The following is a 72089-nucleotide window of genomic DNA, read 5'->3' on the forward strand; positions in this document are numbered from 1 at the left end:
CACAACATTAACAGTTTCCATGACCTTTCTAGTTCTTTTGTTTAGCACTTTGTATGCTTTGCTAGTGGAGGAATATCCGAGAAAAATTCCTTCATCGCTTTAGGTGTCAAAGTTTCCCACATTCTCTTTGTCCTTTAGAATGAAGCAAGTGCTACCAAATATTCTAAAGCACTTTACATTTGGTTTTCTTCCTTTCCACAGCTCCTACAGAGTCTTCTTTGTACTTGGTCTAAAGTACACTCTATTCACAATGTGACATGCAATGTTCACTGCCTCACCCCATAGGTCATTTCCCACATCCTTGTTGTGTATCATAGCTCTGGTCATCTCCTTAATAACTCTATTCTTCCATTCAACTACACCATTCTGTTAAGAAGTGATGGGGGCCGAGAATTCTTAAGATGTGCCAACCTCTATGTAGAAGGACTTCAGTTGAGAGTTCTCAAATTCTTTGCCATGATCACTTTGAATTTGATTAACTTTCAGCCCTTTTTCATTCAACCTTTTACACAATGTCTGTATGTGTTGAGAAGCTTCAGACTTTGATCTTAGCAAAATGACCCAGGTGAATTTGGTGAAGTCATCTACCACCACCATGATGTATTTCTTTCCTCCAAGGGATTCTGTTCTTGTTGGACCCATAAGGTCAATGTGGAGAAGCTCGAGAGCTTTTGTAGTGGCTGTGGTCAAAGTGCCATAATGTTAAGCTTTTGTTTGTTTTCCAAGTTGGCAAGGTCCACATACAGCATTTACCATTTTATTGAGTTTCGGCATCCCTAGGACAGCTTCTTACTTTGACACAATTGACAGTTGCTTGTAGCTAGCATGTTCCATCCTTTGATGCCATAAATCTTCATTTGGCATTCAAATGCTGTTGCATACACACTCAGCAACAGGAAGCAGACCATAGCAATTGTCTAGTGTCCGAATCCCACTTATAAGTTCCTCACCTGACTCATTTAAAACCAAAAATTTTCCTTTTGAAAACAGCACCATAAAGTCTTGATCACAGATTTGAATTATGCTTAATAGATTCACTCTCAGCCCTTCCACATACAACACATTAGCGATGTTCGGTAACCTAGGGAGAAATATGATTCCCTTTCCCTTTATCTGAGATTTGCTTCCATCACCAAAAGTGACATTACCACCTTTCTTGGATTCAAATTTCTTAAAGAAAGTGCGGTCTTCAGTCATGTGTCTTGAGCAACTACTGTCAAGATACCATAGACACGTGTTCATCACTTTGAAAGTAGAGTGCATCATGAAGCATACTTCGTGCTTATTTGTCATGTCATAAGACATGGTCTTTTCTTTGATTTGATCACCAAGTGGTTTTACCCATGCCTTTATCTTTCTGAGGAGCACACCTTTGTGGAGATACATTTGGAGACAGTTTACTCTTCTTCTATTCACAGATATAACTATTTCTATAATCATCAAGATTAATTTCAAATATCTTTTTGAATTGCATGTCCTAAGAACCCTGAGCATATTAATGTTAGAAATACAAGAGATATTTGAAGAAAAAGATCTTTTCATGCAATTCGATTCCATGACAACAGTGTTTAATGGATCACACAGCAAAGATTAAAACCTAATCAGAGTGTGCCCGCTCTAATACCACTTGTTGGGTTAAGATAGCTTGACCTCAGTTAATTAATTCAATTACCCAAGTTGATTAACTAAGTTTAATTGCATGCAAATCGTGAAGGCACCAACAAATCACCAAATGAACTAAATGCAACGGAAGTTAAATTGACATGGTGATTTGTTGACAAATGGGGAAAACCTCTCGCAAGGCAAAAACTCCATCGGGTGATTTTAAGGCCAACACTCCCAAGAATCCACTAATCAACAATCAAGTAGTTACAAGTATAAGGAATCTTACCACTACCTTGGCCTATTCCAAAATCCCAACCTACAGTTGAACCTTCGCTTCAATACCCAATTGAACTTAATCTTGTAGTAACCTTCTTTCCTTGATGCACATATCTCCAATATGTGACTAACCCTTTGCACGGATCCCAGTACGTGACTAATACCAATAACTTGAATGATGTTGGCTGCAAAGTTCTTCACTTCATTGACAATGAAGATCAGGAAACACTTGGTTACAAAACCCTGTGATGTACAAACGCAGTAGCTTCTCTCAGAGAAAATAAATCTCTTATTCTCTATATTAGTATATGACAACTCTTAAAATAAGCCTTATATATGTCTAAGGTTATGAGAAAAGAAACCCTAAATAAATACATAAGCTTGTGCCAAATTTTAGACCAGGAAATTTTGAAATTATAATTCTCGATAGATTGAGCTGGTGTGGAGCTTGCCCAGTAAATCTCAATAGATGCCATTTGTCAAGCTATCTTTCGAGGTTTAGTAAAACAACTTTTCTTCACTTGTTTCTTGGATCAATCTTCATGTCTTTAACACAAACACTTGATATGCTTGAACAACATATTTCTTGATGTATTAAACCTAACTTTGATCTATCCAATTACAAGTAAAGTGCATTTTGTTAAAGAATTAGCCAATTACATAAAATATGACCCTAACACTTTTTTTTTTTTTTTTTCGTTTCTTATTTCACATCTTCAAGATGTGAGTGTAATTAATGATTGTCTATCATTTGATGATTTCATTCGCATACTAACGATGCTTTCATTCACATACTAATGTCAATTCTCGTTTTATTGTATTTCACAATCATTGGTACAAGACAAGAAGTGGAGAGTAAATATAGGACCCCATGTCTAAGTGATGTCATGCTTTTAATCTCAAAGTACGTTGAGATGCAAGGATGATTTTTTTTTTTTTTCATTTTTTTTAAAATGAAGTTGCAATTATCTTCATCAATACCATACAATTATCTTGTAGCATATCTTAATTTTAATTGTGAAATAAAACTATATATATATATATATATGTGTGTGTATATTTATACTATTAATAACAAGATTTTCTATTTGGTTTTCAACATTTTGAGTACAAAAAAAGGCTCACACAAATTCTTAAATTATCTAAAATACCCACATATATTAGTTTAATCATTTTAAATTTAAAAACACAAACTGGTTAAAAGAGTAATTTACTATTTTTAAAAGAGTTCCTAGGTTTTAGGCTTTCAAACTTTTATCAAAATCCTAAAAATTAGGAAACTATGTTTATCTCACTTTCAAACATTATTTCACTAAACTTAAAATAAATAAATAACATAAAAAGGTATCTATAATTGCATGTGCAAAGCACATGTGATGAGTCCAGTATATATATATATATATATTTATACTATTAATAACAGGATTCCCTATTTGGATTTCAATATTTTGCATACTAAAAGCCCTCACACAAATTAAAACACAAACAAGTTAAAAGAGTAATTTACTATTCCTAAGTTTTAGGCTTTTTCCTTTATCTTCTCCATTTAACCTAAAACTTAGGACACAATCTCTACCTCATTTTTAAACATTATTCTACACCACCTTACCTCTTTATTAAAAAAAAAAAAAAAATATTACAAACAGTTATTAATATATCACTTTTAAAAATTATAACACTGAACCAAAATAAATAAATAAATAAATAAAAAGAACATTATTGCACACGCAAAGTGCGTGTGATGAGTCTAAAACCATGAGGTGCATGTGTAGAGGCAATTACTATCTATAATAGGATTCCCTTACTTAGACTGGACTTTTATGTGGTTCAAAAATACCCTTGCACCCTAAATTTAAGCCATGACAAAACTTGGAGATAAATACAGAAAATAAAACCCACTAACCGTATTACACCACTTTCAATTGTCAAATACACGTTCAAATCCATAAATAAATAAATAAAAGGTTAAAAAAAAAAAATTTACATCATAATCCATTCCAATTCAATTCAATGTTTGTGTTCTACTAATTACTTTGACAAAGTATGCAAATAACCTCATGACTCTTGCAAGAGGTGAGCCTACGTGTCTGAATTAGTAATGGTTTAACAGTTGATTAGGCATTCTATTACATTAAGTTTGCAATTTTTTACTTGTCATGGTTGTATATGTTTATCAGTATTATTATGCATTCATCATAGTTGTTATTTGAAGATAGTTTAACTTTATATGTTGAGTTAAAAAGGTGTAGGGAAAATATATTTCTGGTAGAGAATAAATAATTCCTAATGAATTCTCATTTTAAAGGAGGAATTTCATTTTCATGGACCAAAATAATGTGAACCATTTGTTTGGATTTTTTTTCTTTTTTCTTTTTAATGCCTTTTCTCACTTATTTAGTAAAAAAAAAAATCTAGGTCGAAATTTGTTAAGAGTGGACTAAGCTTTTCACATCCCAAGGTTCAAAATTTATTTCAAAAGGATTTTACCCATGTCTATAGGTGCATACATCTCCATTCTCAATTCCCTTCAAATTAATTTAGTACCAGATTTATTCTCTCTAAGCTTTTCCCTTTGGTTTCAGGTATAGGAGTTCATTAGTTATTGAGTTCTATATGCAAAAGCCTGAGGATAATTGATAATGCAGTAGACAAGAGTTTAGTAGTGCATGTTTTTCTAAATCTACTTGGTACAAAAATTATGCAGAAACTATGAAAAAGAATGGTAATTATCTCTTTCCTTACCTAATTAAATCTTACCTCATAGATTAGGTTTCAATTTTTGAATTTTCTTTTTCTTGAAATATGGTAGAAAAGGTATTACTTTCTACATTCTCTTTTTAATTTATCTTTCTCTTCATTTTTTGGCAATATGCATGGCGTGGTAGATATATTTTTACTTTTTCACTTATTCTCCTTTAAATTTATTTCTTAAACATTGGTCTAATAGGTTCCCATGAATGAAGACCATGCTTTTAAGGATAGCTTAATTTCATGGTGAATGATTCTTGGACTTCTCAACTAGTAAGAATTCATTGAACAAGGGTTGCTTGGAGAGTTCCGTTACTTAATATAGAAGGCATTCCTTTCAAAAAAAAAAAAAAAAAAAAGAAGAAGCCATTCTTTTCATGTTTGGATTAATTTTGAAAGGTTGCTTGGCATACCGTGGAGTTATATTAGAGATATGACACCTGTGAAATATCACATGAATCTATCACCTTGTTGGAATTTTTTGTTTAGTGCTCTGTCTGATAGGTTCAGGCTTGCTGGTGTATTTGTATTGCTGTTGTAAAGTACGAAAGTGTCATTTTTTTGTTGTCCTAAGTTATAATTGTCTTAGTGCTCTGTCTGCTAGTTCAAACTTGCTGTTGTAATTGTGTTGCTGGTTTTCAGCTTGGCTTCAATGAAAGTTTTGCTTGATTATCCAAAAATAAAATAAAATCTAGCACCTTCTATTCTTAAGAACAAGAGTTCCTAACTTGCCTAATGGCTTTTAAATTGAATACTAGACTATAACACCTGTCACTCTATCAGACAGAAGAAAGCATTTGATTTTGTTTCCAATTATTTGAGTTCCAAAGTAAAATTATATGGTGTTTACACAAATTGGTCCCTTTTTCTTCATTTTTCATAAAAAATTTCCTATTACTTTACATAAGCAAATTCTTTCCTGGGCAGAAGTTGGCTCTCAAGATGAAGGCGGTACTATTCACCTAAATGAGAAAGATTGATGCCTTTAAACACGAACTTCCTCTCTTTGTGGACATGGGATGTTGGAATAGATACCTGGGCTTATTTGACTGAACTCACTGTTATTTATCTCCTTTCCTTTTTTTTTTTACCCTTTATCCGCTTGTAGAAGTTTTGTTCTTTAATTTATGATTAATGCATATTAAGGAAAAAAAAACATGTGACTTCATCGTTTTCTTCTTTCTAATAAATTGCATCTTTATATCTCAAATTGAGTTGATGAGATGATGTATTTAATGTGCTTCAACTATTGTTCAAACAAAGTAAAATTTGGCTTAAGGTAATATTGCAAGGAGAATTAAATCATGTATTGGGTTAAAATAACTTGACCTCGGTTAATTAATTCAATTACCCAAGTTGATTAATTTTGTCAAATTGCATGCAAATCGTGGAGGCACCAACAAATTACCAAATAAACTAATATGCAGCAGAAATAAATTTGACATGGTGATTTGTTGATAAATGAGGAAAACCACACAAGGCAAAAACTCCACTAAATGATTTTAAGGTCACCACTCCCAAGAATCTACTAATTAACCATCAAGCGGTTACAAGTATAAGAAAATTTACCAACTACTCTGGCCTATCCTGAAATACCAACCTATAGTTGAACCTTCGCTCCAATACCCAATTAAACTTGATTTTGTAGTAGCCTTCTTTCTCTTGATGCACAAATCTCCAATTTGTGACTAACCCTTTGCACGAATCCCTGTATATGACTAACTCCAGCAACTTGAATAGATGTTGTTGGCTGCAAAGTTCTACACTTCATCAACAATGAAGATCAGGAAACAATTGGTTGTAAAACCCTATGGCGTACAAACACAGTAGCTTCTCACAAAGAAAATAAGTCTCTTGGTCTCTGTATCCGTATGTGACAGCTCTTAAAATAAGCCTCATATATGTCTAGGGTTGTGAGAAAAGAAACCCTAAAAAATTACACAAGCTTGGGCCAAATTTTAGATTTGGAATTCTTGAAATCGTTATTCTCGATAGATCGAACTGCTATTGAGCTAGCTATCGAGCTTCACATTAAGTCTCAATAGCAGGCATCTGTCAAGCTATCTATCAAGACTTAATGAACAACTTTTTTTTACTTGTTTCTTGGACTAATTTTCATGTCATTAATACTTGACTTGAACAACATGTTTCTTGAAGTACTAAACTCATTTTAGATCTACCCAATTACAAGTAAAGTGCATTTTGTCAAAAGATTAGCCAATTACAATACAATATGACCCTAACATCTTGTAACCATGCTACTAGAATTAGATCATTGTATAGGAATTCTTCTGGTTCAAATCATTTTTGTATGTAAGAACCCAACTGTCTTTTATATCTACAAATCACAATCATAATAATAAAAGTGACTCACAATTTTGTCTAATAGCTTGGTATTATTTGAAAACCCATCTTGATTCTTTATAATAGACGAAAATTCTTTATAATCACTTGATAAATTCCATTAAAATGAAAAAGATGTTCCTATATGTTACCTTATGATGCAAAAAATTAGTAGTTGAGATCCTCGTCGTAGCGGATAGATGAAGTTGTGATTGGGGTCGTCTCTATTGTAGTAGGACCTACAAGAATGAACGGGGTGGAAGAGTAACACGCCGGTGTGGTGTCAACCAAACCACCTCCGATGCTTAAGTCAATAAGCAGCCTAAATCTAGACTAAACATTTTGATCATAGTTTGCCAACATTACACATTGAATTGAAGTTCTAATACATTAATTCCTAATTCCTTAGAACCTAACAAACTCCCATTTTGGCAATCCGTGACAAAACACATTCTAAAAACAAAATGCTCAAAGTTACAAAAACAGCCCAACCAAAAAGCAATTCAACCTAACTACTATCTATCAGTTGCAATTGTAGACAGCAGCATGACTGAATCAACCTGTATATTCCTGTAACACTTAACAAACACATAAACGCATGTGTGGAAAATACAAGTAAAACAAAATAAATTCTTTATTTCACATAACATAAAATAAAAGAATATATCATGAATAACCTCATAAATATAAATCAATAATCAATGTAGCACAATGTGAAACAAGAAACATAAATTAGAACATAATGTCTCCCCCTAACATGTACAACACATAAAAATGAAGACATCAAAATGAATACATCATGAGCCAAAAAATAAGTACAATGTGAAGCACCTAGATACAATCTAAAGCTCCAAAGCTCCAAAAAAAAAAAACAAAAAAAACAAAAACAAAAACAAAATCTCCCCCTATCCCCATCCATGTGTAATCCCCATTTTTTGTGACGAATTGCAGAAGGGCAATCACTCATCATCAAAAGGAGGTGATGGAGGTGACCGTCTAAACTCGCCAACTCTACACGCAATGCCAATAACTCTGTGAGCATGTCCACCAAGAGCTGACCGTGAGCTGCCTGAACAATCATGACAGTGTTCAACATATGACGAATGCTTGAATCATCCGAAGTAGAGGGTAGAGGATTAGCAGCAACAGTCAGATCAACAAATGCATCTGCAGTCGGATCACCTGAAGAAGAAGGAGGAGGAGGAGAAGGTGCACCAGAGGAAGAATCTACTCTGGGGTGTTTAGAGCTAGCTCTTATCTAAGTAGCTCTCTGCCAAAGGAAGGTTGCACTTATGGGAGCGATGATGTGTTCGGGCTCAAATGCATGAAACTCCTATAAACCTAGATGTAATAAAATCCAATGAATAAAAACTGGGAAGAAAGGAGAATAAGCAAAAGAACTACTCCTATGAACCTCAACCAAAAATCAAATGAAAAGGTGAGGAAAAATCATAGAAGCATCTATGACAAGAGCATACAAAAATGCATATCTCCCTATAGGAATGGTGAGCAAGTGAGAGATGGGCCAGATCGAATGGCAAGAAATCTGAAAAAAGAGATAATGAATCTTGGTCAACTCGTGAGAAATGATCCGAGGATCAGTACCCCACTGGATAGAAGACCCAACAAGATATGACATAATGTCATCAAGGGGAGGAGACTCATCGTAAGGATAGATAGGCTAACGTACCAACAGTACCCCAGGAGCAGAGGCCACTACTAAAGGAGTAATGGTGTACTCTTCACCCCGTATCCAACTCCTTACAAACTGAGTGTTGGAGTCAGTGGAGTGGACAGAGAGGTTCGAGTAGGGTCAATATCCATCACTGGCAACCAGCCCCTACGCTCAAAGTTTCTCCTAATCTCAGGGTCAAGCTTATCTAAAACTACCTTTCTCTTAGCCCACACAGATCTAAGAATGTTCAGCTTCTCATAAGTGTCCTGGTTTTTCACACTTAGAAACCTCTCACTATCAAAAGAAGGAGTAGAAGAGGACGTGGATGTCCTATGGGCTCTAGTCTTCCTAACCATGATGCTAAGGTTGGAATAGGATAGATAGAAAAGAGACAAAAAAACAAAAACAAAACAAAGAAAACCCAAGGGCAGACTGCATCAGACACAGTTAGAACAAAAACAATATAGAAAATAACAATCTATATGATGCATGAATAGTATTAACCTATGATTCATGCTTTAATGTAGTGAGAATAGTTCAATTACACTTTAAAAACACAAAACTGGCTTGAGCATAAAGTTTATATCAACCCCGAATTTTGAAAACCCACTTTCAAAAAACCCAACAAATTGATCAATTGATCATTATACAAGTTAGATAACAGAATATAATGACCTAATTTATCAATCAGACAAGCCAATTTCTTCAATTTATGCTTAATTGAACAAAATCCCCAAAATCCCCAATTCAGGTAGTTTCAAGCCCTAGAAATTTCAATTTTTCCCAATTAATCAAATTGATCAAATTAAACCATAAAGATCATGTTTATATCATCCACAACAAAAACCCATTGATCAATTTTGAAGGAAATCATTGAAAACACCAAAAACCCCAAATTTCTGAAGGTTAGAAATTCTCCCTTAAATGCATGAAAAATGAAAATAAATAGAGAAAGGAAGGGTAGAATAGTCTTACCCGTAGGTTCGATCGATCGAAAATTACATTCGATCGATCCAGAATCAATCGAGCATCGATCGAGCCAGGCAGATTCAAACCAAATTTTTAATCGCAATTTCGATCAGTCAAGCAACAAGTTCGATCGATCAAAAATTTGGAAAAATCAAATTTTTGAAAAACAAAGCATTTTAAAGTAGAAACTTCTCAAAGCACAATGTTTTATGAATAAAATGCATGAGTATGAGATGAAAAGTTTTTCAAAAATCCTTGAATTTACCCCAGATCTTCTAAAAACAAAATTTTCAATCAATTTTTCCTCAAATTTCAAACTTTAAACACATTTTGCATTAAAATCAAGGAATTTTTAATCTTGGAAGGCCACCACAAGATCACACACAATAACATGTACAAAGTTTAGTAAAGAGTAACTTGTATAATGTGTGCAACTAGCAAAAGCTTGAGATACATGTGAGGTGATATGTGAATAGTAATTAATCACAATTTCTACAAAATTCATCACATAAATTTGAAAGAGACTATCACCTAAAGAGTTACATCATATAATTCTCACATCTCCTAGAAAACAAGCTTGCAATCATGTAAGTTTCTTGATTTGCCTCATAATGTACATACCAATTTTATTTGATTAGAAACATATTAAAATAGCCAAGATAATGTACGCACTAATCTTATTTGATTGAATTAATTATGTTAGGACATATGTGGTTCACTTATTAAAAACATATGTCATTCTTTTATGTAATTGGTTAATCTTTTGACAAAACGCACTTTACTTTTAATTGGGTAGTTCTAGGTGTTTTTAATAATTCAAGAAATAAGGTTTCAAGATCAAGTGTTGAAGTCATCAAGTCTATCTAAGAAACAAGCTAAGAAGTGCAAGTTCATTAAAGCTCGACAGCTGTATCTATCGAGCTTAAGAGAGCTATTTAGCCCCGTGTGCTTGACACCTGCTCGACAGCTGCTCAACACCTCCTATCTGTCAAGGTTTAAGAAAAACAGATTTTTCTATTCTGTTTTCTTGGGATCTATGTTTATGTGTTTGAGCCTTCTTTTCTCCTAACCCTAAACATATAAAAGGATTGTTTTAAGGGCCGTCAAATAGTACTCAAGTTGCACAAGCATTAAGCAAAGTCTGTTCAAGCAATTTGTGACTGGAGACAAAGTTTGGCTCTAGTTTATCTCTTCTGAAGAAATTGTTGTGTATGTGCACCTTTGGGTTTTATGACCAAGCATCTTCTATATCTTCATCATTAGGATGAACTGAAGAACTTTGCACCTAACAACCTTCTACAGTTGGTGATTAAAGTCGCGTACTGGGATCCGCGCAATTGGTTAGTCACGTACTTGGGAGCCATGCATCAAAAAGGGAAATTGTCACTACAGAATAAGTTTAATTGGATATTGGGGTAAGGGTTCAACTTTAGGTTGCTATAAGCTACTAGGATTCCTTTACTTGTAACCGCTTGTTGTGATAATAATGGAATTTCGGGAGTGGTGACCTAAAAATCACCCGTTGGGGTTTTTACCGTTAGGTTTTTCCCATTCATAAACAAATCACCATGTTATTTATTTTTCGCTGCATATTTAGTTTATTGGTGATTTGTTTGTGCTACCACGCGCTTTGCATGTTAATTAACTTAATTAATTCACTCGGCTAAATTAATTGGTTAATTTATCATAAGGGATCAATTCGTTTTTGGCCTATCAAGTGGCATCAGAGCAAGCACACTCTGATTAGGTTTTAATCTTTACTGTGTTGATCTACTAACCCCTGTTTGTCATGGATAGAGGATAGTCGTTAATTATACCTCCTTTATTTGATGGCATTAACTATACATACTGGAAAATATGTATGAGAGTTTTCTTGTAGTCTTTAGGTGGAAAGGTGTGGCAAGCTGTAGAGATTGGCTGGACCAAGCCAAAAGAAGCACCAGTCGATTGGGATGAAGCCAAGATTAAGGCGGCAAACTTTAACAGCAGGGCATTGAATGCTTTATTCAATGCGGTCGCCAATGAGGAGTTCAAAAAGATATCCTTGACTAAAACTGCTAAGAAAGCATGGACCATCCTCCAGACAACCTAAGAGGGTACAAACGCTGTCAAAAATTCAAAACTTCAGAGGCTCACTACAAGGTTTGAAGAGGTCAAGATGGATGAGGATGAGTCATTCGATGAGTTCTATGTCAAGCTAAAAGTCTTGGAGAAACCATTCCTGAACCCAAGATTGTGAGGAAAGTGCTTAGATCTCTACCTGAGAGATTCCATGCCAAGATAACGGAGATAGAGGAATCAAAGGATATTGACAAGATTCCTTTAACTAAGCTGGTTGGAAACTTGGAGACCTACGAGCTAGGGTTAACTAGAATTAGCAAGTCGGGTAAAGGCAAGAGCATGGCTTTAAAGGCCAAGAGTAGTGACATTGATGAGTCTTCAGATGATGAGGATTCTAAGATGAAGTCCTACATTACAAGGTAATTCAAGAAGTTCATGAAGAATTCCAATGGAAGGAGCTTCGACAAGGATAGTAGGCAATCTAGTTCTTCTCAGTTAAAGAGTCAAGACAAAGGGAAGAAGGATGCAAAGGATGGTGGTCAGTACACTTTTCTCGCAGGACCTAAGTGCTTTGGGTGTCATGGATTCGGTCACATGAAGCAAGAGTGTCCCACATATCTCAAGAGCATTGGGAAGAGTAAGGCAATTATTACAACCTTGAGTGACATTGAGCCGAGGAGGATTCCGACAATGAGGATGACGGAATCTTGAATGCCTTCACTACCACAGTCAATCCTACTAAAGGGATTGTTGAAGACATGGACGAAGAAGAAGAACTGGTGGATTCTAAGTATGAGAAGATGGACAATCAAGATGATATCCATACAGCCTATGAAAAACTGTACAAGCTTTCTAAGAAGCATGAGAAACTGTATAGGCTGGCCACCAAGAAACTTAGTGATGTGGAACTTGATCATGAAGAGTTGTCCACAAAGTTTGATAAGGCTAATCAGACTATTGGAGCACTAAGAATTAAGAAAAATTTCTTGGCTAAGAAGACCAAGAAGCTTGAAGCAGAGCTGTTTCAAGTTAGAGCTCAATTGGAGAGGACTTCAAGTGCAAAGCTTGATAAGATGCTCAGCATTCAAAAATCTGTTTCGGATCGAACAGGTTTAGGGTATGATCTTTCTTCCTCTAATATTGCTTCTACTAGTGCTACTATTTTTGTTCCTCCTGCTAATAATGCTGAAATTGAGAACAATGATGTTAAAACTGAATTAGCTAGTAAGAACTTAGACAATGGTAAATATATCTTAGGAGCACCTCCTATGCAGGATAAGAAAGATGTTAAGAACCCTAGGGCTAAGAAGGTTAACTCTCAAAAGCCTAAACAGAAGAACCAACATCTCTATCATCATTGTGGAGCTGTCAGTCATACTTGACCAAATTGCTATAAGTGATTAGCCACTCAACAGAGCAATGGCATGATAGCATCTAGAAGCCAAAATCAGCTTCAATCCTCTCTTGCTCCTCTTGGAGATCTTCTCAAAGTCCTTATGTTCCTTTCTAACTTGAACGGCCTATAGTCTTCCCCCTCACCGCCAGTTTAAAGGTTTAATCAACGAAAAGGTTCTTCCAATGTGTGGAAGGAAAATGGCTCCAAATGATTCTATCACTTTCTTCTATCTTCTTGTTTTTGTTTGTTACATTACTTGTATGTTTTGCTTTACTGTTTTGAGTCAGTCTAGTTCTATACTTTGCTTTGCTTAACATGTTTTTGTTTGTTTATTTTTAGTTTTACTTATTTTTTTATATATAAAAATTAAAAAAAAAATTGAAAAATCAGAAAATACAAAAACAGTGTGTGTTTTGTGTACATTGGTACTGGTGTACCTTGGATGTCCATTGAAATAAAGTTTTCTAAACTTTGTATCTCTCATAGCTTAGATGAGCATCTCTATGCACAACTAAGCAAATGAGCTTTGTGGCTCTTGTTTGTGATGAGTAAGATTAAGTTATCTCTTGTACTTAACACTCATATCACTCTTTTTGACGGGTAGGACTAGAAAATCTTAAGAGAAAGGCATAAATAACCATCTCACCACTGTTGCCCGCCAATCATGAAAGACATCTGTATGCTTCGTCGTAGTAAAAGTGTGATGTCAATGACATTTGTGTGCTTCAGCATAGCAAAATTGGAACGTCAAATATCATTGGGTATTTCTTTTCTCTCTCTTATATGCCCATGCATGATGTGCTAAATTAAAAAAAAAAATGCAAAGAAAATAAAAAGCAAAAAGATCAAAAATGCTTTAAATATGATTGTAAGCGTGTATTCTAGGAGATGTGGGAGTTATAGGATGTACCTTGAAGGTGATAGTCTCTATCAAACAGTTATGATTATGTGTGAGTTAATGTGCTTTTCTCATATCTCAAATCATCATAACATGTATACACTTATGCAATCTTAAGATGTTTTTCACATATAACACACAATATTCTTTACTACTTTTGATACATGTGCAGGTACAATGTGATTTGGTCATCACAAGGTTTTACATGTGTTAATGTATGCTTACTAAACTGTCTTGACTTGTTTTTCAAATATAAAATTGGTTAGACTTGTTTAGTGTGTGCGTGTGTTTTTGAGATCCATGTGCTTAAAATTCCCGTTGAAAGATAATTTTGAGAGCTTAATATGTTGATTGGATCATTGGTTGAGTTACATGTTGGATTGCATTCATGTCTATGTTTTTCACTTCTCGAAAAACTGTTTTTAAAAGTTGGCTCGACACCTCCTCAACACCTCCTCGATACCTAGCTATCTATCGAGCTTCTTAAGTTTTTCCTTATTGCAATCTCGATAGCTTCTCGACACCTAGTGGATCGATTGAGAAAGTTCCTGCCTCCTCGATAGCTTCTCGACACTTGGTCGATCGATCGAGCTTTTGTGCTTGGTTCTGGTGGTTTATTCCTCAACACTTTCTCGACACCTGCATCTGTCAACGACCATTTTCCTCGACACCTTTCTCGATAGATGTCTCAACACCTTTCAACACCTTCATCTGTCGAGATTTACTAAGGTTCTATTTAAGCTCCTCATGCAATCCGGAACTCATTTCCCTTGATCTCTCTTTCGATAGCTCTCTCTTTTTCTCTCCCAAACACTCTCATCTCACTCTAATCTTGATCGTCAAGGTTTCTTCAAGATTTTTCAAGTTTTTCATCACTTGGTAAGCTTCTAATCTCTCATTCTTCATGCATTTCATGTTTTGAAACCTAAGTTTTGGGGTTTTTGAAAAATTTTGGGGTTTTTCAAAATTGATGAGTGTTTATTGAAATTTTGGGATGGGTTTTCATTTCAATGATCTTAAAACTTCATACATTGCATCACATATGCATTATATCAATATTTTCATGCATTTAGATGTGTGCAATATATTTATGTGCTGGTAGGTTTGGATTGGCTAAGCCCATGATGGAATTTCTTTTGCATGTCACATGTTCATGCATTCCCCATGCATACATACTCTCTATTAAATGTACTTGTTATATTTGAATTGTTGATGGAGCTTTTCTGATTGTCTCTCTGTCTCTCTCTCTCCCTCTCTTTCTGTTTATGTTAGTTGTGTCTATGGCACCTAAGCGTAAATCTACTCTGGCTCGAAACTCTCTTCATTCTGGAGCTTCTTCATCTTCTGATTCTGCTCCTCTCTCTCTTTGATTCCATGATGATGATGCCCACAAGGCATTCTCAGAGAACTTTTCTAGACAAGGTGTTCATTCGGAATGCCAAGCAATTTTGGCGGACTTCGCCGACACTAACATTCCCGATGTCATTCATAGTCGGGGATGGAAGTCACTATGTGATGTCCCAGTCGCTTGTCCTCTTGTGCTTATCTAGGAGTTTTACTCCAATATGCACAGGATTGATCGTTCAGTACCTCTTTTCTTCACTCGCGTTCGAGGTACGTACATTCCTGTCACACTGCAACTTGTTGCGGATGTGCTTTGGGTTCCTAGGGTAGAGTTTCCTGACTATCCTACGTGTGAGTGTCTATGGACTGTGTCCAAAGATGAGCTCAAATTCGCTTTTTGTGAGCGTCCCTCTGAGTGGGGTGAACGCCAGTTCACTTACTATTCGGGCTTTGGAAAAGGCCTTTGGGTTTTGAACATGGTGATGACCTTTGTACTCCATCCTCTCTTTCACTACAACTCTATCACAGAGCCTCGTGCTTGATTTTTGTTGTCCCTACTTGAGCATCTTACTATAGACTTTCCTTCACATTTCATTCTGTCTATCATAGATGTTCATCTAGATTCGGCGTCCCGTAATAAGCTCATATTTCCTTCCGCTATCACGAGGATTCTACGCCATTTTTCCATCCCTTTTCCCGTGTTTGACCATTTCACCTTCATGTGTGCCATAGACGCTGCTACCGTAAAACGTAGTGCAATGCAATTTCGGTCACGACAAGAGTTAGTAGCACCTCCCTCCCATTCAGCTCCTTCATCTCAATCTGCTCCATCTACATCCACCCCCTCCTCTTCTATGGGTGATGTGTCACTTAGAGACATCATAGCGCAACTTCAGCGCATGGATGCTCGCCTTGATACACTTTCTACTGAGTTGTATTAGGTGAACATTAGTGTTGGTCGTATTTTATAATGACAGGCGACCATGGGTGGTTTTGCTTCTAAGGCTTCTCCTCCACCACCTCCTCTAGTGGCTTCTGATTCTGATGCTAAGGATGATGATGATGATGGTGATGACGATGATGCTTCTGATGATGATGATAGAGATGCTAGCTCTACCAATGAGATGTCTACTTGACACTCTTACCCTTTGCTACTCGTGACAAAAAGGGGGAGTAGTTTTGGGATATGAGAGTAGTCATTCTTAGGGGGAGAGTTAGTATAGGACCATTTTGTTAGGATAAGTGTTGTTGATATGAGGGATGTAGTAAGGATATTATGTATCTTTTCTTTTCTTTCTTTTATAGATACATTTGTTCTTATACATTGGGCCTTGTGACCATTTTTACTCATACATTGTACTTATCTTCTTTATATGTGGATGCGTGTTTTTCTTTCACCTATCTTTACATGTGTTGTTTCTTTTCTTTCCTTTATGCACATGCTTCTTATATTTATATGCAATCTATTAATTCTGTTTCACACTAAGATGCCTTGATGAGTTTTGTTTAAAATTTTTCAAAAATACAGGTTGTCAAAAATACAGGTTGTCAAATTTTTCAAGAGTTTGTGTTAAGATAGATTTTATTATATTCAACAAATGAATATGTGTTGAGTGATTTATGACTTCTCTCATATATTCATTTGTTTGTTATGGTTTTGTCACGGATTATCAATGGGGGAGATTGTTAGGACATATGTAGTTCACTTGTTAAGAACATATGCCATTCTTTTATGTAATTGGCTAATCTTTTGCAAAACACACTTTACTTTTAATTGGGTAGTTCTAGGTGTTTTTAATACTTCAAGAAACAAGGTTTCAAGATCAAGTGTTGAAGTCATCAAGTCGGTCCAAGAAACAAGCTGAGAAGTGCAAGTTCATTAAATCTCGACAGCTAGCTCGACAGCTGTATCTATCGAGCTTAAGAGAGCTGTTCAGCACCGTGTGCTCGACAGCTGCTCGACACCTCCTATCTATCGAGATTTAAGAAAAATAGATTTTTCTATTCTGTTTTCTTAGGATCCGTGTTTATGTGTTTGGGCATTCTTTTCTCCTAACCCTAGAAATATAAAATGATTGTTTTAAGGGCCGTCAAAGAGTACACAATTTGCACAAGCATTTAGCAAAATTTGTTCAAACAATTTGTGACCGAAGATAAAGTTTTGCCTTAGTTCATCTCTTCTGAAGAAGTTGCAGTGTATGTGCACCTTTGGGTTTTGTGACCAAGCATCTTTTGGATCTTCATCATTGGGATGAACTGAAGAACTTTGCAGCCAACAACCTTCTACAGTTGGTTATTGAAGTCGCGTACTGGAATCCGCACAGTTGGTTAGTCACGTACTTGGGAGTCGTGCATCAAAAAGGGAAATTGTCACTACAAAACAAGTCCAATTAGGTATTGGAGTAAGGGTTTAACTGTAGGTTGGTATAAGATCCTAGGATTCCTTTATTTGTAACCGCTTGTTGTGATAATAATGAAATTTCGCCGTTAGGTTTTTCCCATTCGTAAACAAATTACCGTGTTATTTATTTTCGCATATTTAGTTTATTGGTGATTTTTTTATGCTACCACGCGCTTTGCATGTTAATTAACTTAATTAATTTACTCGTCTAAATTAATTGGTTAATTTATCACAAATGGTCAATTCATTTTTGGCCTATCAAATTATATCTCAATAATGTACACACCAATTTTAGCATTAAATTGAGGCTACACATTATGTTCTTTTTGTGCATGTACTACACTTTCTCAAGCACAAAATCTTATGATATGTACTAAGATGTTCATGATTGGCTAATAAACAGTGGTGAGATGGTTATTTATGCCTTTCTCAATAAGTTCAAGTCCAACAATCAAAAGACATGTGACTTCAAGATCAAGAACAAGTGATCAAAAACTATAAACATCTCCCACACAACATGCACTACAAAGCTTAAACTAGTAAAGAGCAATAAAATAAGTTCATCCAAGCTAAAGAAGGTACATAAACATGTTATGTAAAGATAATATGGCTAACCTTGATTTCAAATCTAAGAAAAATAATGCAAAACACATTTTTCCTTTCTTTTCCTCTTCTCCCTTTTTATTATTATTATTTGAAAAGAATAACAAAAACAACCTATTATGAGGTGCATGAATGTTATGCAATGCAAATCCTAGGAAAAAAAAAAAAAAACAAAGCGAAATGGTCACAAAGAATAGAGAGATGAAGCACAAGGACCAAGAAAGTCAAAGATGATTAGGGACATAGAATCACACCAATTACTTGATGAAGTGTCTCAAACTTACTTTTATCAAGAGATTTGGTGAAGATGTCAGCATTCTGACATTCAGTAGAGATATATTTAAGAGCCACAATCTTCCTTTCGACCAGTCCCTAATAAAGTGATATCTAATCTCTATGTGTTTAGTCTTAGAATGTTGAACATCGTTCTTAGAGATATCAATAGCACTAGAATTATCACAATAAACAACCATGGAGTCTTGTGATATCCCATAATCACTCAAAAGATTTTTCATCCAAAGAAGTTGTGAACAACAACTTCCAGCAGCAATATATTCTGCTTCTGCAGTAGACAGAGAGAAAGAATTTTGTTTTTTACTCATCTAAGCAACAAGATTGGCTCCCACATAAAAACACCCACCAATAGTGCTTTTTCTATCGTCGACATTGCCGGCCCAATCTGAATTAGAAAATCCAGAAAAATACAAATTTGACTCTTTGCTATAGAACAATCCATAATCACAAGTTCCACTAACATATTTTATGATTCTTTTAACAGCATTCAAATGTGAAACTTTAGGATTAGATTGAAATCTAGAGCATACACCAACACTGAAAGTAATATTAGGATGACTTGCAATTAAATACAAAAGACAACCAATCATGCTTCTATATAATGTGACATCAACAGACTCATCTAAAGGATCATTGGTTAGCTTTGCATTAGCAGCCATTAGTGTTCTAGCATGTGTAGCCTTTTCAAGTCCAAATCTCTTAACAAGATTTCTAACATATTTTGCTTGGTTGATGTAAATTCCAAAATCTGTTTGCTTCACTGTAATCCCAAAAAATAAGTTAGTTCACCAACCATACTCATTTCAAACATCTTCTTCATTTCATCTGCAAAAGATTGACCAAGAGAATCATTAGTAGCACCAAAAACAATATCATCAACATAAATTTGAGCTACTACAAAATAATTCTTATCCTTTCATATGAAGAGTGTAGTATCTGCAAATCCTCTTTTGAATCCATGCTCAATGAGATATATGGTTAACCTATCATACCATGCCCTAAGAGCTTGTTTCAAACCATAAAGGCCTCTCTTCAACTTGTAGACATCATCTGGTTTGTGAGGATCAACAAAACCCTTTGGTGTTCAACATACACCTCTTTTTGCAACATTCCATTCAAGAAAGCACTCTTGACATCCATTTGATACAACTTGAAATTCAAATGACTTGCTTTGGCCAAAAGTATCCTAATGGATTCCAATCCTGCTACCAGTGCAAAAGTCTCATCAAAATCAATCCCCTTCCACTTCTGTGTATCCTTGAGCAACAAGTCTTGATTTGTTTTGAATAACAGTACCATGTTCATTTGACTTGTTCTTGAAAATCCACTTAGTTCCAATCATATTTACTCCCTTTGGTCTAGGAACTAATTCTCACACATCATTCCGAATAAATTGATGAAGTTCTTCATGCATAGAATTAACCCAATCAGCATCTTGAAGTGCTTCATCTACCTTTTTTGGTTCAAATTAGGATAGATAACATGAGTGAGTAATTAAATTCAAGGCTTTGGATCTCAATCTCATGTTGTCATTCAAGCTACCCAATATGTTTATGGCAGGGTGATTTAGCTTTACTCTAGAAGATGGACCTTTGACCAAAGATGTGGAAGTACCTTTTTGTTTTGATGAAGGACTAGGCTCACTCTGTTCTTGTTGAGTTTCATGAACCAGTGTAGATGGTTCTGAATTTGATGGTACTGAAACAGTATTATTCAACAATAGTAGCTCTTCATCACTATGCTTCCTAATATAATCATCAGGAATAGGATCATCAACCTACATAGTCTTTTCTTAAATCGGAGGAATGTTTTCTGAATGAGTTTCTGAACAAAATTCATCATTGATCACCATATTTGAAGACTCTATGACTATTTTAGTTCTCAGATTGTATACTCTGTATGCTTTACTAGTGGAAGATTATCCTAAAAAGTATCCCTTGTCGCTATTTCCATCAAACTTTTCTGGGTTCTCGTTATCACGCAAAATATAACAGTCATTGTCAAATATCCAAAAGTATTTGACAACAGGCTTCTTTCCTTTCTAGAGCTCATAAGGAGTTTTCTTGGAGTCAGGTCTGAAATACACCCAGTTAAGTATATGGCAAGTAGTGTTAGCTGCTTCTCCCCAGAAGGACTTGGGCACTTTTTTGTTGTATAGCATGACTCAAGCCATCTCTTGAACTGATAGGCTAAAAACATATTGACCCATTGTGATTAAATTAATTGATTAATTAGTCAATTTATTAATTAATCAAATTAACATGCAAAGCGCATGGTAGCACAAACAAATCACCAATAACTAAAGTATGCAGCGAAAAATAAATTGACGGCAAAAACTTACACGGCAAAAATCCCACCGGGTGATTTTAAGGTCACCACTCCCGAAATTTCACTATTATCACAACAATCGGTTACAAGTAAAGGAATCCCAGTACCTTATACCAACCTACAGTTGAACCCTTACCCCAATACCGAATTGGACTTGTTCTATAATGACAATTTCTCCTTTTGATGCATGGCTCCTAGTACGTGACTAACTAATTGTGCGAATCCCAATACATGACTTCAATCACCAACTAGAGAAGATTGTTGGCTGCAAAATTCTTCAGTTTATCCCACAATGAAGATCAAGAAGATGCTTGGTCACAAAACCTTATAGTGCACATACACAGCAACTTCTTCACAAGAATGATAAACTAGGGCAAAACTTTGCCTCCGGTCACAATTTTCTTGAACAGACTTTGCTCAATGCTTGTGCAACTTGTGTCCTCTTTGACGGCCCTTAAAATAATCATTTTATATGTTTAGCGTTAGGAGAAAAGAAGCCCCAAAGACACATTCACATATCCTAAGAAAATCATATCAGAATTCTTAAATTCTTAAACCTCGACAGATAGGAGTTGCCGAGCAGCTGTCGAGCATATGGGTTGAGACAGTTTTCTTAAACTCAATAGATGCAGCTGTCGAGCCAGCTGTCAAGCTTTAATGAATTTGCACTATTCAGCTTGTTTCTTGGACAGACTTGAATGACTTTAACACTTGATCTTGAAACCTTATTTCTTGAAGTATTAAAAACACCTATATCTACCCAAATACAGGTAAAGTGTATTTTGTCAAAAGATTAGCCAATTACATAAAAGAATGACATATGTTCTTAACAAGTGAAACACATATATCCCAACATGAACAACCCTATTTTTTCATTCCAGTATTCCATTTTGTTGTGGTATCTTGGGTGAGGAGAACTCTTGATGTGTGCCTTGATCATTGCAAAGGGTAGCCAGCTTTGTGTTTTCAAATTCTCTTCCATGATCACTTATAATTCTAGTTATCACATTACCTTTCTTAACTTGCAATTTCTTGCACAAGTATATCATCTTTTCAGGAGCCTCAGCTTTATCTCTCAAAAACACAACCCAAGTATATCTAGTAAAATCATCCACAACAACTAGAATATACCTCTTTCAACCTAAACTCTGAAAACTGGCAAGACCCATGAGATCAATGTGCAACAACTCTAGAGGTCTTGAAGTTTAAACTTCAATTACAGACGAATATTTGGACTTCACTTGTTTACTCATCTGACATGGTCCACATATGCACTTTTCTATCTTTTCAAACTTAGGCAAACCAATAACTGTATCACACTTAGAAATCTTTTCTAATTGCTTGTGACTTGCATGTTCCAACCATTGATGCCATAAGTCTACTTGGTTGATCTTTGCATTGAAACACTTGTTATTTATACTTAGTGTTATACCATAATAGTTGTCAGCTGTCCTCACACCAACACACATACAGTCACCTCCTCTATCAAGTATCTCACATTCATACTTGGTGAAAAGAACATTCAGTCCATTGTCACAAATCTGACTGATGCTGAGTAAGTTGGCCTTCAGCCCATCAACATACAAGACATCTTCAAAAACCGACAACCTTGGAATGTCTACAATTCCAATGCCTCTAATCACAGATTTTCTTCCATCTCCAAACGTGACTGTTCCAATCTTTCCTTCAAATCGTGTCTTGAATAAAGCTTTATTTCCTGTCACATGCCTGGATCAACCACTATCCAAATACCAAAGACAAGAATTGCATGCCTTTAAGGCGGTTAAAGCAGTGTAGCACACATAATTATTATCACATGTGATTATACCAAGATACTCAAAGGAAGACTTTACAAAAGCAATAGAAGATACAAACCAAAAGTAGACAAGATGGAACTTTGGCGATAAGAACTTCCAAGAATCCGTGACAACAGGGGTCAAGAATCAACTCTTATATCAAAGGATCTAAAAGCTAAAGCTAACCCACTCTGATACCAGTTGCATGTTTTTAGACCCCTTAAATACAAAAAAGATTAACCTAGTTATTTAGCCAAGTGATTAACTTAGGTAAATTATACAAATCTAGGTTAACACAGATAAATCATATCATTGAAAACAATGCAAAAAATAAACACAACAATATGATAACCCAGAAAAACCAAACCAATAAAAAACTTCGGAAGGATTTAACCTAGCTATCCTCAAGGTAAAATAGATCCACTACGAAAGAATTGAAATTTTACAATAGCGACTTAGACCACTAACATTCTATTGCTACCTCGAGTAGAAAACTTACTACCATGACCACGTGACAGCTCCGAGTCCACGGACTACTTCTTTCTTGGATTCACAACAACCATAAGTACTCCCACTTGTGTTTCTCTTTAAGCTCTTTATGCAGCAACTGAAGCGATCACCAAGCTTTCGACATCAATCTTGATCTTGATAACCCTAAGTATGTATAAAGGTAAACACCTCTAGATCTCACAAGAGATTCACACATACAACATAAACAATAACCAGTAAAACGTGGCTAGGGTTTTTCCTTTTCTACTTAAGGCAAAACATAAAACCCTACACGTCATACGGGCTTAAGCTAAGTTGGGAAATTCTGCAGACAAACAATCTGCACGAGCTTCGATCGATCAAGTCTAATTTTTGATCGATCGAGCTTTGCAAATTTACATAATAAATCCTGCAGTACACTTGATTCCAACTTTACACAAAACACACTTTAAGTGGCCTAAATCTAGACTAAACATTTTGATCATGGTTTGCCATCATTACACATTGAAGTTCTAATACATTAGTTCCTAATTCCTTAAAACCTAACAATTTCCCATTCTGCTAAGGTAGCTAGGTCGTTAAAGAAGTTTGAGGTTAGGTCTAGTGACCTAGAGACGAGGTTATCCTCATACGATGATCGTGTGATTTTGAAGGCTACTTCTCCTTCCACCCCTTATAAAGCCTAGACAATTTCATGTTCCCTCATAGGAAAGGATGAAAAACAAATCAGGGATAGGTTTTAGTTCCTTGATTCCGTAAAGCTTAGGATCCCGAGTGATGAAGAGAGAGCTTGTCACTCTTACGCTAACGAGGTTTGTTTTTACGGGTCCGATTTTATTAGTGGCTTTTGTTTCCCTGTTCATCCCTTTCTTAGGGAAGTTTTTTCTTATTTGCATCTTGCTCCAGCACAATTAGTGCCCAACTCTTGGCAAATCATCGTCTCTTGCATGGTAGTGTGGATGTCCGCCAATGATGGTAATGTCATCAGGAAGAATGAATTCCTTCATTTCTATCTTCTGAGAAAGTCAAAGGACCCCAGCTATTATGAGTTTAAACCTTGGGATAGGGCTTCTAGGTTAATACTCGATTACCCATCGTCTCTCTGAAATTGAAAGCTAAACTTCTTTTTTGTTTCTAGTAGTGGTTAGGAGTTCGTCCCTGGTGAGGGTCTGGACGAAGCCCCTAAGTTTTTTCGTAGTTGAGGAGTTCCAGTGTCTAGTGCGTCTTTCTTGTCTTTCTGTTGTTTTTCTTTTCTTTTATCAGTGATGATGGTCTGTGACATGTGTTTTTCTTTTCTTTTTTCTTTTTTCAGTTTCCTAACGTCCTCGTCTGAAGAACAAGTATCAACGTCATGTTGAAAAAGTAATGGAATATTTGGAGTTCGTCAAGGATTTTGACAAGCTCATCTCTCCTTAATCTTTATTTTTTCTTTTTTTGGGTCCATAACCGTCTACTAAGGTTCAGAAGAATTTGGAAGTTGTGAAAAAGAGTAAGTGCTTCTTTCCCTTTCCCTCTTGAAATCTTGAGCTTTTGTCTTCTTCTCTCCTTTTTTTTTTTTTTTTTAATGTTTTCTTCTTCCTTTTAGGAATGACGACTAGGTTCAGTAAGCAAAAATTAGCTGAGGCCAAGAGAAAAAGGTCAAGGGTGGCATCGTCAGTGGTCTTTTGTCCAAGAAACATTCAAAGACAGGTGATATTTTAAGGGAGATCCTGTGGTAACTCCTCCTCTTGCCCATTCGCCTGTCAAGCATCCAGCCTCTCCCACTTCATCATTAGAGGTAATTGCCTCTGCTAGAGAGGAGGTTAGGAAGAAGAAGAAGGTTGTTGGTAAATCTTTTCCTCCTACCTTTTGTGTATAATGCTGACGTGGCAGCTTTGAAGGCTCACGAGGCCCTCTTTGTGGATGACCTAAGTCCTCTGATGGCAAAGTCGTCCAATGAGGTGATGTTATCTCACATTCAAAAGCTTGTGCAGGTATGCGCTGTAGGTTGTCTTTACTTTTCTTTTCTTTACTTTACTTCTACAAAGGTAGATTTTTGGTAGGCTTGGGAGAGCCTTTATTCGTTTCTAGGAAGCTCTTGGATTTGGAGAAGAAGGAGGCCTCGTTCGAGCTTGTGGTCAAGTCCCTTTCTGCTGAGAACAAGACATTTAAGAACAAGGTTGCCATTCTTACCATTGAAGCTGAAAATGATAAAGAACATGTGGCGGTCTTGGAGAAAAGCCTGCAAGTGGAGAAGGACTTCTGCAAGTTGAAGGGCAAGTAGATTGGTGACCTGGAGCTAAAACTGCAAAAAATTGGGGCCATGGTGGTAAAGGAATTCAAAGACTCCGACAAGTATTCCAATGAGTTGTGCGAGTACTACGTGGAAGGCTTTGACATTCTCAAGAAGTGGATGGCAAAGCATCACCCTGACTTGGACCTTTTTGGCTTGGTTATGGATGACGTTGAGAAGGAGCTTATATCTGATCGTCCTTCTGAGGCTACAACAGAAAATGTGACAGAGGAAGCCACAAACGTTGCTAAAGTAATGAAAAAGGCCGCAATTACAACCCCTGCAAACCCTATCCTTGATGAGCAGTAATTTTTATATTTTTTCTTTCCAGTTTTTCTTTCTTTTCCATTTTTTGTAAGGCAAGAACAACATCTCTTTTGGGCCAGTTGTTTTGGGCAATTGAACAATCTCTTTGACAATGATAGATACATTTATGGACCTCATGCTTTTAGTTGTACTAAACAACTCTTTTATGCTAGGTTGCGTTTGGACAACCTTTTTATGATGATGTTAGTTGTGCTGAAACAACTTATTATACTTAGCTCATATCTGAACAGCTTTTCAGTTGTATTGAAATGATTCTTTATTGAGTCATTTTTGACTGATTATTTTAGTTGTGTTTGAGCAATTGTGTTTGAACAGCTTTTTGTTGAGTCATGTCTAAACGACAGTCTTAGTTGTGTTTGAACAACTTAGTATTTTTTTTTTTAGTTGTGTTTGGATAGCTTTCTACTCATGTTTGAATGATGACCTTAGTTGTGTTTGAACAACTTAGTATTTTTCAGCCATGTTTGAACAGCTTTTTATTAAGTCATGTTTGAATGGCGTCCTTAGTTGTGTTTGAACAACTTGGTATTTTTTAGCCGTGTTTGAACAGTTTTTTATTGAGTCATGTTCGAATGACAACCTTAGTTGTGTTAACAACTTAGTATTTTTAGCTGTGTTTGAACAACTTTCTATTAAGTCATGTTTGAATGACGACCTTAGTTGTGTTTTGAACAACTTAGTATTTTTTAGCTATGTTGAATAGCTTTTTATTGAGTCATGTTTGAATGACAACCTTAGTTGTGTTTTGAACAACTTAGTATTTTTATAGCTATGTTTGAATAGTTTTTTATTGAGTCATGTTTGAATGACAATCTTAGTTGTGTTTGAACAACTTAGTATTTTTTAGCTGCGTTTGAACAACTTTTAATTGAGTCATGTTTGAATGACGATGTTGCGTTGTACTCGTGACTTAAAGTCATGGTATTGGAGCGTCTTTAAGTTAACCATTTTTTGTTTTTTTTGTTTTTTTTTTTTTTTTTTTTGTTTTGTCTATTCGTGCTTGGATGACAATCATATTGGTTGTGTTTAAACAACTCTAATTTAGTCGACTTTGGTGGCTGTGTGTGAACAGCTTTTGATTTAGAATTTTAATGACGAAGGCCCTTGAGACGTCTCCCATGGATGACTCCTAAGTGTTGCACATATTTTCATTGACAAATAACTCATGAATAATCATTGATAAATACGCATGGATAATGCTTTCGTGTATTATTGATCTATGAATGACGAAAGTAATAATTGCCGTACATACTGATATGAAGATTAGGCAACATGAAATGTAAAGCATTCCTTACTAGTAGTATTTCTTTAAGTGCTCTATGTTCCATGGTCGAGGCAATTCCCAGCCGTCTAGAGACTTCAAGTAGTAAGAGCCTTCTCTAGAATGATGGATTACTTCGTAAGGGCCTTCCTAGGCTGGTCCCAATTTTCCTTGGGATGGGTCCTTTGTTGCATGTGATATATTTCTAAGGATGAGGTCTCCCATGTTAAACCTTCTTAGCTTAACCTTTTTGTTATAGTATCTGGCCATTTCTTCCTTGTGTTTGGTCATTCGCTTCATAGCTTCTTCTCTGACTTCATCAATTAGGTCCAAATTGCTGTTAAGCTCCTGCTGGTTCTTCTGGTCTTCATAAGTTTTGACTTGGAAGCTCATTAGTCCTACTTCTACTAGTATGATGGCCTCAGTGCCAAATGTCAATCTGAATGGTGTTTCTCTTGTTGGAACTCTTGTGATCGTCCTATATGCCCAAAGGACATTTTGTAGTTCTTCAGGCCAAGGCCCTTTGTCCCCTCAAGCCGAGTTTTGATAATTTTGAGTAAGCTTCTATTCATCACTTCTGTCTGGCCGTTAGATTACGGGTGTCTTGGAGAAGAGTAGTGATTCTTGACTCCTAAGTCTTAGCAAAATTTTTGAAACTTAGGATTGTGAAACTACTTTCCATTGTCTGATATTATGACATGTGGGACTCCAAACCTGCAGATGATGTTTTTCCACATAAAGCTTGTGACTTTAGCCTCTGTTATCATTGTCAATGGTTCTACTTCTACCCATTTTGTGAAGTAATCAATTGCAACAATCAGAAATCTGAGTTGCTTCTTCCCTAGAGGGAATGGACCATAATATCAATTCCCATTGGGCAAAGGGCCATGGTCAGGATATTGGTGTCATCGTCTCTCCTGGTCTCGTTTGGACTTTTGCAAAGCGTTGACACTTATCACATGCTCTGACGATGTCGTATGCATCTTTCTGTAGGGTTGGCCAGTAATATCCTGCTCTGAGTGCCTTTCCTGCTAGGAAGTCAACTTCTGCATTTTTGGTTCTTGGGATTTGCACAAAGTCTAGGCTGTCAAAGTACTGTGAGAGTTGTTGGATGATCTTCAAGTACTTTTGCATCCTTTCTTCTTTGGCTTCTTAATCTCCCTTCATTTGTCCAATTATTAGCTAAGAATTAGCTTGGACAATAAATTTTTTTGCTCTTAGAGCTTTTGCAACCCTGCTAGCAATGCTTCGTATTCTACCTCGTTATTTGTTGCTGTGAATTGCAATCTAACTGCATACTTCAATGTTTCTTTTTCTAGAGATATAAGCACTACTCCTGCTCCTCCTACTTTCTTCGTGGTAGACCCATATTTTTAGACCGTCCATGTTTCCATAGGAGGTTCTTCTTCCTTATAGGGGTAAGTGAATTCTACAATGAATTCTGCTAGCACTTGGGCTTTGATTGCTGCTCGAGGCCGATATTCAATGTCAAATTGGCCTAGTTCAATCGCCATTAAATAAGTTGTCCTGCTGCATCTATCTTGTTCATCATCTTTCTTATGGGTTGGTTTGTCATAACGATGATTGGGTGTACTTGGAAATAAGGATGGAGTTTTCTGGACACAACAATAATGCAGAAGCTATCTTCTCCATCCTTGGGTAACTTGCCTCTGCTCCTTGGAATGCATGGTTGGTATAGTAAACTAGCTTCTGGACGTTCCCTTCTTCTCTGACCAGTGCTAAACTTACTGTAGTGTTGGATACTGCTAAGTAGAGGTACAACTTCTCTCCCATCACCGAGGGGCTTAATAGAGGTGGCTTCGTCAAGTACACCTTTAACTGGGCAAGAGCTTCCTTGCATTTGTCAGTCTATTGAAAATTTTTTTTCAATACCTTGAAGAATGGCATGCTCTTATCCATTGCTCTAGAGACGAATCTGTTTAGGGCTACAACTTTTCCTATCAAGCTCTGCATGTCCTTCACTGTTTTTGGTGACTTGACCTCGATTATTGCCTTTACTTTGTCTAGATTTACCTCTATACCTCATTGGGACACCATGAATGCCAAGAACTTACCTAAAGCAATAGCAAAAACACATTTTGCAGGGTTTAATTTCATATTGTACTTACGTAGTGTGCTAAAGGTTTCTTTTAGATCATCCAAGTGATTGGCTTCATCCTTGCTTTTCACCAACATATTGTCTACGTACACCTCCACATTCCTTCCAATCTAGTGAGAGAACATGCAGTTTACCAATCTTTGGTATGTGGGTCCTATGTTCTTTAATCCAAAGGGCATAACCTTGTAGTAATACAAGCCTTGGCTGGTAACAAATGAGGTTTTCTCTTGATCATCTTCATCCATAAGAATCTGGTTGTATCCAAAGAATGCGTCCATGAAACTCAAGAGTTTATGTCCAGCAGTTGAGTCTACCAATTGGTTAATCCTCGACAAGGGGAAGCTATCTTTTGGGCAAGCTTTGTTCAAGTCTGTGAAGTTGATGCACATTCTCCACTTGCCATTACTCTTCTTTACCATGACCACGTTTGCTAGCCAATCTAAACAAAAGACTTCCTTGATGAAATCAGCTTCTTCTAGCTTCTCTACTTCTTCAGTTATAGCTTTGTTATGTTCTAGTGCAAATATTCTCCACTTCTGCTATATAGGTTTGCATTTTGGGTTGACGTTGAGACGATGCTGTATGATCTTCCTATCAATTCCAAGCATATCCTCGTCTTTCTAGGCAAAAACATCTTGGTTTGCCCTTAAGAAGGAAATCATTTTCTCTTTCTCTAAAGTTGGGAGTGATGTTCTGATCTTCAATACTTTCGTCGAATCTCCTGGGATGATCTCAACTTCTTGTGGTGTTTATGACGGTTCAGGAATGGGCTCTGGTTCATTGATCACCCATGTTTGGTTCTTTCTAGATGCTAAGGCAGCTTGATAGCATTCTCTTGCCAGAACTTGGTCTTCTCTGATTTCTCCTACCCCATGGGCTGTTGGAAACTTCACCTTCAAGTAATATATTGACATTGTTGCTCTTAGTCTGTTGAGTGTAGGTCTTCCCAAGTTGATGTTGTATGTTGAAGGGCAATCAACTATGAGGAAATCAATTTCCTTGGTAACCTGTGCTGGATAAGTTCTCGCAATTATGGTTAGAGTGACGATGCCCTTAGGGACGATTCTATCCCCTAAGAAGCTTACCAAAGGCGAGGTGAAAGGCCTGATCCTTTTCTTATCTAGTTTCATCTGCTGAAACGCAGGCAAGTAGATGATATCTGCTGAGCTTCCATTGTCAATGAGCACTTGGTGGATGTTGAACTCTTCTACCCTAAGCATGATCACTAATGGATTGTCATGAGGTTGCCTGATGCCACGACTGTCTCTCTCTGAGAAGACAATATCAGGCTTGTCATTCTTTGGCATCTTCATTGGAGGGAGCCATTAATGGATGTTGTTTATTTCTCTCCCATGTGCTTTTTTCAAGGACTTCAGTGTTCCACCTGCTGTTAGTCCTCCCGAGATCGTCTTTATATCTCTTACAGGGGGTTTGCTATCTTCTACTTCTGGAGTTCTGTCTTGATTGTCCTTTTGTTGTTACTTGTGGGGCTCCGTCTTTCTAACGTACTTCTGTAACTTTCCTTACCGGATTAAAGTCTCCACCTAATCTTTCAAATTCTTGCACTCATCAATACGATGCCCGTAGTCCTAGTGGAACCTACAGTACTTGCTCTTGTCTCTTTTTTCTACTTGATTGCTAATTGGCTTTGGCCATTGCAAGGAGGGATCATCTCCTATCTGCATAAGGACCTACTCCATTGGCATTATTAGAGGAGTGAAGATGGTGAACTTGGGTTTCTTGTCTAGAAGTTCCTTCTTTTTTCCTATGGTCTGCCCAACACTTCGTGTCTCCTTCTTCTTATCGCAATTGTTACTTGTTCCTTCGTCTTTCTTCCTTTTTCCTGTCATTTCTTTTGCAAGCACTGCATCTTCTACATTCATGTACTTCTGAGCTTTACAGAGCAACTTCGCAACTGTTTTTGGTGGACTTTTAGTGATTGAGAAGAAGAAATCTCCTAGCAGTAACCCTACTTGGAAGGTTGTTAAGATAACTTGATCTTCAACTTCATCTACTTGCAGCAACTCCTTATTGAATTGAGTGACATACTGCTTTAGTGATTCTCTTGCTGCTTGTTGAATGTTGAAAAGATGGCCAGTTGGCTTTTTATGTCTTTGCCCCCCAATGAAATGACGAACAAAACCCTTACTGAGTTGTTCAAAATCTGCAATAGTTCGTGGGGGTATCTTGTTGAACCATACCCTGGCTGCTTCTTTCAGTGTTGTTGGGAATGCCCTACACATCACCTCGTCTAGGGTCATCTGCAATAGCATCAGTGTCTTGAATGATTCGATGTGATCCAAGGGATCCTTGGAACCATCATATGACTCCAACTGTGGGAGGCGGAATTTTGGTGGGAGGGGACGGTTCAATACTTCAGTAGTGAATGCTGAGTCCGTCCTTCGAATCATCCCATCTAGATTCTCTCTGCCTTTGTCCTTCATAGCACTTTTTAGTTCATCCATCTCCTTCCTCATGTTGCGAAGCTCATTCTCCACCCTAGTGGAATCTTCTCTTGAAGTTCTATCTCACCTAGTGGCTTGAGAGTTTGATTCTTCTTCATTTTGGTTTTCACCTATTCGCCGATGTTCTGAGTCCATCGTCTTTTATAGTTCTTCATTCTGGCGAGTCAGCTCTTCCACATTAGCCAAGAGGGCTTGGATTTGTTGTTGTTGCATAACAACTGGCTGAGGTGCAGTCTCTGCTTTCATCTTGTACTTCGAGGAACTCTTTTGTCATTGGGAAATATGGCTTGAATGATTAGCGTCCCCACAGATGGCGCCAAACTAATGATGCAAAAAATAAGCAGTTGAGATCCTCGTCGTAGCAGATGGATGAAGCTGTGATTGGGGTCGTCACTGTTTTAGTAGGACTTGCAAGAATAAACGGGGTGGAAGAGTAACAAGCCGGTGTGGTGTCAGCCAAACTGCCTCCGATGCTTAAGTCAGTAAGGGAGAAAGATTCTAGAGAAAAAAATGAGTGGAGAGTAATTTTGTAGAGTATTTGTGTGTACCTTTAATTTTGTTACCTTCTCTTTTATAGTTGTATGTCTAATCAATGGGCACTGAATTGCTGTATTTATGTTCAATGGCTAGTGCATTACCGAATCTTTATCTGAAGTTCATAACTCATTCTGTGACCGTTGCTTCATCCATTACGTTTCATCATTAATGAGTGTAATAAATGTGTAATGTCTTCTCAAAGTCAATGACGATCTCTACTTAGTGACGATGATAAATTTCTAAGACATCATTACCGAAATAACAAACTACAATATTTTTCTCACTATATATTTTGAACGGTTTTAGACCCCTTAGAACAACCAGATTGGTTAGCCTAGATTAATTAGCCAAGTTGTTACTTAGTCAAATTATGCAATTCTAGGTTAAAGTAATCAAATAATCATATCAAAATAATAAAGCAGGGAAATAATAAAAGACAGAATGATATGATCACCCAGGAAACCACACAGTAAAAACCTGGGGAGGATTTGACCCACCGATCCTCAAGGCAAACTTGAATCCACGATGAAATAATCAAAGTTCATACAAAAGGACTACAAGCTCCCCGCTCGACTTCCTAATGCTACCTACCAGTAGAACTTACTGACACGACCACGTGCAAGCTCCGAATCCACGGACTCCTTCCTTCTTAAATTCTTCAATCAAGTACAAGCACCCCCGCTTGATAATCTTTAAGTTCTTGAATCTGCAATTGAATGATCATCAAGGTTTTGATAATATCTCCACCTTGAAAACCCTAAACTTTGTGTAAAGGAAAGCTCCTCAAAGATCTCACAAGAGATTTACACAAAACAGCAATATGAGCAACAAAGACTTAGAGAGGTTTGGGTACAAAACCCTAAAAATAAAAGGAGGCACAAGAGGCACTCTAATCTCTCTCTCTAAAAGTCCCAAAAACGTTCTAGGGTTTTCCTTATATAGGAGTGTTTTACTTGATCCCCAAGACGTTTAAATAGAGTTTGGGCTGAACTGGAACTCTGTAGAAAAATAAATCTGTACGTGCTTCGATCGATCAAGCCTTACAGATTTAGTCCAATAAATCTGCAATCACTCGATTCCAGTTTTACAAATAAACGTACTTTGAGCAAGCTTAAACAAGACTAAACATATTGTTTTGATCATGGTTTGCCAACATTACACATTAGAGTTCTAAATACATAAAATCTTAAATCTTTAGAACCTAACATATTTAAATATTATAGGTTGCTTGGGAAAGAAAAAGATTAAAAAAAATATATTTGGCATATGCTTCATAATACTAATTATGATATGTTATAAAACTCGAGATCCAAAAATCTATTAATTATTGTTGTAGCTATGACAGACTAAATAATATAGTTAACACTATTTTTTTTTTTTTTTTTGTGAAGCAATTCTTTCTACAAAGAAATTAGCAGCAGAACTTGATGCATACTGTTATTGTATGTGCTTCAATCTTTGATCATGTACATTTATACTGGAAGTTTTTCACAACAATCATAGCTTCCATTAGTTAAATGTCCAAAGAGGCAACTCATACAATACCCTCATTTATAAGATAAACATAGTTCAAAAGGGAGAGTTGGAAGGTTTTTATTATTATTTTGAGATAAATAGAGGTAGGGAGTATTAATAAATGAAAAGAACATAACATGAATATAACAATTACAAAACAGCAGTCAAGGCCAAAGTCGCTAAAGAGTGACAGTCCAAGTGCCTATATGAACGAGTGTGAACTAATGAAACACCATGTTAAGACCCCGCCAATAACAATCTCCATTCCAAACCATCTCTTTTGACCATAACAACCTTCATTCTTGTCCTGGCCACTAGTCCCCTTACTTTTGGCACTCGCGAAACTCCCTCCACCTGTAGCCAAAGAAATTACCCACAAATTTAAGAAGATTTCTACAATATCAAAAGAAATTGAAATGAAAAGGAAGACTCATGTATGTTGGCTACATTACCACTAGGACTAGGAGCAGGACTACCATCAGTTTGATTAGAACTCCTTCCCAATTGGTAGAAAACTTGAGCTTCTGGTGAATTAGGATCCAAGTGTAGAAGAGCTGCATCCATGACCATCCAAACAAATCAAATCAGTGTGTCAAATATTAGCCACTTCTAGTGACATCTATCCTTCTTTTTAAAGAAGTGTAGAACCATAATAGGTCTATAGCATTCACCATTTACTTCTTATATCGAATTTCATAAAAAAAATATTAAAAAAAAAAAAAACAATTAGCTAGAACAAAACAACTCTTATAGCTGAATGCATACCAGGACACTGGGAGACGTTAGCAGGGGCATTGCAAACAGAAGGCAGGCCCAAAGCAAGTGTAACGTTAATCTGTAGTCCTAATTCAGGATCATTACGATCTCTGATGATGACACACAAGCACTTCTTGTTGTCCTTTAGGACTTGTTTAAGACCACTACAACAGTCTGGTGTAGGTGCTTTTGCTTGACCACCAACGTAAGGCAGACATGTAGCCAGTCCTACTAGTTGTTGTGCACACTCCTCTCTGTCTTTGGCTGCATCTGCCATTGTATAGCTAACCATAACTAACATTAGCACTAACAGGAATGAAAGTATCAAAGTGCTCAAGTGTAAGGCTATTGCCATTTTGTTTACACACACAGAAAGAGGGGTCCAATCTCAATTTATGCTTAGGCTATTTAAAAAGAGCTAGGTGGTAGTGGAGTCTATCATTTCATCTGCTTTGTCCTCGGTTGTCACTGCCTTTATTATTACAATCACCAAGTCTAGCACTACTTTTGAATTATTACTTGTTGATAACATTCCACATCGAATGATATGTAGTGCACTCTTAAGAATATCTCAACAATTGCTATCTTACTAGATGTGGCATTCTATGATTGCAGCAGGATGCAAGAAAAGTAACTAAAACTTCTTCCTCTAAATGCACATGATGAAATCTACTATAGCACCTTTTCTTTCTTTAGTCATAGTTTCTACTTGCTAGTAATACAGACCTTAGATAAGATAACATGTGTAAAGAAATAGAAGATCACAGAAGTTCTCCAAGGTCAACTTAAAACTTAAAACAAGACTTTGGATAACATATAGTGGGTCACTTCACCTACCCCAACCAAAGGCAACAAGTCAGTGACAATGATGATGCCTATGGCTTTGAAATCATGATATCATTCACCGTTCTTAATGACATCAATATCATAAACCAGTGCACTTCATTTTTATTTCTCTTGCACATCCTGGGCCAGCATTCTCTATCTTATGTTTGGGCCACTACATTCTCCAGTTGGACAGACTCGTACCCAAAGAGGAGCAGGACCAGAAAACAGGTATCTGGTGCTAGCCTTAGCCCAAACCTAAATAATGATCCATAACTAGTCTATAATCAATATCATCATCGGCCTTCCTTCAACTGAATTTATCGACATGATCATGAAGGTACAAGGCCGGGGCTAGGTCTTAGCTTCTCATTTTCAAAATTTTTTTTTTTTTTTTTGGTTTTTTTATTTTATATATGTATGACATTGCAGTTTAGTTTACTATACAGCTAGTGTATATTCTAAACCAATAAAATCACAAATCTTTTTCTTTTTCTTTTTTACTTATCTTTAAAAGTTGGAAAAAGTTAACTGATATCTTAAGGACATTAGTTTAGGAAATTTTTTAAGAAATTTATGGAAAAAGAAAAGTAATTGATTTTTTGACAATTTTTTTTATATTTTTCATGAAAAATAGTATCAAAACTTTCTTAAAATAGCTCATTAACAAATTCTTTAAGAGTGTCAGTTAATAAAACCCTTTTAAGTTTGTCATAATTTTGTATACATGATTAGCTTATAATGAACGTCTAGTCCGTGGAAAATTATTGAATACTCTGAGAGTACCATAAATGCATACTCCCATCTCTCACATAATTGTGAGTCCCACCATAAATTTAATTAATGGAATCTATAGTTATCTGAGAATAGGAAATATGCATTTATGTACTCTTGAGTACTCAATAATATTACCCCTAGTCCGTTAATCAAATAAGTGACCTTTAAGTGTGTATGTATAATTGGACATACTTATCTGTTTCACCCTTAGTATGTTTGGTTGGGTGGATTTTAGGGAGAATGAAAAATATATATATATATATATATAGAAAATGGGTGGGAATGGTTTTTGGTTGAGAGGGGAGGGGGGAGAAAAGTGGTGGGCTCACAAGTTTTCTCTCCTCTCCTTCAAAATACAATCTCTCTAAATTGGAGAGAAAATTAGAGTGAAAAATGAAAAAATATTTGGACAAAACTGCCCCACCTCTTTTAACGTTATTGGCTCTTTTTTTTTTTTTTCTTTTTCTTTTGACTTTCCTTTCTCTTGTAACGCTGGCTTTTTGTTTTTTGTTTGTTTTTGTTTTTTTTTTTTTCTTTCTTTGGCTTTGTCAGGACGTGGTGGATTCTTCTTATTTTCCTTCCTTTTTAAAAATTTTTAATTTTATTATTTTTTTAAGAAAACACTTTTGGATGATTTTTATGCTATTTTATGAAATGTCCACTTTCATCTATACACAATTTTTTTTTTTTTTTAAGTATAATGTATTACTTTTTGCTTTATTTAAGAGAGATATAATGGTAAATTTATACAAACCTTATTTTCAACCAAACCAAAAAAAATTTAATCCCTCCATTTTTCCACCCTCTCAACCAAACATAAATAAAGAAAACTAAAAATTTTTCTATCCTTTCACTTTTTTATCCTCCCTCTATTTTCTATCCTCACACTTTTCGATCCTCCTCATCAAACAGTTATTCTTATCTTTTTTTTCTTTTTTCTTTTTTTGTGCTGAATAAATGAGTTACAGTGATGCGGATTAGATGATCCTAGTGATTTTAGAGCCGTTTGGGGGGCACTTATATTGATTCCGTCTATGTATTTTTGTTCATCTTTTTTACTGTGGATATATAAACCTTCAATTATTTCTGTGGGACCTTCTCTGTTGGTCTTTATTATGTAACGACTAAAAGCTAAAAAGAGAGTCCTTCCTTCCTCCCGGCCATTGGCACTGCATCTGCATGCATGAAATGCTTAAACTTTAAGATTTGAGTTCCTTTTTATAAAATAAATATTTAATTATATTAACTCCTTTAAGAATTAAGACCGAGTCATCAGTGTGCATGGTTGTCACATGCAAGATTATCACAGTTGAGTGTGCATGTATGTATATATGTGAAAAGTGAGAGAGACAAGTACCAAAAAACACTAATGAGTGGAGTGCAGCTCTAAAGATATCAGAGTAACAGTAGGCATAACTTTGAGTGGGATCCCACTTTCTTTCTCTTCCGGTGAACTTTGAGTTTTTAACTAATAAATTAGTAGAAAGAGAGACATTAATCAATATTAATTTGTTAATACTATTGCTTTTTTTTAATTCTTTTTTTATATATTTTATATGGATGTAAGCGTCGTTTTAGGGATAAGTAATATTCTTGCAAGGCATCAGGCGATTCAGGCATCATCATTCAGCTATATATAGTTTAAACTTTAAGTCAAAATTCTGAGTCACTAAAAGACATTCCATTTTCAATTATGGATATTCGCCTTATACAACTATAATATTCTTTAAATTAATTGCCTTCATTTTTATTTTTATTTTTTAAATAAAATATTTATTTATTTATTTATTCCAACCAGGATAAATATCTATTTACTTAAGAGTAATGGTAAAAACACAATATTTTTTTTTAATAATTGATATCCTTTGTGAAAATGATCTTGCCTCTAATTATTATTAATGGCATCCATTAACTGGACTTATTTAGTATTAACTGAATGGCATTTGATTGTGTTGAATAAAAAATTTAGAACCTTTACGCTGTGTTTGGTTGAGTTGAAAATAGAAAGGATGAATCAGAGGGAGAAAAATATGGTGGAAAATATTGTTTTTTACTGTTTGGCAAAAGAATGAAAATTGGGAAAAAGGAAAATTCGGAAGAAATTTTTCTTTCTTAAGTCCACAATTTTCATCCTTTCAAATTAGGAGGAAAAGGCTGGAGAGATAAGTACTCTCACAACACTTTTACACAAATCCATCGTTCTCTCTCCTCTCACAACTACAAATACACCGGTTTCAAACACAAAATATTTTTTTTCAAACATCTCTAATCTAAACTCAAGCATAATTAAATTATCATAATACAAACTAAAAAACACAATTTTAAAATTAATCATAACGAAAAACAAAAAAAAAACAAAATTTTTTATCCTCCAACCAAACACACACAAAAAAAAAAACTAAACATTTTATATTCTTACACTTTTTCATCTTCTTACTAATTTTTCATCCTCCTATTTTTTCAGTCCTCTAACTAAATGACCCTTAAAGTTTTTTCCTTTATTTTTGGAGTTCGATTTACAGATTAATTTAGTAGATAGAGCTAGGATCTTCTTTAACAGTGAAATGATTTTTTTTTTTTTTTTTTGATGGGACAGTGAAATGATTTCAAAATGACTAGAATATACAAGAAGCTTGACGATTGATGTGGCCGACCTGACCATGATCTAAGCCTGGAATAATAAAAAACGAATCTGGTCTTATTAATTAATTACTTTTATCACGAGTCACCTCAATATTGGGTCCATGTCGGTCGTACGTGTCAGCTCCTCACGAGTTACCTTTCTATAACGTGAATCTCCGCCATAGAAAACTCACCTGTCCTTGGAATTATCCTCGGCTCTGGCTAGATTGTCAAAAAGTAAAGCTTTCCCTTTCTTCACAATGCAAAAATATCATAATTAACCTTCTATATAAACCATCTCCACTACATGATCGATGTACTCCACAAACCAAGCTCTCTATAGGAGTGGAACAAAGCTGGCTCCACAGCCACATATTACACCCTTTTAGCTACATTTGTATTGTATTAGGAATATACCAAGGTTTGTTTTTGAGGCACATAAACATGGCTGATCAAGGTTACTCATCTTCTTCTTCTTCCAGCTCTCATGAGTCTCCTCTGCCCTTACATCTTCTTTTCGTCTTCCTCATACTGCTCATGTTCCTTGGCTTTTCATGGTACATCAACTACGAGCCTGTGCTAGAGAGCGTGTTTGGTAATTTCAAGCTTTTTCTCATCGTGTCCCCCTTGCTGCTTTTATTAGTTGCGCACTTCCTCTCCAACAGTGAACGGAGCCCTTTTTACCAATTCATTCCTATGCCAGAGAGAGACTCATTCCATAGAGCTGGGGGAACTCCTTGGGGCCTTGGATTTGCGCTTGTCCTTCTCTGCTTCATGATTTCTTACCAATCTTACTTTAAAGAACGTTGGTTTCCTCTGCTTAACAGATCATAAATATATACTAGTTTAGTGGTATACCACATGAAATTTGTGTTTAGTTAATGAAATATATATGTGGTTTTGATTTTGTATGTAAAAATTGTAGTTTGGTTTTCATGAGCTACCAGATTTTAGCTATATGGTAGGATTGAGAAATTTGTAGTATAGATATTATTATATCAGTATAATAGCAGTGCTGTTAATAGAATCAAATTTTGTTGCTCCAAATTGTCTCATCAATTTATTTTCTTGCCAAGTATGGTCTCCACAGTCCACCAATGTTACGGAAGAAAGTGGCCTCCGTGATAACTAGAAAGTAGAAACACTGTACTGTTCTAAATTCCTAATACAGACATTGGTTAAATCAAATATTCAGTAATTACCCGAGTTTCCAAACAATTTTACTCACAGCTATAGACAGAAGCCCTAGTTCTCTGCGCATATGAAACCTTTTTTTTTTTTGTTTTTTTTGTTTAAGTGAAATAACTTTGAGATTGTCACTAATGGTGCCCCAATCCTACTTTGATCTAATTCAGGCCAAAATCACGTTTTATTGGCCATTTACGGCTCAGTGGACACATGCTGTGTAATTTACAAAAGGTTTTTCAATGAACCAAAGTTAATTAGTTTATAACGTTTGCAAACCCGTGACTTATTGGTAATGGACGATGACTCAAAGTGCCGTGTTTAATGTGCTGCAACTTAGTTAATTATTATTTGTATAAAGCAGATTTCAGGTTGTGAATTGTTGGTCAGGGTCTTTGAAGGAAAAGTAGTTTTTAAGTTTTTTCTAACCTCTTGACATTTTGTTTAAGAAAAAATGGCCGTGTCTTTTTCTTGAGCTTAGAATTTCAAATTTCACCTAATTCTGGTAATGACGTGAACGCAACATTTGGCCGGAAGATAACTACAAATTTCAGAAAAAAGGGTCCCCTTTTTTTTTCCAATGCATGGTTGGAAGAGAAACATATTATAGGGAGGTCAAAGTCTTTTAAATATTTAGCTTTATAGTCAGTACATGGTATCTAGTTTCTTATTTTTATGGGTTTTAGGAAAATTATGTTATTAGCCATCTATTATTTATAGGCTAAGATCATAGGCTCTCTAAAGTCTTATTTGGAGAGTAAACACAGAAAAATCAAGCTAGTCTCTCCCATTCTTTTTTTCTGTTTTTTTTAAGATTTGCTAGAGTAGCTAGAGAGTACTGTAGCAATTACTGTTGCTGCTCCAAATATATTTCACTTTTAAAATAATCACTGATTAAATAAAAAAATGACTTTGTCTCTCATCCCTTTTCTCTTTCGTTCTTCACTCTTTTTTGCTACTCTGGTTACAAACTAAAACATACCACAATCAGAACAACGTTCTTCACTCTCTCTTGCTATTCTATCTCAACGGTTACAAACTAAACATACCACAATCAGAACAAAAACACATAACCCAATCGAAAGATTTGGAACACAAAAACAATCTTTAAGGCTAATGAAATCCGAACAATAAAAGCAAAAAATTGCATTTTGTCAAAGGTAGGGAGCAGGACAAGTAGCTGTGGAGGTGGAGCAAATCAGTTGTGGAGAAAGACCTATCTGTACTGCATGAACTACATGTTGGAGCATTTTAATATTAAATAAATAAAAATGAATAAATGTAATAACATAAATGAAAAAGATATGGGATTAAATATGGGAGATGAGGAGTTAGTGAAAATGTTTAATCCCACATTGAAAAGGAGAGAGACTTTTTTATTCTTTTTAATTGTGGTGATTAATGGGCTAAAATGTATTGACTCAGATATTGGGCTAGATACGTGCGCAAGGGGGAGGTGAAGAGTGGAGGTATCAAAATTGGAAATGAATCAGCCTATCAAACCATTAATTGTGTAACTCCAGCCCATCAGATTAAAATCCAGCAATTAATCTTGTAACACCCACTACATCAGAATTATGGACCTAATTAATCAGAATAAATTGGGTAGTAATTTCGTGAGGCCCATTGAGCCTATAAATAGACTCATTCAGACTCAATCCAAGTTACAAAAAAAAAAAACAAAAAAAAAAAATCACAATATACACAAAGAAAAAAATAGAGAGATTCTTGGCAAGGAAGGGTGTTCTTTCTGGTGGAGCTTTGGGCTTGAACACTTTGTGCAGAAGTTGTTCTAGCCATACGACACTTGTTGGGCTGTTGTATCCTGGGGGAGACAAGTCATAGAAGGTCTGCACCGGTTACAAAGTTTAGCCAACCAAGGGCTTGAATCTCCTTAAAGAGAGCGAGTGCCGCGCCTCAGTCCAAATAGTGTTGTGTAATTTCTCTTTACGTTAATAATATTCAGAAGTATTTTATAAAATTTTCACTGTTGGATTATATGTTTTATATGTTCTTAATATGCATACCAATATTAATGTCAATTAGTTGTTATTTACCATTTGATCCATAAACTCATATTTTATTCATTATTTTAAACAAACAAAAAAAAAATTTGAATTCAAACAATTGATTGATAACATTATTATTGATATTTAATTATCTTGAAATTTTGCAAGTATGGAGAATACACAAAAATAATGTAATCCAACAGTAAATTTGTTAAAATTTTGCATTCATTTAAAAAATTTTAAATGATGTAACATTGTTTAAAATTTTGCATTCATTTAAAAAGTTATATTTAGTATAATTTTAAACAATGTTACATCACTTAATATTTTTGAATAAAGCATAAGGCCCCATGCCAATTGAAATTCATTGAAATTAATTTATTTTTAAAAAAAAAATAGGATTAACATACAAAACGCCATGAACAGTGACATGCTAAAATTGTGGAACAAGATCAGAAGACACAAGATAAAAGTCTTTCTAAACATAAGTGTTGTTAACTTGATAAAAAAAAAAGTGGGGTGAATCTCTCAATGCCGTATTGTTGTGCAACTCTTCTCCCTTTTTATCCCTTGTCAAAGCTGTTTTCTTGGGCTGCATTTTGTTTTCTCGCCCCCCGGCTCTTTTTTTATTGAAGAATGTAAATAATTTCCCCAAAAATCGATAGCTATAGTTTCCTTGAACTCTCAATTGTCGTTTGTTTTGTCTACATCCTTCTCTTTATCAGCCCCACCCCATTTCTTTATTCTGTCTTCAGCAATTGATGCCTGCATTTCACAGCAATTTAGTCAATCCTTCCATTCTTAACACGGGTTAATTGTTGAGCATTGTTTGTATAACGTAACTATTTAATATGCGTAGTGTTTATTACACACAATATTTTGCACACATGTCCGTTCATGACAATTTCAGTTCAAATTCACTTGTGTATAGACGTATGCGCAAAATGGCATGTGTAATAGGTTTTACCGATTTAAGACTATCGCTCCAATTAGAAAGATTGAAGACAACTGTTTTTCATTTTCCTTCCTTTTTTTCTTTTTTCTTTTTTTCTTTTTTTTTTTTTTGGTATGTGTGTAAAAGGAATTTCATTAGAAGCCACATACACATAGAATAAATGTGAAAAAAAGTTTACCTCTCTGTTCCAGTTGGTCCTATAAACTATAAAGAAAAGGACACAAGTTTGTACAATTGTTCCTGTCATCATGCCGTACCAAATCCCCTGCAAAATTGAGAATGACACAAAAGTTCATGTTTAACATTAAAAAAAGGGACAAGAAGTTCATTTACATGGTGACTAACATGGCTTATCTGATGCAATAAGATCCTCTCAAGAATTACACGTTTGTGATTGTTTTCTCTTTTCATAATTTTATCTCATAATTATTAAACTTTAAACATTTATCTCCTAGGAGTTAGGCAATAATGGGAAGAGAAGAAGCTTATTTTCACTAGATAATAGAAATGAAACAAACAAAAATAGGAAGGAAGTAGAGCAAGACTTACCCTGACACCCCAGTCAAGCTTGTAACCCAATATGAGACCCAAAGGGATCCCAAAAAGGTAGTAACAAGCAATGTTCACATAAGCAACAACTGCTTGCCATCCTGCTCCAATGGCCACTCCTGTAAAAAAAAAAATTATTCATCCAATTATTAAATTCTATATTTCCTTAACCCTCAAGAATTTTTTTTTTTTTTTTTGAGTAACTGAATTGTATTTTATGAAGAAGATTATATGTGTATATATATATAATAGCCAAAATTTAGAGAAAATTCAATTAGATTTTAACTGAATTCTCAATTTCGCGACACGGGTCCCATTTAATTTTTAATTTTATGCTAAGTGAATTATTGAGTCTAAAAATCGAAAAGTCCAAATCCAATTAGATACTAAATTGAATTTCAATTAAAGTCTAATTTTTTGCCACGTGTCTATCTAAATTTATAATTTTTATGGCTAGTGAATTATTGGATATAAAAACTGAAGGTCTAAAATCAATTTTATATATATATATATATATATAATGAGAAATCATTATATATTTTATAAATGTATAGTTTAAAAAAAAGTGTAAGCTAATACTATGTATAATTTATAACTGTGTATGTGCACAGAGCTACACATTAGTATGATATAAAGACTAAAGAGGGTGTGGACTAAATGCAAATGATCGAAATTTTTTTACTAGAATTAACTCAAGTTAGTAAAAACACTCATAAGGGAAAGAAAAATCTAACCAGAGAGAACAGGTTGAATATTGTTAATGACAATGCAAAGAGCCAATATTGGTGTAAGCTCCTTAACGAGCGTTTCAACACTTGTATCTGACGAAAATAAGGATGGGTACTCGTTTCGTGTCGCAATTAGAATAGCTGAGAGGACAAGACCGATCAAAAATGAGGTTACCACGGCTACCACTAATGAAAATTTGGCTGTTCTTGGATGAGCTGCTCCCAATTCATTTGACACTCTCACACTGCAAAATATTTCGGTTTTTAATTTTTCAGTCTTTTTGAAACTTACAAGAAATAGAAAAATAGCTTGGTGGAGGTGTGTTTCTGCCACTAACCTTATAGCTGCATTCATCCCAAGAGCTACCATAATTGTCCAGCCCAATATGTTCATGCTGCGACATCATAGACATGGCAAGAAAATAGGAAATGGTCAATCAAAAATAAATTATATCCAAAGCACATTGGTAATTAGCTTTAGATCCATGCGTTGCATGAGAATTTATGCACTCCTGTGTGAGGAGGGAGAGTGGTCTCAAATTGCCATCGTCTTCATAAAATATTTAGTTCATACAAATAAGGGTTTGGGTAACAAGTATTATTAGAACATTTGTTAGTAAACCATTTTTTAAAAATTTTGATACCACTTTTATGAAAAATATAAAAAAGTTGTCAATAAAATCAGTTAGTTTTTTTCATTTCCTATAAAAAGTTTCTAAAAGTCTTTCTTAAATAGAACATTTGTTAGCAAACTCCTACAAATAATATTGCGAGGACTAATGAAATGAAGATATATATGAGAGGTGATGGAGGATGGAATTTTATATGAATTTTGGCTCTTAAGATGAAAACAAAAAATTCATAACGATTAACTTTTTCTCTGCTTGAAGCAATCTTTATTCCAAATACAAATGAAGTTTCATTAGACTATATAACAGGTATATGCAACATTACTTTTCATCCATGTGAAGTCCTAGTGTCTGGTCTTACATGCATGAAAGATGAGAATTACCCAATATATTATTGCACAATTGGGGATCCTTTGGACTCCAAGGAAGAGTGACTTATTCCATTTCCTTCATTGTTCAATTGTAATTGCAACAGAAAATAGGAGCAGTTCCATGAAATATGTAAAATAGTAGTACGTTTCTCATCTCATATGTATGGTGGATCTTATCGTATATTTAATTAATGAGATTTATCATTATTAAGAGAATAATGAATATAATGACATTATACTTATGAGGAGGAAAATAGATTGAACAAATTGCTAGTAAGTTCCCCTAATTAATAAGTTATCTTGCATAAACAATTTCATAATCAGTACATGAATCGCAACTAGCCTATTGATTTTCAAAACCGAAAATTCTTCGTAAGTTTTAGCTTATTCGAGACATTTTGAATGCAACACCCACAATCAACGGAAAACATAGGGAATTCTAAACAGAGACTTAGTCCTACAGACAAATTAGATCGTGCACCGCAAGACAGTGGGAAAGTGATAGCCTTTGAATTTTAAGAAAATTGCCAATCAAATAGTGCAAAACCATTCTAAGAGCGTAAGACTAAATTGCTACCAGTACTTTAAGATCTTTTTGAATTTCCAATACTGAATATCTATTTGCATCATGGTAGTATAACAGTAGAGCATTTGATATCAAATGTGCTAAAAAAATTTAATTTTTAACAACTTAAAAGACTGTTTTATTTATTTTAACATCTCACTTGACAATTTTTTTTTTTTTTTTGCCACTCAAGTCTTTTCTATAACTTTCATTAAATAATTTTTTTTTTTTTGGGTGTGTTTACCATATACTGCTATCTTTAACAGTTTACTGTAGCGAAGTGTTAAAAAATTATAGATATAACACCTTTGATGTAGTGAATTTTTTATGGTCCGTTCAGCTAAAGATTTCTAGTATCGTTATTTAAATGTTGTAAAAAATACATGTTTCAGTGTTTAAACATTGAATACTGTGATTTAAAATTAGTACCAAACAGTATTGTTTTGGGTGTTAACATAATATTCTAGTTATTTTAGCAACTCTTATGTGAATGCTAGAAAATTATTAGGTACTCCCAGAATACCATAAATATGTAGTTTTCCTTTTCACATGAATTGTAGGTCTTACCATAAATTTAATTAGTGAAACTCACTATTTATGTGAGAAAAGGAAGTACGCATTTATGATATTTCGAGAATACACAATAATTTTCAGTGAATGCTCTACTTACGTGACTTTTTTTTCTTTTTTCCTTTTTAAGGGCAATGTAGATCGTTCTAGCTAGCTACTATTATTATGGTCAGTGCTACCACTTGAGCATGCGATTCTTATTCTTTTAGGGGGAAAAATTTTAAGAAAAACACATTCATGTTTAGCACAGCTCATAGACAGATCCAACTGTATAACATGTGATAGTCATGTTTTTGCGAATGGAGAGAGTATTCAAATTACTAATTAGAGAATTAGACACTATTTTTTTTCCTCAACGTGAGTGACTGAGTCTGAGTTTTGCTCAGAAAAAGATGTGAAAGTGAGGAAAAGGAATCATCCTAATCTAATTTATGTCACTGAAAATGCCACGAGGTTGACGCACTAGACTTTAGAGGCTCACTCGTGGTCCATATCGCAGTTTGGAAACTTATCTTTTTAGATTATCATTATTATGTTTACCAAAAAGATTATTATTATTATTATTCTTATGGGTTCTTGGTCCAATATGGTGGCTACCGGCTATAAATGTGGATGCCATATGGTATGGACACTTACAGAACCAAATATATATATATATATATATAGACACCAACTTTTTTCTTATCCATTTGTTAATAAAACATGCTTTTGGTATTGATAATTTTTCTATTACGGATTAAAGAGAAGAAAATCCTCATTTTCTTCAACAAACTTTTATCCATGATATTATTTCTATTTCTTAATTAATAAAATTTTTAATTTCCTATAAAAAATTTTAAAAAAATTAAAAAAAATTTTTTTTTTTTTTTTTTTTTTGAGAAACCGCGTATCCTAATGCATATGAAGATACTTTTTAATCTTTAACTTTTAGTAAGTGGTGGAGGATTGGTTTGTAATTATAGTGGAGTGAGTGTGCGCGTTGTGGAAACAATGGGTTGTAAAAGTTGGTGTGTACGCGTGCGGTGGAGAATTGAGTTAATGATAATTACAAAAATTTTATGATCAGAATTTTTTTTTTGAATGCTGTATCTATAATATTTTTACAATAAATTTTAAATAGTAGGTTGTTATTAGTTGTTATAAATAGGTAAAAAAATAATTTAAGATGTGATTCAAATTAGAACTAATAAAAAATTACAACATGTGATTTGTTATGAAAATGTTGTAAATGTATCACTTTTTTTTGTTTTAGAAAAATTATAAATAAATAAAAAAAACTTGTGATAAATTAGTGAATAATAATGAATAAATAAATAAAAACTAACAACTCATGACTATATTATTTGTTATCTCAAGTGCTTCAAGAGAACCATTGAAAAAAAAAAAAAGACCAACCACAATTTTTAAATTTTTAGCCCATGAGAGTTAGAAAATATAGTTGGGAATAAATAAAGAAAGATTAAAAAAAGAATAAAGAAATATTAAAGAAATAATAAAGAATGAACAAAGAAATAATATTTAAATGAGATAGAGAAAATATATTTTAAAAAGTAAGTAAGTAAAAAGTAAATGTAACTATTCACTCTCTAAACAGTACAAAAATTTTGAGAGTTTGCTGGAGATACTCTAATAAAACTAATGGAAGTTGCGAGAGAGTTCTAGAGAAAGAGAGAGTTCCTAAATATTGAAGTTGAATTTTGATGCAAATCAATCAAAGTCATCTGTTGCTAAGAATTTTTTTTCCTAATATTTTTATTTTTGTTCAATTTGTATACTCTAGGTATTTGAAGTTTGGGGATCTTTCATGATTAGGATGATCTAAGCAAAATATTGAGGAGGTATACCTTGATATTTTGATGAATTTTGGGTTTTAGGGTTAGGTTATTGACTTTGGGATGATAAAAACCTTCAATCTAGAGAGATTAAGTAAGCAAAGTAGCCCTAAGGGTGATCTTAGCAATAGAGTTTGGTAAAACTAATCGTACATTTGGACTCTATATTAAAAACCAAGTGGGAAACTCAATTGGATTGTGAAAATGAGTTGTAGGAAAAAAAAAAATTTAAAATGAAGATTCATAATTTTACACTATGTTTGGTTGGAGGGATTATAGGGAGGATGGAAACCAATGGGTGGAAAATGGGGTGTTTTCCACTGTTTGGGAAGCAAAGAAAATCAGAGAGGATGGAAAACCGGTAGAAAATTTTCCTCCCGGGCCCACCAAATTTTTTCCTCCCAAATCGGGAGGAAAACTGTGGAGAGAAAACTGCCCCTACCGTGAAATTACACAAATGCCCTCTCCACTTACCCTCCTCACAACCACAAAGGCTATTCTGGAATCAAGTAAAAAAAAAAAAAAAAGAGACCGAGAGCTGTAGGAAAAAAAGAGAGAAAGAACTTCTTGAATAAGGGAGAAAAAGGAGCCATCAAGAATCCAATTACAAAGCCCACATGACTATGAGCCGAGCACCCAAGTCCTCCTTTGCCAACGGGTATGGAGGAAAAAAAAAAAAAAACACAGAGAGAGCTAGCTGGAGAAAAGAAAGAGAGAATGAGAGTGATGGATGATTTGCTGGAAGCCTGGAACGTGTGTGGAGAAAAAGAAAAAGAAAAACAAGGGGGGTGGGGATAAAGATAACAACGTGTGGAGGAGATAGCGTAGAAAAAAAAAAAAAACAAAAACAAAAACAAAAACGTATGGATGAAATGAAAAGGGAGAAAAGAGAAATAATATAAAGCACAAAAAAATCCTAATTGAGAAATGTTACTACAATATTTTTACAATAAATTTTAAGTAACAGATTGTTATTAGTTAATATTGGTGAGTAAAAAAATAATTTCAGTAGTGGGTTCAAATTATAACTAGTAACAACTTTCACATAAAATTTGTTGTGAAAGTATTGTGAAAAATGTTGTGAACGTAACACTTCTTATTGAAAAATATAATTGTTAGTAAATTTTATATTATTTAATGAGTACAAATAAATATATTTTTTTACCTATTGTATAACAAGGGTATAATAGTCAATTTATATAAACTACTTTTTCTATCCTCTCCCTTTTCTTTTTAATCAAACAAAAAAGTTTTCCATTCTCCCACTTTTCCATCCCTCCAACCAAACACACACGAGAGAAAATTAAATATTTTCCATCCTCCCACTTTTCCATCCTCCCATAATTTTTCATCATTCTACTTTTCCACTCCTCCAACCAAACGAACCCTTAGGTTCTTAACCAAACCCACTAGCAAGATACATGGTTGAGGGAGAATATGGCTCATCCTCTGGCTAATCAAGTCTCTGATAAAAGCCATTACCCAGACAGAAAGGTCTATTAGTTTTGTCTGGGTGAGTGAGTAATAATGGCTTTTATCATAGGCCAAATTTTAGCTACTTATAACATATAGTTCTTAAAATATTGAAAACATCCTTTCAAAAAGATATATATATATATATATATATAGAGAGAGAGAGAGAGAGAGAGAGAGAGAGAGAGAGAGAGAGAGAGAGAGAGAGAGAGAGAGCGGTGGAGAGAAAAGAAAACTTACCATATATGACAAGGCATCCACTGAAACCTCTGCATTTTTCAAATATCCAGCAAAGAGAATCAAAGCCATGAAATACCACACTTCCAAGCTGCACAAGATTAATTTGAAGATATATTCATCAATATAAGGATTAGATTTGAAATTGAATGTTGAATGATGTGAACCCACAAATCAATTTTTAGTATGAACCAATCGAAAAAAGGAGAGATCTCATTTGGGTGCATGTTGTGACCCATCATACCCTGCTAAGTAATAATACTCTAATACTTTTTGGAAAGTATAGTAATAAAATATAATAATGTTCCCATAAAAAAATTTATTAAAAAAAAAAACCTAATAATAATGTACGGTAAATACGAAACAACTTTATTCAATTAATACAAACTTTCATGAGCGTGATAGACATTTTCGTTTCAATTTAAGGTGAGAAAGGAAAAAGAAGGGTTTAATTCTATCCTATACCAAAAAGGATATAACATTTAATAGTATAAATTATGATGAAGATTCGATTTATCTTCTAACCATGAATGATTTTTTTTTTTTTTTTTGACATCAAAGATAGAAAACCATGAATGATTAAACTACAATCTTATTCAGAAAATAAAAATGTTATAGAAGCTTCAAATTCACAAATTTTACATTTTATTAAAACAATAGGTTGTGAATCTTGTGATTAGTATAACATTATTTTCAGACATTATTTTTAAAGTTGACCCATAACAATTTATAACTTTAATAATTATGAAAATTATTATTTTTATTTAAAATAAAAAATAAGTTTTATAACTTAATTAAATGACACTTATTTTTTTTCAGAAGTATTCATTGTTCAAATAAATCAAATCTCTCGTTCTTAACTATTAATACTATCTCACCCTCAAAAAAAAAAAAAAAAACTATTAATACTACCCACTTTGACGAGCGCAATAGCAGGCATTCATTAGTAATCATTTCTAATTGGCCAGACAAGCAAACTAAAACTCGATACCCTAAGAAAATTTACTTAAAAAAAAAAAGTTGGTAGGGGGAGGAAACCTGTGATTAATAATAAAGAAATAAAGTCTGCAACAACCCCCCCCCCCCCCCCCCAAAACCCAAAAAAAAAAAAAAACCCAAAAACCACGAATCCATTGACCCTAAAGGACAAAGCATTTAATACCACTGATAATTATCAAGATTCCATATAATTTTTTACCCCCGCCCCAACGAAAAAAAAAAAAAACCCAAAAACCACAAATCCATTGACCCTAAAGGACAAAGCATTTAATACTACTGACAATTATCAAGATTCCATATAATTTTTTACCCTCCCACCAAAAATAAAAAAACCCAAAAACCACAAATCCATTGACCCTAAAGGACAAACCATTTAATACTACTGATAATTATCAAGATTCCATATAATTTTTTAAGAGAATTTTTAATTAATTATCAACTGCAATAAATATATGGTCCTTTAAATATTTATTTATAATGATTTTTTCCCTGATAATTTAATAATTAGAATGAAAAGTTTTTATTTTTTAAGACAAATACTAACAGATACAATTAGGACATGGTTAACAATCTAATTAAAGAAATTTTATGAAAAAAAAATTAATATGTTTCTAAAAAAACAATTAATATTTTAACAGTTTTTTTTATTTCTCATAAAAATTGTGTCAAAACTTTCCTAAAATGAATTTTTAACCATTACCCAAATGATAACAGATACGTTTAGGGTATGGTTAACAATCCATTTAAAAAAATTATGAAAAAAAAACNAGAGAGAGAGAGAGAGAGAGAGAGAGATTGAAAACTTTAGAAGGAGGCCAAAGGCCTTATAGCTAAATTAGCACCTCTCCATGTATAAAGTTGTTGGGGGGTTTAAGAGGGAAAATGTTCGAGCTACGGGGTTAACAGCATGTTGTAATTATTTCTCAAAAAAAAAAATAAAAAAAAAACTTTAGGAGGAGAATTTGTATATGTACTCTCAAACTTGTGAACTAGTGATGAACTTTGGAAAGTTTCATGGCTTATGGCTCCATTTGAGCAGGCAATTTACTAAGGCATGCAAATTGGTTCAAGTTACAAAGGCAATTTACTAGAGTAAAACATCATATTATATATAATAAAAGTTGGGCTTAGACACCGTAATTGCGCCACGTGACTTTACCAAATTGTAGAAATTTTATTAAATTTTTAGAGTTTTAAAGAACTAAAAATGAATAGTATACTAGCAGGACTAGCTCTAATTCATTCTTATCATTAAGTAATTTATCTCAAAAAAAATATATATATATATATCACCTACTTCACGTAGCTATCATTAAGTAGTTTATCTAAGGAGAAAAAAAAAATCTACTTCTTCTTATTTGTATTAACTTAAACGTAAACAAAATTTTAAAAAAAAAAATCCAATAATAATCTAGCTAATAACGGTTAACTATTTTTTTGGGATAAAATATACCTAAACTTCTTGATTAGGTAAGCTCCTTTTTCTTTTTGTTCATATCAAATTATCAACTTCTTCACAACTTAAAATTATCTAATATAAAAGTGAGGGTATACTGTCATGACTCTAATTCATTCTTATTATTAAGTAGTTTATCTCAAAAAAAAAAAAAAAAGTACTTCATGTCTAAAGTAAGTGTATATCTAAAAAAAAAAAAAATTTACTGGAGGAAAAAAATACTTAATTAATATGTTTCGAAAAAAAACAATTAATATTTTAACAATTTTTTCTATTTTCCATAAAAATTGTGTCAAAACTTTCCTAAAATGAATTGTTAGCCATTACCCTAAAGGTACCCATTAGCGTGACTTTTTTGTATATACATCGTAGAATTTCAACTTATGACGTCTGCTTTATAATAATTTCTATCATCAAGCAAATACATCTATCAAAGTTTTATGCAAGTAGATTCGCACCTTGATCTATTATTCAATAACAATAGACTTTACTGGTCGAGTTAACTAAACTCACAAGTATAATTTTTTTTTTTTTTTTTAAGAAGAGAAAGTATAAGTTTTTTTTTCTTCTTTTCTTTTTGAGAGAGATGCACATAAGTTAAATCTGAATATTTCTACTTAAAACTTTAAAAAAAAAAGTATAAATTGAGCTAATCTTTTTTTTTTTTTTAAAGAGTTTCAACTTATGGCATCCGCTTCTGATGATAACTATTTATCATTAGATCAAGACACCAAATGGTTTTGGGTGTAAACGATGATTGAATTCCAGATCTCTTATTCAATTATCAGAGACTTTATCAGTTGAATTAATTAGAACCCACAAATTGAACTAATCTTGGTTGTACATTATCTACGGGCAAAAATTCAAGATAATTGTACCAGTTTTTATTTATGTACATTTTGACTATTTAATATTTTTTGGAAAAAAAAAAACAATTAATATAGTATTAAATATATTTAACTTGTATCCAATGGACTTGATAATAAATTCAAGGTATTTATGCTTTTCTTGGTCCAATTTGGATTTAATTTTAATTATAGTATAACTGATCATAATTACAAATAAACAGAGGGATATTCATTCTGGGTGATTGAATATTAATTGAGTTGATACACACATGCACCTACTTTTCCTTTAAAGAGACACAAATTGAAATTTTTAAATGGGTTTCGGTTAGCTCAACTGGTAAAACTTTTTATGGTTAAATAAAAGATCTGTTATTCAATCTCCATCTATAGTACCAAAACTGATTGATGTCTTAATCTGATGATAAAGAACTGTAATTAAGAGTAGACACTATAGGTTAAAATTCTCTCAAAAAGTTGAAATTTTCAAACAAAGGAATAATATTATTGATTTATTTCTAAAAAATTATACAATGTGATATTTAAGAAATTCTTATTAATGAGTGTTCTTGAGTCTTAAGAAATTTGTTAAAAAACTATTTTAGAAAAATTTTAATACCACTTTCATAAAAATAAAAATAAAAAGTCTATAAAGTTGTTTTTTTTCCTTTTTCATAAAAAATTTCTTGAGCTATTGCACTTAGAGCATTTATTGACTTTTTCCTATTTATAAAGTCACTCACAGTTTTTAAAGATATCCATACCTATAAAAATACAGAATTTGTAAGGTCGTTTTTATAGGAGCCACAAATCAACTTGCAATACTGCCAAGGATGAAAGTAAGTAATTAACTAGTGTATACAGCTCTGGTGCTCTACCCATTAATATTTTAAATTGTCTCAGTCAACTTTTTTTTCTTTTAAAGACGATTTGTCTTTGTCAACTAGTGTCCTAAAAATTTAAGGTCTGTTTGGTAATATTATTTTAGTAACGTTGTTTAATTGTTATAAAAATATATGTTAGTGAAAAAATATTGTGAAAAAATATATTGTGTTATTTAAACAACATTAACTAACAGGCCTTGAGTGAGTAAGTTCTCCCACATCGAAAAAGTAAGTGTTCACAAAAGGGAATAAAGCCTTCATACTTTACCGACTTTTGAAAGGTGTAAATTGTGTGATATTATACTCGTGTCCCCTCTCTCCAGTAAATGTGTGTGTGAGTTTAGCCCTAGGATTTTCTAAAAAAAAAAAAGTTTCAAGTGTGTGTATATATATATATTATAATATTAATAAATGACGTTTTTAATAATCATTATAAGGAAAAGGGTAAATTCTACACTGACATAAAAATAAAAAAAAAAAGCGTCTGCAAACTAAGGAATTATTGACAACTATTGTTGTTAAAGTAGGCTACAGGTTTGTGTTTTCTTCAGTGTTTTTATACTTTTTTGATGGATGGTGTTTTTATGCTTTTGAGACAACAGGAACACAATTAAGATATTTTGACCAACATCACGCCAAGACAGTGGAGAGGAGCATCAGACTATCCCTATGTTTTATTGGGTGGATTTTAAAGAGTATGAAAAAAAAAAAAAAAAAGTGAAAAATAAGAGAGAAAATGAGTAGGAAAGGTGTTTGATTGAGAGGGGATGGGAGAGATAAAAGTAGTGGGATCCATTTGTTTTTTCTTTGAGCCCACTACAATTCAATCTCTTCAAAATAGAGAGAAAATTAGAGAGAAGTGGAGGAAGAGTGAGTTGGACAAAATACAACTTTTTGTCTTTTTCTACTTTTGTCTTTCCGTTGTTGTTGTTGTTTTTTTTTTTTGCCTGGATAAAATTTCTTCTGGTTTGCATAGTACGTTCAAGTTGGTTTGGTTTTGGTTTTGGGCTTTTTTTTTTTTTGGGATAAAATTTTGCACAGTAAACTTTGGTTCTTTTTGTTTGTTTTTATCTTTTTTTTTTTAATATCCTTCTAGCATTTGCTTATTTTATAAATAAATAAAAAAATTAAAGTGTCCATACAAATTTTTTTTTAATAATAAATGTGTTACTTTTTGTTTATATATTTTTAAGGACATAATGGTAAATTTATATCAACTTTATATTTTATCCTCTTATTTTTTATCTCAACTAAACAAAAAAGTTTTTCATCCCTCTACTTTTCCATCCCTCTACTTTTCCATCCCTCCAACCAAACACAAATGAGGAAAAACTAAATCTTTTCTATCATCCCGCTTTTCTATCCCCTCACAATTTTCTATTATTCCACTTTTCCATCCTCTCAACCAAACGAACCTTAAGCCCCATTACCATTATTGTGTCACCTAAAAATTATTATCTCCATCTCGATTCTCTAACCTATTTTAAAAATCAAACTTTAAAAAAATATATTAGTTATTATTTTATATGTAGTATAAAAAATGTATAAGTTTTTAGAACTGTACTCATTAATTTAAATTATAGAAAAAGTATAGTATTGACTTTTTAAATAAATTAAAAAAGAAAATAAACATTTTCATTATTAATTTTAGATAAAAGAATTTATTTTGAGACATTTTAAAAATTGAATAAAGAACCAACAAATTGGAACCACAAAAAATCTAGATTATACACACACTACATGTAAAATGCAAACCGTTACTATTATTTTTTATAAACAAAACAGATTAAAAATTATTAAAAGCTTTATAACTTAATTAACTTAACTCGGATATTTTCATTCTCCTGCTATTAAATTATAAAAAATAAAAAATAAAAATAAAAAAATTTAATGTAAACAGTGATATCAGATATGGGAAAAATTAGGTGCGCAAGAATAATGCTCCCTCTTCTTAGGTCTCACGAAGAAGGAGCATTGCTTTCAATGTAAGCAAAGTATGTAAGAATGATGAGATTCCTTACCAGAGCATTACTGCGGAGGCCAGAGATAACTTAACGAAACCCCAAAGATTCTGAAACGCCTTCAATGAGAACCCAGACCAAGCTCGACCACAAGTCCCACTGAAAATATACAACAGTTGCGCTATCACGATGAGCCACCAGGACAAATCCAACACTATAGCCGCACCGACCAGACCCCATCCTAACTTCAACATAAAAAGCCAGCTAAACAGTGTGTGCAGAACCAATACCACAGCCGCAATCAAAGCCATCACCATGATTTTGCTCTGCGATTGCAGAAACTTGGCGATCGGGAAATTCATAGCGTAAGCAAATAGCTGCGGAATCATGTAAATTGCGAACACTCCCGCTGCTTCAGATATTTCTTCGGTCTGTCCAATCAGTTTCAACAGTGGCGCTGCGAAGATGTATAAAAGACTCAGAAACAAAGCTGTGGTGACCAGTATCACCCATGACCTTTGCATGTAGATTCCTAGCATATCAATCTGTCCTGCTCCAACCGCTTGCCCACACAGCGTTTCGAGTGCGCTTCCCATTCCAAGCTGATTGAAATTCAATTTTGTTAGAGACACAAAAGCAAATCCCCTTTTCTTTCTTTTTTAAACAAAGAATCAATTTCAATAAGTTTGTATTGTAATATTAAGAACAGAGTGTACCATGACGCCGAAGGAGAAGCCAGCGATGACGGAGTTTTCGATGGAGACGGCGGCGAGGTCAAGAGAGCCAACATGGCCGGCGAAGACTTGAGTGATGGCGCCGAGAGAGTACTGGCATATGGAGGTGAAGATGGCGGGGCCGGCGAGGTACCAGAGCTTTTTTGATTCAGTAAGGAACGCTCTGTAGAAATCGACAGGACCTGTGATGGGAGAGATGTCAGAGGTATCGGGGACAAAGGTAGCAGCAGAAGAAGTGTGTCTTTCTACTGGAAGAGACTGTAGCTGGTGTTCTTGCTCTTGCTCTAGCCCATCTTCTCTAGCGGAGGAGAGAAGTGGCTGCTTACCTTCCTCCATTAGAGATAGAGATGAGACTTATATCGCTAAAAACTTGTAGCAGGAAAGGATTTGAGGTGAACTGTGTGAATTCAGACACGTATATATAGCATTAATAAGTTTCCAAGTTTTTCAGTATGTTTTTAATTGACAGAGTCAGAGAGATTTGGTTCCAGGACTTATCCTAGTATGAATTTACTATGAAATACTTTTACAAGTTACAACATTAACTTTTGTTTGTTTAGTTACCGTAAAAATGAATAGGTGTGAAAGGCTTTTTGTTTTGGCACGTCAGTGAAAAGGCTTCAGTGCTAGAGTACTGCTAGTACGCGGTCAACTCTTGAAGTTGGATGTAAAAGTAAATGAAGCAAGGCACTAAGCGCTGTAAAAGCAATTAGCCAATTAGTTAAGTCTGTTTAATTTGTATAAAAAATTAGTAAGATTGTTTCTTATGCTGATTACTGACGTAATCACTTACCTATGTCATGCAAGAATAGTTTTTGCAGAGATCAGAAAGAAAACTTCCCTACAGCTAGCGCACTCAATGATTCACAGCTTTTGCTCCTCCTTTTTTTTCTTTTTCTTTTTAATATATTTTTTTGTTGAATAGGAATAAATAAAAAGAGTATTCAGTATAACTCATTAACTTATATCACGTGACAGTGAAAGTTACCACATGACATATATTATACTTGTTTGATTGAATGTGTAATCTTTTTGGTGGAAGCAATCATCCACTATATATTATACTTGTGACATATTAAAAAATTTGTTGTTATTATTGCACATGATTACTAAAGTCTAAGACTTTTTTTTTTGCTAAACGTGAATTTAGTTGTCGTACTTTACATATCTCAAATAATTTAATTGAGGAACAAAAGATAAAGTACCTAAGAGACAGTAACCAAAATTTTCTCTTTTTCTAAATTAACAATAATATACATAAAAAGCCCAAATTTTGTCGAGTTAGAATGATGTTAGAGATATTATAAATTTTTATATTACAAATTACAAAAGAATCCAAACATTTTTTTATTAGATGGTTGAAGTCCACCAATTAAATCCATTGCCACATCAAACCACATTCTTTGTTACATTAATTTGAGTGTTTCAGAAAAGTTTGTAGTAAAGTTAACATTTTCTAGGATTATATGATAATAAGTGGTATATATATATACACATAGATACATAAAAGGTCTCCAAAATATTATAGCAACAAAAGCTCAACCCAATTGAAAACTACAAACTTTTGGGGGGGGGGGGGGAAGCGTAAGCAAATAGCTGCGGAATCATGTAAATTGCGAACACTCCCGCTGCTTCAGATATTTCTTCGGTCTGTCCAATCAGTTTCAACAGTGGCGCTGCGAAGATGTATAAAAGACTCAGAAACAAAGCTGTGGTGACCAGTATCACCCATGACCTTTGCATGTAGATTCCTAGCATATCAATCTGTCCTGCTCCAACCGCTTGCCCACACAGCGTTTCGAGTGCGCTTCCCATTCCAAGCTGATTGAAATTCAATTTTGTTAGAGACACAAAAGCAAATCCCCTTTTCTTTCTTTTTTAATCAAAGAATCAATTTCAATAAGTTTGTATTGTAATATTAAGAACAGAGTGTACCATGACGCCGAAGGAGAAGCCAGCGATGACGGAGTTTTCGATGGAGACGGCGGCGAGGTCAAGAGAGCCAACATGGCCGGCGAAGACTTGAGTGATGGCGCCGAGAGAGTACTGGCATATGGAGGTGAAGATGGCGGGGCCGGCGAGGTACCAGAGCTTTTTTGATTCAGTAAGGAACGCTCTGTAGAAATCGACAGGACCTGTGATGGGAGATATGTCAGAGGCATCGGGGACAAAGGTAGCAGCAGAGGAAGTGTGTCTTGCTACTGGAAGAGACTGTAGCTGGTGTTCTTGCTCTTGCTCTTGCTCTAGCCCATCTTCTCTAGCGGAGGAGAGAAGTGGCTGCTTACCTTCCTCCATTAGAGATAGAGATGAGACTTATATCACTAAAAACTTGTAGCAGGAAAGGATTTGAGGTGAACTGTGTGAATTCAGACACTTCCAAGTTTTTCAGTTTGTTTTTAATTGACAGAGTCAAAGAGATTTGGTTCCAGGACTTATCATAGTATGAATTTACTATGAAATACTTTTACAAGTTACAACATTAACTTTGGTTTGTTTAGTTACCATAAAAATGAATAGGTGTGAGAGGCTTTTTGTTTTGGCACGTCAGTGAAAAGGCTTCAGTGCTAGAGGACTGCTAGTACGCTGTCAACTCTTGAAGTTGGATGTAAAAGTGAAGAATGCAAGGCACTAACTGCGGTAAAAGCAATTAGCCAATTAGTTAAGTCTGTTTAATTTGTATAAAAAATTAGTAAGATTGTTTCTTATGCTGATTACTGACGTAATCACTTACCTATGTCATGCAAGAATAGTTTTTGCACAGATCAGAAAGAAAACTTCCCTACAGCTAGCGCACTGAATGATTCACAGCTTTTGCTCCTTTTTTTTTTTTTTTTTTTCTTTTTCTTTTTAATATATTTTTTTGTTGAATAAGAATAAATAAAAAAAGTATTCATATAACAAAAAGTAATGTACACAATTAATATTAGACTCACACATACATATAATATAAATTTATAAAAAAGAATTACACTTACCATTTACAAACACTTACTCTTTATTTTTAGAGTCGAAAATACTTGTAATTTAAGTCAGGGTATGCAAAAAAATATTTTTAAAAATAAATTAAACTATTAATTAAACTAAAAAAAATTATTATTATATATATATATATATATATTTTTTTTTTTAAGTCAGGAGGTTCATTTGAACCCCTGAATAGGTTGTAGCGCGCCCCTGGATGCAGTGGCAACTCTAGGATTATTTTCTAGAGGGTTCAATAAGAAATATAAATTATACAAAATTTTAAACAAAAGATAAATTAAAAATATCGACATCATCAAAAAAAGCAAAAAATATTTAATATATTAAGTTTTACAATGCCTTTTATGATATTTCGTATTTTAAAATTGTTGTTTGATATCTTCATTATCAATCTTACTAGCTACATTTGTTTTAATATATATAGTCATGCAATCATTCATCTACTAATTTTCCATTTGATTGATTTATCTAAAATTTCTTATGATCTAAATGAGTTTTTTCTAAGGTTTAAGATTAGCAAAATTCTACTTTTATTGTTGGGCTAATTAAAATTTTTTCCCAAATTTTAGATCAAATTGATTTGTTATTGAAATTTTTCTGTGTTTAAAAAGATCAAGATATTGTTAAGATAATTATATTTAAGTTTATTTCAATTGCGCTTAAAGTTAAGGTTAAGGTGTTCAAATTTTTATTTTAAATGTCAAAACATGAAAAATAAAATAAAAAATATTATAATAAATTTTTTTTTTTTGGTTCAATTCAGGGGTTCATTTGAACCCCCTGGGCTCCAAGTGGCGCCGCCCTGCCTGGATGGTACAAGAACTTCTAGTACCATCGTTAATATATATGGACTTTAGCCTGTCATAAGGCTCATCACACAGAAATAGCATCACACATGAAGTAGCATATCCATTTCATATATCTTGGCGTCATTCATTTCGTCCCCATTCAAATTGAACTCCTCTAGCAAAAAAACATTAGTATTTATTGAACTCCTCTAGCAAAAAAACATTAGTATTTATTGAACTTATGATTAGCACGTATGAATATGATATACCCGGACCAAACGAAGGGAAATAAATAAATAAAATCTTAGTAGTTACTCATTTTCTTAATAATAAAATAATTTAAAAACAAACTTTTTGCATACTTGTAAAATGAACCCAGAGGACAAAATTAAAGCACTGTAATGTTTTATGATGCCGGCAATTGAAGTTACGACGATTGGTACGTGGTTTGGCATGGGAAAATAAATAAATATATATTTGTTCAGTATCATAATAACTACTAAAAAATTGCTGGGGAATCAATTTTTTATATGTTAGTTGCTAAATGCTAATGGACAAAAATATTCTACAGTTTTTTTTTTTTTTTTGGGGGGGGGTAAATAAATATTCTATAGCTTCAAACTTCGGGTTTGCTAGGACTTTAAAACACATTCTTGTCGGAAGAACTACTAGTCAACGCATTTTTTTTTCTTATATTCGATAATCCTATTCACTTGTACTTTGTCATGAGCTCTGTCATGACTCATGACTAATAGCTCATGATAATTGATAAAAGGTAAATACATTTCATTAGTTATTACACACAATCATTCAATAGAGTAATTTTTAAGTAGATTTAGAGCACGTTAAAAAAATAGTACTTTTTCCTTTCACGTTCATAGTATGGATTATTCATTAAATTCATGGTAAGATCTATCATAAATGTAAAATAAGAGAACATTATTTTATTATGCTCTGAACGTAATTAAATATTTTTCTAATGATACACTTACTTTCTTTTTGCATTATAGATAAAAATAAATTAAAATTAAAATTGTGTTTTTAAGTTACGATTTTTGGACCAAAAAAAAAAGTTTGTGTACACTTATGTAAATTTTTATTTTTTATTTTTTTAGGAATATATATACACACTCGTGTAAAATAATCAGTGTGAAATAGATTTTACAATTGGTAGATGCAATCTCGTTGCATCAATATTTTATGTTTGATAGCTTCGAAGATTACGCTAAAATCTACCAGTCAACCCCATCTACTTGCTCGCCAAGCACCTTTTTTTTTTTGGCTGAATAGTTCGCCAACTAATTCCTCAAAGAATGTTAGTTATCAGTCGTTAATAATTTCAGAGTCACTTCAAAAGTAAGATAGAGACCGACCTAGAGAGCCAAAAACAGCCATAATTTTTTTTTTTTTTTTTTGAAGAGAGAAAAGGTATACAATTTGATCATGTTGAAGAAAAGAAAGAGTCGGCCCAATGCCAAATCCTGGCAATGGCATAGTGACATGAGCAAGACGACAAGGTGATGTTGAAAGCTACTATGTCCTTTTTGTATGTTTTTGGATTTTGTAGAATAAATAATTAGATTGACCGAATCTCATTTTATCTCTCTGAACCTCGTTCGCTAAATTCCGCTTATTGCTGCGGCTGCCACACAATATAATATGGTTTTCAATTCACTGAATTGAGGAGCTGGACGACACAAAAAATATTTGAAATTAAAGAAAATTGTTTTTTTTTTTANTTAAACTAAAAAAAATTATTATTATTATATATATATATATATATTTTTTTTTTTTAAGTCAGGAGGTTCATTTGAACCCCTGAATAGGTTGTAGCGCGCCCCTGGATGCAGTGGCAACTCTAGGATTATTTTCTAGAGGGTTCAATAAGAAATATAAATTATACAAAATTTTAAACAAAAGATAAATTAAAAATATCGACATCATCAAAAAAAGCAAAAAATATTTAATATATTAAGTTTTACAATGCCTTTTATGATATTTCGTATTTTAAAATTGTTGTTTGATATCTTCATTATCAATCTTACTAGCTACATTTGTTTTAATATATATAGTCATGCAATCATTCATCTACTAATTTTCCATTTGATTGATTTATCTAAAATTTCTTATGATCTAAATGAGTTTTTTCTAAGGTTTAAGATTAGCAAAATTCTACTTTTATTGTTGGGCTAATTAAAATTTTTTTCCCAAATTTTAGATCAAATTGATTTGTTATTGAAATTTTTCTGTGTTTAAAAAGATCAAGATATTGTTAAGATAATTATATTTAAGTTTATTTCAATTGCGCTTAAAGTTAAGGTTAAGGTGTTCAAATTTTTATTTTAAATGTCAAAACATGAAAAATAAAATAAAAAATATTATAATAAATTTTTTTTTTTTGGTTCAATTCAGGGGTTCATTTGAACCCCCTGGGCTCCAAGTGGCGCCGCCCCTGCCTGGATGGTACAAGAACTTCTAGTACCATCGTTAATATATATGGACTTTAGCCTGTCATAAGGCTCATCACACAGAAATAGCATCACACATGAAGTAGCATATCCATTTCATATATCTTGGCGTCATTCATTTCGTCCCCATTCAAATTGAACTCCTCTAGCAAAAAAACATTAGTATTTATTGAACTCCTCTAGCAAAAAAACATTAGTATTTATTGAACTTATGATTAGCACGTATGAATATGATATACCCGGACCAAACGAAGGGAAATAAATAAATAAAATCTTAGTAGTTACTCATTTTCTTAATAATAAAATAATTTAAAAACAAACTTTTTGCATACTTGTAAAATGAACCCAGAGGACAAAATTAAAGCACTGTAATGTTTTATGATGCCGGCAATTGAAGTTACGACGATTGGTACGTGGTTTGGCATGGGAAAATAAATAAATATATATTTGTTCAGTATCATAATAACTACTAAAAAATTGCTGGGGAATCAATTTTTTATATGTTAGTTGCTAAATGCTAATGGACAAAAATATTCTACGTTTTTTTTTTTTTTTTTGGGGGGGGGTAAATAAATATTCTATAGCTTCAAACTTCGGGTTTGCTAGGACTTTAAAACACATTCTTGTCGGAAGAACTACTAGTCAACGCATTTTTTTTTCTTATATTCGATAATCCTATTCACTTGTACTTTGTCATGAGCTCTGTCATGACTCATGACTAATAGCTCATGATAATTGATAAAAGGTAAATACATTTCATTAGTTATTACACACAATCATTCAATAGAGTAATTTTTAAGTAGATTTAGAGCACGTTAAAAAAATAGTACTTTTTCCTTTCACGTTCATAGTATGGATTATTCATTAAATTCATGGTAAGATCTATCATAAATGTAAAATAAGAGAACATTATTTTATTATGCTCTGAACGTAATTAAATATTTTTCTAATGATACACTTACTTTCTTTTTGCATTATAGATAAAAATAAATTAAAATTAAAATTGTGTTTTTAAGTTACGATTTTTGGACCAAAAAAAAAAGTTTGTGTACACTTATGTAAATTTTTATTTTTTATTTTTTTAGGAATATATATACACACTCGTGTAAAATAATCAGTGTGAAATAGATTTTACAATTGGTAGATGCAATCTCGTTGCATCAATATTTTATGTTTGATAGCTTCGAAGATTACGCTAAAATCTACCAGTCAACCCCATCTACTTGCTCGCCAAGCACCTTTTTTTTTTTGGCTGAATAGTTCGCCAACTAATTCCTCAAAGAATGTTAGTTATCAGTCGTTAATAATTTCAGAGTCACTTCAAAAGTAAGATAGAGACCGACCTAGAGAGCCAAAAACAGCCATAATTTTTTTTTTTTTTTTTTGAAGAGAGAAAAGGTATACAATTTGATCATGTTGAAGAAAAGAAAGAGTCGGCCCAATGCCAAATCCTGGCAATGGCATAGTGACATGAGCAAGACGACAAGGTGATGTTGAAAGCTACTATGTCCTTTTTGTATGTTTTTGGATTTTGTAGAATAAATAATTAGATTGACCGAATCTCATTTTATCTCTCTGAACCTCGTTCGCTAAATTCCGCTTATTGCTGCGGCTGCCACACAATATAATATGGTTTTCAATTCACTGAATTGAGGAGCTGGACGACACAAAAAATATTTGAAATTAAAGAAAAAAAAAAAAAAAAAAAAAAAAGTTGAAATGATATGAAAGGTTCTTGCCAAAAAAAGAAATTAATGATTATCATTTATTTCTAGCACACCGGCATGGTAGCTCAAATGATATGAAAGGTTCTTGCCAAAAGAAGAAATTAATGATTATCATTTATTTCTAGCACACCGGCATGGTAGCTCAAAGCTTTACCTTTTTTTATTTTTTTTTGAGAAAAAGCTCAAAGCTTTACTTACCTAATAGTAATACTACTATGAGTGCATTTGACTTTATTTAAGTCTAAGAGAATTATTAAATAATGGACAACCTTAAATTGATATGCTCTCTCTTACACTGAAGTCCTAATTATCTACTAACCATATAAAAACAGAGAATACTCTTTCTACGGTACCAAAACTCTCCGTTTTGCATATTGCTTGAGCTGGTTCTTTTTTTCTTTTTTCTTTTCGTCGGTACACCAGTTTCATTTGTTATCTTTTCTTTTCTTTTTTTTCCTTTTCTTTTCTTTTAAATTTTTAAAGACATAATACGTTCACAATATTTTTATAACAAATTCTATATAAATAGGTTGTTATTTGTTGTTATGGGTTTGCAAAAAAGTAATTTAATTTATTGATTCAAATTAGAATCAATAACAACTTACCACTTATGATTTGTTGTGAAAATGTTGTAGACATAATACTTCACAAATATTTATATGCATTTACATGGTATTATTAAATTGGAACAACAAATTTCTGGAACAACAAATTTATTACAATATTTATTTTCACAATTATTGAGGTGTCAATTTTTTATAGGAAAAAAAAATTGGGACTAACCACAGCTAAAAATAAATTTATAGTGAAAATGTTGTAACATCATGTTACCTCTTATGATTTATTGTGAAAATGTTGTGGACATAACACTTCACAAATATTTATATGCATTTACACAGTATTATTAAACTAGAACAACAAATTTATTGCAATATTTATTTTTACAATTATTGAGGTGTCAATTTCTTATAGGGAAAAAAAGAAATTGGGACTAAGCACAGCTAAAAATAAATTTATTGTGAAAATACTGTAACATCATGTTATTGTCACAATATTTTCACAATTGCTGAGATCTTATTTCCTTATAGATAAAAATAAAATAAAATAAAAAATTTGAAGTCCACAACATTTTCACATTAATTTCACAACAAATTCTAGGTGCCAAGCTACTATTGATGGATAAAAAGTGATATTAAGGGTGGGCCTAGTTTAAAATCAATAATAACTTGTCATCTATAATTTTTTGTGAAAATATTGTAGATGTAGCATTTCTTTAAAATAAATAATAAAATAACATAACGGGATTTATCAAGACTAAAAATAAATATTGTGAAAATGTTGTAATATTTTATTGTGTTCCCAAACTTTTTTTTGGTTTAGTCAAATTGGGTGAGCCAAAATTCATTGTTCCACTCACAGTCTTCTTGTGCGGGTTTTTTTTTTTTTTTAATGCACAATTTTAAGTGGTGGTCACAGTTTAAAACTAATAACAATTTTTCACCTAAAATTTGTTATGGAAATGTTATAGACGTAAATAATAAAATATCAGACAGGGACCTACCATAGCTAGAAATCAAAAGTATTATGAAAATGTTGTAACATTTTATTGCATTCCTAGACTTCTTTGTTGGTTTAGTCAAAATTTGGTGAGCCAAAATTCACTATTTCAAACACGATTTTCTTCAGTTGCCTTTTTGTTTTTTTTTTCTTTTTATTTAATGCCCAATTTAAAGTGGTTGGCTTAATTAAAAACCAATAATAATTTGTCACCTAGGATTTGTTGTGAAAATATTGTAAATATAGCATTACTCTAAAATAAAATAATAAAATATTAGATCAAGACCCAACATAACTAAAAATAACGTAATATGAAAATATCATGACATTTTGTTGTGTTTCTAGACTTCTTTCTTGGTTTAGTCAATTTGTTGAGCCAAAATTCATTTTTTTATGCACAATTTTCTTGGGCTGATTTTTTTTTATTTTTTTTATCACATTGTCTAAATTTTTTTTTTTTTTTTAAACTTAGTTTTACGCACCAAAAAAAAAAAAAAAAGGTGTAAAAAGCACTTTTCCCCTTTATGTTTAGGGTAGTTTCATTCCCCCCTAAGCTTTAAAGTTGAATGATTTTATCCTTTATATTTTGCAAACAAGTATATACCCCTACTATTACTATTTTAGTTAAACCTTAATAAAATCTTATGACTCCTAGAATATTCTATCGTAAACCCTACTAAATTCTAATGTCCCAAAAAATTTATTTGTGTATTTTGAGTTTTCTGTGGTAGTCATACTTGGAAAGTAAGAATGATGATGTCTATGATTTTTATTTGTTACTTAGGCTGCATTTGTTGTGGGTGAAAAGCATTTCCGGAAATGCTTTTCTGCAATTACAGGTGTTTGGTTGCACCTGAAAAATCAATTTTCCGAAAATTGATTTCCGTTGACTATCGGTCAGAGGTGAAAATCAATTCAGTTCCTATTTTCACTTCAAATTCTATTTTCCGGAAAATGAGAAACAGAGAGCACGAAGAGGGAGAGGGAGAAAGAAAGAGAAAGCCCAGCGCCATCGCCGATCCAAGCCCAGTGCCCATCGCTGGCGGCCACGAACCCACGAACCGCCGATCCAAGCCGAGAGACCATCGCCGGCGACCACGAACCCACGAACCCAGTCCCCATCGCCTCACCGCAACGAGCAAATCCAGTTGCACCTTCGATCGCACCGTCGATCATCGATCTCCTTCGAACCCAAAACCCAGCGCTCTTCGCACCGGCGAGTCGCACCGCACCGCGCCGTGCCGTCGATCGTCGTCTTCCTCGATCGCTTCCTCTTCCTCGATCTCTCCGTTTTTTTTTTTTTTTTTTAAGTTTGATTGTTGTTGTTGTTTTTCTTTTGATGAACTGATTGTTGTTGTTGTTGTTGTTGTTGTGGTTGTTGTGTTGTTGTTGCCGAAATTTGTTGCTGTTGTTGTTATTGTTGTTGTTGTTGTGTTGTTGTTGCCGGAATTTGTTGCCGGAAATTGTGAAAAAATTGGAGGAAAATAGCATTTTCCTAATAGAACCAAACACATGAAAATATTTTCCACAATAATTTTCATAATACAATTAAATACTTAAAAATATTTTCCTTCTCCGGAAAATAGCATTTCCGGAAAATAAGTATTTTCCGAAAAATATTTTACGGGAACCAAACGCACCCTTAGAAAACACTAATTTATTAGAGGTTTAAATCTTCTAGATTTATAAGTTTATCTAATGAAAACTTCAATGACATATGTACTTTTTTTTTCTTGCTTAAAAGGGTGTTCATTTAAAATTAAATAAGATAAAAATTGTAATTACTCTCATAAAATAAGATGACAAAGAAGGAAATATGAATAACAAAATATATATTCATCGTAGATGGTTTTAGGTATTTAATTTGATGAAAAGTTTCAATTGTAACATATATCATCATTCATTGTGAAATTTTAAATATTGTGACAATGTCTTATTAAAACTTAATTGTTTATTATTGGAAGATGATAACATTCGTTATCATTCTTAGTAGAATTTTTTTCATAAGTAAATATTGCCTTTAGTAAAATAGGATCTAAGAAATTATCATATTAAATAGATATTCATGTGTTAAATAGCTAAACTAAATTCAATTACATGATTTCATACTTCTTCCCAAAAAAAAATGTTAATTTTCTTGCTTAAGGGGGAGCACCTGCCTTGGATGTGCAACCCAACCTAGTATTCTTAAAATGTACGATAATGAAGTGAAAAGTATTATTAGATAGATAAATAGATACAGGGTTGTGACTTGTGATATGTATAAGGCTCCGTTTGTTTTAGCTTCAAATTGATTCCGAAAATGATTTTCTGGAAAAGTGGGTATTTGGTTTTTACTTCAAATTGGGTCAAACTGAAAAGCATTTCTGGGTTGACCGAAAATATAGCCAAAATGGTGGAAAATGATTTCCGTTTTCATTTTCACTTCAAATGATTTTCGGCCTTGGAAAATAGAAGAGAGAGAGAGAGAGAAGATCGCCGTCAGAGCAAGAATACAACCAGATTGAATCGAAGCAAGACGTTCGCACTGCTCCGATTGTTCAAACCCACCCTCGTCGAACCTAGTCACTGATCATCGAGATCGTCTCGCCATTTCCAAACCATGCGCAAAGAGAGCGACAGAGAAGGAAAGAAGAGAGAGTAGAGAGATCGTCGCACCACCGGCGAGATCGTTCTCGAACCTACTCGCACTAGATTGTCGATGAACCCACTCGCACTGCGCCAACGAACCCATTCGTCAAACCCACCACTTTGACGAATGGCTTTTCTTTCACTCAGATCGCGCCATTGATGAATTTTTTTTTTGGTTGGTTTTGTTTGGAAGCTGAGAAAATGTGAGCATCAAGGAAAAAATGTGTTTTCTCTATTATATTCAAGAATATAACCAAATACCAGAAAATATTTTCCAAAATATTTTTTAGAATGCAACCAAACACTTGAAAATATTTTCCTTTCCCGAAAATAGCATTTTTGAAAAATATTTATTTTCCGGAAAATATTTTACGGGAAACAAACACAGCCTTAATCCCATTTTGGAAATGGAGAATGAAAGAGACAAAGATCTATTATGGTTTGTTCAAGTGATCGAGTTGTTGTGTGAGATCGAGTGAAGTTACAGTTTATATGATCACTTGAGCAAAGTGTGTTGCACGCGTAAAGACAAGCAAACTTTCTATTTGAGACATTTTAGGTTTGCTTCGAGCTTTGCTTGAGTGAAGTGTCAAGCAAAATCATTCGAGGCTTCAAAATCCTATAGAATGGTACAAAAAGGTGCTTAATTAAATGATTTCGATGGCTGGATTGGAGGATAGGGAAGACAAGGCTTCAATACACTTGGAGTCGATCAAAGTTGTGATAGAAAAAAAAAAAATTAAAACTGCATTTGTATGAAGATAGAAATAGATCACCACGCACCCTTGGCGCGATGAACAGTCTACAAATATAAAAGCTCGTGTGGTGTGGGGGGTAAGGGCCGAGATTAAAGTCTCTAGGATAAAGTTTCACACATATATACACTTATATTAAGCTAGAGTAAAAATTTTATCTTGTATAAAAAATAATAATAATAATAATAAAATAAAGAAGCTATAATCAGAGTTACACCGGAAAAGATAAACAAGCTAACTAACTTGCTAAAAATCTTGCTGACATGTCAAAATAAAATTGACAGATCAGATTCACACATGGCACTGGTTATAACTAACTCCTAATCATAACTTTACTCTATCTCTATACGATGTAGCTTACAAGCTGTATATACAATCTCTACCAGAACGACTGTCGTATTGTATCTGTTCTCAACAAAGTCACCTTCAAATGGCACATAATTGAGCTTGTGTTGAGCAAACCATAGAGACAACAAGGCTTGCAGCATTTGCTTCACCAAGTAGAGGATCAAAAGGAAACAATTTTGATTTGGCAAAGATAACATCTCCCATTATCACTTTACACACTGCAGCACAAGTGGAATTGTTTGGCCAAACCATTACATAAAAGATTCTCTAAGCCAAAGAATGCTCTTGGAAACCTTTTTTTAAAACCTTTTTAACACTCTTCAAAGGATTAGGAGAGGAACCTTAAGAAATAACTTGGTTCCTAGACCACTAGATTCTCTTAAACATCATAGCTTCAAAAAGAGTGATGTTGTTTCCATTTTCAATATTTTAACTCAGATATGAGATATCTAATTAGAAGGCCAAATAATTGTCTTAACCAACTCACTACAGGAAAAGATGCCCAAGGTGTTTACCCTTATTGGCCAAGGAGAGACAGACCAATTGATAACAACAAATGGTTATTTTAGGAGAAGATGTTCTAGTGTTTCTTGTTCATGCTTCCACAATGTTAAAATTACGTGGTTAAATGATTAAATACACCATCTCCAAATAGTTTAAGCGTTTTAGAGAATTGGTAAATTAACACACAAAGTACATCTTTTGTCTAATGGATAAGGTCCTAACAGTAACGCTAGTAGTTGGTGAATCAACTGGCCTTAGAATGAAGCAGCAGGAATGTTCTATTCTTAAGTGATGGTTGGTAGCAACAACACGAATGGTATTTGGTGTTCTAGCATTTCCAATTGTGCTGATCTGTAATGTGATTAGACAATTTCTATTAGCTAGGTATTTGGCTATGGAGGTCAGGTTTGTAATCTAGATGTAGAACTTTGCCATTTTTTTTTTCATTTACACTAAATTTATGTATAAAACTGTGCGTTGCATGGAAAAAAAATTAGACAATGATTTTATTTCCCAAATAGTTCTATCTTTTAAAAGTGGCAAATTTTATGTTACTTTGTCTAAAGATTTTAATCATTAATATTATTTTTAACAATACTGCAAATCACTTATATTGTAGATTCATTAGATATAAAATTCATATGCAAATAGTTTAATACATGTAACTGCAAATGATATTATAGCACAACTGGCATGTTAGGTTCTATCATTTATATTTGATGTACCAATGCACTTTATTCATTTCGTTTTTTAATTACTTATTTGGTATAAAATTATATATATTCTATAAATTTTAACATAAAACCGTGCAATGCACGGGCCTTTAACTAGTTTGTCATATTAAATAAAAGTCATAGCACATTGTTTAGGATATTGTTGATCATTGTATTCTCCAACAATCAAGATATCAAGGACCGTAGATTTCTGGTTGCCTGAAATCTGTTTCCCTTTTGGGCCGGGGATCAGTCTAATAAATAAAAACGAATGAGATGTAGTTATACACTGTGAGGAGATTGGGCTTCTTAGGCATTATGGAAAATGTCCAATTTATGATCCTGCAAGTTTCACTAGCCCGATTATACCTCCCCATCACGACATAGGACTTAAATATTGGCCCATATTATGGATCTCGTCCTTAATGGTTCATCAGAATATGATATAACCACTGCTCTTCAGTGTTCTATTGAAGATAATCCAAAAGCCCTATGATGGCTATATCATAGTTCAAGATAAAGCTTTCAAACCACCATCAAAACTTGGATAACCACCCATTTGTAAAGAAATTTTGCTCTTTTTTTCTTTTTAATTGAACGTCATGAATTTGTCAATCTTACAACTAGGGATATTGATGTGCAATTTGGATGCATAACCTTTTTTTCTAATGAAATAATAATTTGGATATATATAACCTAAATTCCTAAATTTTATACTTTATTTTAAAGAAAAATGCTGTAACTTTTTTTAAGTACTTGATCGACGAAAAAATAAAAAAGAAAATGTCTATAATAGATAGTTGTTTGGAGGATATAATATATATGAGTATTTGCAGTAAATTTTCTTCAAAAAAGAAGCTAATAAAGATTAAAGAGCACTATAGAAATGGACTCCAATTGCTGGCGTAATAAAACTCTAAAGTTGAAATCAT

The 72089-nt window shown here is 33.7% G+C and overlaps 4 protein-coding genes across 5 annotated transcripts; all 4 read right to left on the reverse strand.

The window, feature by feature from the left end:
- Positions 1-29954: 29954 nt before the first annotated feature.
- LOC112040039 (uncharacterized) lies at positions 29955-30512 on the reverse strand. The gene has a single exon (XM_024072931.1). The coding sequence runs from the start codon at positions 30510-30512 to the stop codon at positions 29955-29957; it is 558 nt and encodes a 185-aa protein (XP_023928699.1).
- A 384-nt stretch (positions 30513-30896) lies between these two features.
- Positions 30897-31682, reverse strand: LOC112040038 (uncharacterized). The gene has a single exon (XM_024072930.1). The coding sequence runs from the start codon at positions 31680-31682 to the stop codon at positions 30897-30899; it is 786 nt and encodes a 261-aa protein (XP_023928698.1).
- A 2090-nt stretch (positions 31683-33772) lies between these two features.
- LOC112040056 (non-specific lipid transfer protein GPI-anchored 14) lies at positions 33773-34875 on the reverse strand. The gene is made up of 3 exons (XM_024072953.2): positions 34488-34875; positions 34175-34276; positions 33773-34076 (listed from the first exon to the last, which is right to left on the reverse strand). The coding sequence occupies exons 1-3, from the start codon at positions 34831-34833 to the stop codon at positions 33925-33927; spliced, it is 600 nt and encodes a 199-aa protein (XP_023928721.2). The 5' UTR covers positions 34834-34875; the 3' UTR covers positions 33773-33924.
- Positions 34876-42277: 7402 nt separating this feature from the next.
- On the reverse strand, positions 42278-59168 carry LOC111987998 (protein DETOXIFICATION 29). Of its 2 annotated transcripts, none has more exons than XM_065772973.1 (9): positions 58620-59168; positions 56011-56552; positions 49819-49896; positions 45938-45946; positions 44467-44523; positions 44135-44373; positions 43401-43519; positions 43030-43116; positions 42278-42661 (listed from the first exon to the last, which is right to left on the reverse strand). In XM_065772973.1, the coding sequence occupies exons 1-9, from the start codon at positions 58977-58979 to the stop codon at positions 42581-42583; spliced, it is 1572 nt and encodes a 523-aa protein (XP_065629045.1). In that variant the 5' UTR covers positions 58980-59168; the 3' UTR covers positions 42278-42580. The 2 variants fall into 2 exon arrangements, with proteins under 2 accessions (XP_065629045.1, XP_065629044.1); XM_065772972.1 differs by lacking the exon at positions 58620-59168 and adding an exon at positions 56667-57163.
- Positions 59169-72089: the final 12921 nt, after the last annotated feature.

Source organism: Quercus suber, unplaced genomic scaffold (genome assembly GCF_002906115.3).
Source record: "Quercus suber isolate HL8 unplaced genomic scaffold, Cork oak 2.0 scaffold_67, whole genome shotgun sequence".
NCBI lineage: Eukaryota > Viridiplantae > Streptophyta > Magnoliopsida > Fagales > Fagaceae > Quercus > Quercus suber.

Bases quoted from the DNA above. Each gene is read 5' to 3' on its own strand.
- LOC112040039 (XM_024072931.1), bottom strand. From the start codon at position 30,512: ATGCCAAAGAATGACAAGCCTGATATTGTCTTCTCAGAGAGAGACAGT.
- LOC112040038 (XM_024072930.1), bottom strand. From the start codon at position 31,682: ATGAGGAAGGAGATGGATGAACTAAAAAGTGCTATGAAGGACAAAGGC.
- LOC112040056 (XM_024072953.2), bottom strand. From the start codon at position 34,833: ATGGCAATAGCCTTACACTTGAGCACTTTGATACTTTCATTCCTGTTA. The intron at 34,277-34,487 runs GTATGCATTCAG...TCATGGATGCAG, and splicing joins TAACGTCTCCCAGTGTCCTG to CTCTTCTACACTTGGATCCT. The intron at 34,077-34,174 runs GTAATGTAGCCA...CTTTGGCTACAG, and splicing joins TCCTGCTCCTAGTCCTAGTG to GTGGAGGGAGTTTCGCGAGT.
- LOC111987998 (XM_065772973.1), bottom strand. From the start codon at position 58,979: ATGGAGGAAGGTAAGCAGCCACTTCTCTCCTCCGCTAGAGAAGATGGG. The intron at 49,897-56,010 runs GTAAGGAATCTC...AATCTTGTGCAG, and splicing joins GCCTCCGCAGTAATGCTCTG to CTTGGAAGTGTGGTATTTCA. The intron at 43,520-44,134 runs GTTAGATTTTTC...TTTTTTTTACAG, and splicing joins TATTCAACCTGTTCTCTCTG to GAGTGGCCATTGGAGCAGGA.